General features: G+C 35.0%; 3 protein-coding genes and 1 long non-coding RNA gene across 4 annotated transcripts; 2 read left to right on the forward strand and 2 right to left on the reverse strand.

The window, feature by feature from the left end:
* Positions 1–5,431: 5,431 nt before the first annotated feature.
* Positions 5,432–14,954, forward strand: LOC132626953 (uncharacterized). The gene is made up of 11 exons (XM_060341994.1): positions 5,432–5,951; positions 7,856–7,903; positions 7,985–8,140; positions 8,271–8,317; positions 9,810–9,966; positions 10,056–10,117; positions 10,262–10,463; positions 11,489–11,578; positions 12,490–12,629; positions 12,724–12,844; positions 13,748–14,954. Exons 1-11 carry the CDS (start codon positions 5,478–5,480, stop codon positions 14,759–14,761), a joined length of 2,511 nt encoding a protein of 836 aa, XP_060197977.1. The 5' UTR covers positions 5,432–5,477; the 3' UTR covers positions 14,762–14,954.
* A 15,568-nt stretch (positions 14,955–30,522) lies between these two features.
* Positions 30,523–33,297, reverse strand: LOC132621696 (probable flavin-containing monooxygenase 1). The gene is made up of 4 exons (XM_060336054.1): positions 32,739–33,297; positions 32,247–32,484; positions 31,558–31,724; positions 30,523–31,475 (listed from the first exon to the last, which is right to left on the reverse strand). Exons 1-4 carry the CDS (start codon positions 33,216–33,218, stop codon positions 30,771–30,773), a joined length of 1,590 nt encoding a protein of 529 aa, XP_060192037.1. The 5' UTR covers positions 33,219–33,297; the 3' UTR covers positions 30,523–30,770.
* A 4,424-nt stretch (positions 33,298–37,721) lies between these two features.
* On the reverse strand, positions 37,722–41,258 carry LOC132621706 (uncharacterized). The gene is made up of 3 exons (XR_009575640.1): positions 40,524–41,258; positions 39,529–39,579; positions 37,722–38,053 (listed from the first exon to the last, which is right to left on the reverse strand). It is a non-coding gene; the product is annotated as an uncharacterized LOC132621706 (long non-coding RNA).
* Positions 41,259–43,455: 2,197 nt separating this feature from the next.
* On the forward strand, positions 43,456–50,414 carry LOC132626954 (uncharacterized). Its single transcript, XM_060341995.1, has 5 exons — positions 43,456–44,281; positions 46,660–47,127; positions 47,750–48,133; positions 48,251–48,318; positions 50,031–50,414. Exons 1-5 carry the CDS (start codon positions 43,703–43,705, stop codon positions 50,236–50,238), a joined length of 1,707 nt encoding a protein of 568 aa, XP_060197978.1. The 5' UTR covers positions 43,456–43,702; the 3' UTR covers positions 50,239–50,414.
* Positions 50,415–56,562: the final 6,148 nt, after the last annotated feature.

Raw genomic sequence — 56,562 nt, forward strand, 5'->3', positions numbered from 1 at the left:
TTGGAATTCTTTGCTCATTCTGGTGTTGATAGCTGTTTTTTTAAGGTGTTAATAGCTGTTGTTCAAATTGAAAAACTGTAATGTGTTACCGAGGCATTTTTCTCAAGTGAATCCAAAATTTGGCTCCATTAGTTAGGGCTATCAATGGTTCGGTTCGATCGGTTATTTGTAGAAATTTGTACCATATCAATTTTTTGGTTACTTTATCGTGTATACCCAAAATTAGACTTTTTGAAACCGTCCCAAGCATCTCGGTTTCTGGAATTTCGGTACATTTCGGTTAATTTTTGGTTTCTTAAACAACATCTAATGGCTATCACAACCGATAACATTTGATAGAATTAAATACCCAAAAGTTACAATACATAGAATGAAAATATATTTTTCCTTTATGATGTCCTACTAATCACATGATACACCACTGTTAGAAGAGGCGTATGAAAATTTATACTATATTAGATTTAAATTGGTGTCTAAAATTGATTTTGTTGAACAATTAAGTTTGTGTACTTTAGCATCCTTTGTAATATGGATAGTGTATTTTAGCAGTACAAGATCATTATTCTATCAAATGGAGTGTTTTATAACCTTTTTATAAGAGATTTTCATTTCTTACACATAAGAGATCCGAAAAGAACACAAAAGAGATCTGAAAAGGTCATTTTCTTTTATTAAAATTATAAGAGGGCATAGACATCGGTAGAGGTACGCCAAAACAACAACACCCTAACTATACTCTTCCAAGTGGTCCAGATCCTCCAAGAAGATCAAATACCGCAAGCTGATAAAGGGACCCGATGTGTTCGGGAACATGATGGCCCTGAATGTAAGTACAGACGGGCATGACAATCAACAACCACCTGATGAGTGCCGTCTTGAGCAGGAGGCAAGTTATGTAAATACTGGCAGAGGGCACTAATCCTCACTCGACTCTATCCCGAGATAACACTAGGGTCCCCAGGCATGAACCCATGAGCGTAGTCAACTCCGTCGTTCATATCCTACCAAGAGGAGGCTCAACCCAACTGTATTCTCTATCTACCCGCAATCCAAACATGACCTCAATATTCTGGAGCGTGATCGTGGCCTCATCAGTGCGGAGATGAAATGTGTGTCTCTGGCCTCCACCGCTCAACCATGACCGTCACAAGAGCCCGATCATGTTGTACCCGACCAACAGAGACACAGTGATGGATACCGCCCCGTAGCAGTATCTCTAAGATCGGGAGAGGTGGGGGTGCTCGTGTAAAAGAATCCACGCTATATCCAGCCTACGGGGAGGAAGCAACGACCCCATTTGTATAACATCACCCCATAATAGCTCGGGCCTATGATAATCTTACAGATCAAGTACTGATCTATCGTTGGGCGAATGTTGGGATACATGGAGATGTCGTATCTATACATACTAAATTATTCATTATTCTTGAAATTAGAGGGAAACTATGTTAACTAACTAATCTTTTATCGAAAAATTATATTAACTAATCATTTATAGGGAAATTATATTAAAGATGTTCAATCCAAAACTAAAGATTTAGTTTATCATTTTTATTCAGGATTTAGTTCGTCCTTCTTTATTTAAAATTTGTGGATTATGAGAATTATGTTGTATTATGTATTTTGAATAATAATATCTAATTAAAAATTACTTACTTAATTAATTAGTTAATTAATTAATTTCTTAACTAAAATTTATATTAAATAGATAATTTATTTAACGGGAAGTTATGTTAGATAACTAATCTTAAACTAAGGCTTTAGTTTATCATTCGTTATTCAAAATCTGTAAATTATTAGAATTGTGTTGTATTATAATTTTTGAATATTAATATCTAATTAAAATTACTTAATTTATTTAACAGATAATTATGTAACTAACTAATCCTTTATCGCAAAATTATATTAACTAACTATTCCTTTAGTGAAATTTTATTAACAATGCTCGTTTATCATTCGTTATCCAAAATTTGTGAATTATGAGAATTGTGTTGTATTATATTTTTTTGTGAATAGTTATATCTAATTAAAATTTACTTAATTAATTAATTTCTTAACTAAAAGTTTATATTAAATTTCAAATTTATTTAACGATAAATTATTTTAACGTACTAATTACTAATTAAATTTTTTTAATTAATTATTCTCCTAACTACAATTAAAGTAATAAGGAACTAATTTATTTAACAAGAAATTATATTAACTATCTAATTAATAATTAGTTAACTAATTAACACATAACACTAGATAACTAATTAGCACATTAACAATTAACATGGGATAAACAATTTCACAAATAAATAAATTAACAATTAGATAATTAACAAATAATAGGAGATTACAATATTTTTCCTAATTAAAAAATTAATAATCAATTAACAACTATATAAATTAACCAAAAAAAAAAAAAGACGCCACTGGGCAATTCAAAAACTGCCAGTGGAGGAGTCCAAAATGCAATTTGTTTTTCGAAATTCGAGACTATGAAACGTTAATCATGCTTAGGATTATAATGTTTTTAACAAAATAATTAGAAAGTTCATAGTAAAAGACCTTGATTGAAGCTTATTGATCGAAGCTTGTTGTAGGATTGTTTGAATCGAGTTGTACGTCGCTTTTTCCGAAATTCAACCTTGGAATCTTGTTTCTTCACTTAAATATAACAAGAATCTTTACTTTTCGAAAGAAATTTGAATCGAAAACGATGTTTTTTCGGGGTGGGACCCTAGCTTTTCAACCTTTATTGAAGGTTTTGGGTTATTTAATTGGTGAAGTGGGGTCCAGTGGTAGAACCCGATGGGTTTTATTGTCGGTTATATAACGCTACAATTTGTAGCGTTATTATATAACGTAGCAAATTGTTACGTTAAAGGAGTTAACCATGACGTACGACTAACTCTTTTAATGCAGCAATTTGCTACGTTAAGGGTAGTTTGGTAACATGTTTTTTAGGTATTTTATTTCATTTGGTTATTGGGTCATTTAGGTTCCGTATTCAAGAAAGTCGTTGTATAACTGGAGCATATATATAGTAACGCACATATTTCCATTATATATAAGTCTGGAAGAGGGACCAACACAACATTGACTGCTTGTATCAAAAACTTTATAAATTGTACACGCAATGAATGCTTGTAGCAAGAGTTATATAACTTGTACACTTTAACTAACTATTTTTTTGTCCCACATGGACATATGTCATACTACTTAATATTTATTCCCTTTTCATGTATAGGCGTATGCACTTCAATTTTAATTCTCCGACACTTTTATTTTCTCCGTGCACTTTTACTTGTTCACTTTTGACTTTTCACGTTCTTGCTGAATATTTATTCTCATATCATGTGTAGACGTATGCAGTTCAATTTTAATTCTCTTACACACATTAATTTCCTCCGTGCACTTTTACTTGTTCACTTTTGACTTTTCACGTTCTCTAAGAGCTGAATATTTATTCTCTTCTTATTTATAGACGTATGCAGTTCAATTTTAATTCTCTTACACACATTAATTTCCTCCGTGCATTTTTACTTGTTCACTTTTGATTTTTCACGTTCTTTAAGAATTAATAAATTCCACGTGGACATATGTTATAATACTTAATATTTATTCTCTTCTCAAGTATACACGTATGCACTTCAATTTTAATTCTCTGACACATATTATTTACTCCATGCATTTTTACTTGTTTACTTTTGAATTTTCACGTTCTTGCTGAATATTTATTCTCTTCTCATGTATACATGTCTGCACTTCAATTTTAATTCTCCAACGGATATTTATTTCCTCCATGCACTTTTACTTGTTCACTTTTGACTTTTCACGTTCATTAAGAATTAATAAATGAAGTACTCCATCCGTCCCATATTACTTGGCCACATTACTTGACTTTTCACATTCTTTAAGAATTAATAAATGAAGTACTCCCTTCGCCTCATATTACTTGGTCACATTACTATACTTGACTGTTCACGTTCTTTAAGAATTAATAAATGAAGTACTCCCTTCGTCCCATATACTTGACCACATTACTAAAAATATATGTCTATTTTTCTATTCTTTATTTTCTTTATTATATTTCTATTATATATTATATATAAACGCTCAGGGTGGACGAACACAATAACAATAAGTTGTACAAAAATTAACTGAAATTGTACTCTAAGCAAGGACTAACATGTGTACATTTCATAAATTGAACATTAATTCTACCTCTTGTTTATTTACTTTTAAAGTCCCCAAGGTCTGCAGTGTCTTAATTGTCCTTTCGTTTACTTCATTTGACATATACTCCCTCTGTCTCAATTTAAGTGTTTACGTTTGACTAGACACGAAGTTTAAGAAATAGAGATATAATTTCAAATCTTATAGTTCTAAATTAAAAATGTGTATAATATAATAAAATATCATTTGAATCTTGTGATTATAAACTTAACATGTAGGGTATTTGAATTATCAACTTACTAAATATAAAAAGAGGCGGACATAACCAAAATAAGACAATTTTTTTTTATTTAACAACAAACGCCCAAGGTGGACGAACACATCAACAATAAGTTGTATAAAAAGCAACTAAAATTTTACTCTAAGCTGGGACTAACATGTGTATATTTCAGAAGTTTAACATTAATTCTACCTCTTGTGTGTTTACTTTTTAAGTCCCCACGTGTCCGCAGTATCTCAATTATTCTTTCATTTACTTCATTTGGCATATACTCCCCAGTCTCAATTTAAGTGTCTACGCTTGACTAGATATAGAGTTTAAGAAATAAAGATAGACTTTTGAATCTTGTGGTTCTAAATTAAAAATGTGTATAATATAATAAAATATCCTTTGAATCTTGTGATTATAAATTTGACATGTAGGATATTTGAATTGCCAACTTACTAAATATAAAAAAAGGCGAACATAACCAAAATAAGATAAATTTTAACAACAATTGAGAAGTTAAGGGGTAAAATAAGAGGAAAAGAAAAAATTATGGAGACTCACTGAGGAAAATCGCAGTATCCTTTACAAAATATATAAACCATAAAGACTAACTAAATTGATTAATCAAATTAATCATGTTAGGATCCGTGTATCGCACGAGCATAGTTTGCTAGTATACATCTAGGGCTCGTTTGGTTGGAAACAACTTATCCCGGGATTAGTTATTCCACCCTCAAGGTAGGATAAAAAACACTCTAATCCCGGAATTAGTTATCCCGAATTTTTTTAATCAAACATGGAATAAGACGGTACTAATTTTTATGCCAGGATTATTTTTCTCTATCAATCAGACCAAACTAGCTCATTGAGTAGTTCAGAAATATCCTCTTGCACGTGTTTGCAACTTTTTTTACCCAATTAACCTTTTAGGTTATTCACGTGAGGATCACGTGAGAGAATCTTACTTCACCATATATATTCTCAGTGCCCAAAACCCTAGCAAACTCTCTTAAACCTCCCAAATCCCAAATACACAGAAAAAACAATGGGAAAAGTGAAAGGAAAACATCGTTTAGACAAATATTATCATCTTGCAAAAGAACAAGGTTACCGTTCTAGAGCAGCATGGAAACTAATCCAACTTGATACAAAATACAGTTTCCTACATTCATCACAATCAGTTCTTGATCTTTGTGCAGCACCTGGTGGTTGGATGCAAGTTGCTGTTAAACATGTGCCTGTTGGTAGTCTTGTTATTGGTGTAGATTTAGACCCAATTAGACCTATTAGAGGTGCTATATCTGTTCAAGAAGATATTACTACACCTAAATGTAGGTCTACTATTAAGAAACTTATGGCTGAAAATGGGTGTAGAGCTTTTGATTTAGTGCTTCATGATGGTTCACCTAATGTTGGTGGTGCTTGGGCTAAAGAAGCTACTAGTCAGAATTCTCTTGTTATTGATTCTGTTAAACTTGCTACTGAGTTGTTGGCTCCTAAAGGGACTTTTATTACTAAGGTATGAGGATAAAAATTGAATCTTTTTGTGTATTTACATGTTGGTTTGTTGAGGTTATTATGATTATTGCTTCACCTATGTTAAAAACTGCCCAAATCTTGACATTGGAAAAGACCCTTTACCTCCAACTTAATAAAAGTTGAATCTTTATGTTGCAAGATTCTGATGCAAGTTGCTGTAAAACATGTATCTGTTGTTACTAAGGTACAAGGATAAAAATTGAATCTTGTTGTGTATCTAAATGTTGGTTTGTTGATGTTGTTATGAGTATTCCTTCACTTATGTTAAAAACTGCTCAAATCTTGATAAATGGAAAAGACCCTTTACCTCTAAGTATAAGATTCTGTTAAGCTTACTACTGAATTGTTGGCTCCTAAAGGGACTTTTGTTACTAAGGTAAAAGGATAAAGATTGAATTTTTTTGTTTGTGGGAAATTTTTAGTTGTGTATTTAAAGGTTAGGTTGTGGAAGTTGATATGAATATTGATTCACCTATGTTAAAAACTACCCTAATCTTGACAGAGTGGAAAATTTTTTTTTGAATCTTTTTGTTGTGAGAATTTTCTAGTTATGTATCGAAATGCTTGCTTGTTGAAGTTATTATGAATATTGCTTTAAAAACTGTTTGAATCTTGACAAAATGGGAAAGACCCTTTACCTACGACTATGAGCTCGGGGATTTTGCTATATCAGATGGGTCATTTGCACTTTTGTCCCTATTTTGTGCAGGTCTTTAATTTTTGCCTCTCAAAGCAAAGAACCTTTTCGCAGGGCATAGGTTTATATTTTCGCATCATAATATCACACAAGTTATGCCCTGCGCCCTTAATGCGCTGCTAGGCATAAGTTCGATTTTGAAGGGCAAAAATTAAAGACCAGCCCATTGGAAGGGAAAACCGTGCAATTTCTTCTATCAGATTCTGAATCTGCGTTGATGAATTCTTTAATTAGTTAATGGATATCTGGTGTTCCTATGTAATTGGTTGGTAATTGGTTGCTTGTCTTGTTAGGTTTTATTTGTGATTTGTGCGTATATGACTCATGTGGAGTAATACTAGATAGCTCTAGTAGTAGATGACTTGTCATTTTGAGTTTGGATAAATCTTAATCTGTATTATTGGAATTCTAACTGTCTTTAACACAACCATTTGGCTTGAACAGATTCAAGAAAAATTTGAAAATTTCATTTCGATGAAGTTGATGATTAATTTATTCTATTTCCTTCATATGGTGTACCGTGCCTGGCAGCTACGTCCTTCCATTCTATTTTCTAGTCTTTGAGTGTTTCTGCTGTAGCTTTTCCAAAGGAAAGAGCACCACATCTCTTACATCGCTACCGACTATCTAAATGCTACTGAGGAAATATTGCTGATACACTAGCACTGTCGATTGTAGAGGGTTGAGAAGCCGTCAATTTTCCAAAATTTTGCTGTTGAATACAGTATGTTCTTTTAGTGGCCTTTTTCTTGATATGTAGTTTTTTTCGTTGTTTTCGTCAGGGAACATGTTTTTGAATGGTTGAGTGCTGCTCTTAAGGCCAAAGGGAGTCAGGGTCTTCTCCTTGCTTTTACTATCTTCCATGACTGGTTATTTATTGTGCCATACTTCCTGCTTCATATGTTAACAATACTCTTGGTATGCGCATGTAGTTGCCCAGAATGAATGGCCTCCTTTAACAATGTTGAATGAGGCTCTGGTATCGGATCTATTGGTATTTACATTTCAAAGCAAGCTCAAATAGCATTTTAGGTTCATGTGCATGAGTTCTTTTACCCCCTTTTTTCTTGCTGGGAGGCGATGATCAATATTTGTATTTGTGAATTCGAGCGCAATTGTGATGAAAATGCTTTTTCTCATGCTCATACAAGCATAGTCCAGTAGACTGATGTGCTCTCCTCTTTTAGATTTTCAGATCTCAAGATTATAATGCAGTTCTTTACTGTCTAAGACAGGTAACTTTTCACATCTATACCCATTTTCCTTTTCAAGTATACAAGGATCAAATGATCCCTCACTTTGAGTTTTATCTACAGCTTTTTGAGAAAGTTGAGGTGGACAAACCTCTGGCTAGTCGTTCAGCATCTGCAGAAATTTATATTATAGGTTTTAAATATAAAGCTCCTTCAAAGATCGATCCACGACTTCTTGATGTAAAGCACCTCTTTCAAGGAGGTCAAGAACCCCCCAAGGTACTGGAAGAACTTTTGAATGATGGTCCCCCTTTTCTCTCATTAGCAGGCTACGTGCACACACTTTCCTTTTCCTTCTCATATAGAGACTCCTATAATCTAATTGAGCTTCTTGTGTGTACTTAATCAGGTGATTGATGTACTGGGGGCGACGAAGCAGAAGAGACATCGTGACGGGTATATCCTAATTTGTAGTGGATTTATGCATTTGAGTAATCTTTCCTAGTTCATGAGAAAGAACATGACATTCCACTGACTATAATCAAATGACAAAAACATGTTATTTGTGCATATATTTTTGGGACACCGAACTTCGTAAATTGAACCAGTCTGCTTTAACACTTCCCAGATTCTGTGCTTGTAGTAGAAATGATGAAATGAAACAGATTACCTGTTCATCTTTTTTGATAGAGTAAACAATTCACTAGATGTAGTATCTTAGGGGGATGTTTGATCTGCTTCTCATACGAGCTTAAATTACGAGAAGAAGCTGAAACCGTCTCCGTCGGCCAAATCACGAGGATAGGTGATCATTTATTTGTATATTTATATATGCATATAAGGGGACAAGCATATATTGAAAAATAAGTTATCTTTACCCTTTTCATTCGGTTTCCTCACGTGGGTATATGAGTTCTTGTGAGTTTTTTGTTGATGGAGTTTTAGCCAAGTGAAAAGCAAACATCTGACAATGGGCATGATGCTAGATTGGGAGGTTACTAAGTAATTTGAGCACTGAAAAGAGTGTAAAATTGTCAAATGATGGAGGGGAGAAGAGAGAGTGTGTGCATGTGTGTGTGAGAGAGAGAGAGTTTGGTGTGTGGAGGATTGGGGGGGTGGGGGTGGGGACTCTAGATTATCAATTCTACCAATAATAGAAACGGATGTTTGTTTATTGATCTGATGCTGAAGATTTCACTCTCCAGATCTCTTTCTTTGCATATATTGAATAAGAATTCTGGACTGAGTTGATAATGAACTTCATGCTTAGACTGCCTTACTAGAAATTTCCATCCTCAACTTCTACTAATCCGTTTTGGAACCTATAAGTGTTGGGGCAACACGTGAAACCTCTTGGTTATCGTTTTTAGTAGGCGTTTGGCCATGAAAACCAAATATTTTTCACTTTATTTGGAAGTTTGGAGTTCAAGTTGAAGTTGGAAATGGAGTTGTGTTTGCTTATAGTTTTTGCAAAGAATATTTAGTTTTTTGAATGTATTGAAAGTGAAAACAAGGTTTTAGTTGTTTTCCAAATACAACTTCGAAGTTGTATTTGGAATTTGCATGGCCAAACACTGATTTCCAAATAAAGTGAAATAATTTTCCGGAAAAAGTGAAAAAATTTCATAGCCAAACCGGTCCAACCCCGTGTAATCCCACAAGTGGGGTCTGGGGAGGGTAGAGTGTACGCAGACCTTACCCCTACCTCGGGAGGTAGAGAAGGTGTTTCCAATAGACTCTCGGCTCAAGGCACACAAATTTGAATTTATAACTTATTGCCAACTTTCAAATGATTGATGCTATTTTTGATTTGTTTAATGGGTTTGTCATTCGTAGAGCTAAATCTGGGTGCAGATTTGAGTTAATTGATTTCTTCATTCTATTTTCAGGATGAATTATCCTTTTACACTTACATCTATATGACTTCGGTATAAAATGAACCTTGCAGGTATGAAGATGGAGCCACAGTCTTAAGGAAGGTTTGCTCTGTTACAGATTTTGTTTGGTCCGATAACCCTGTTAATGTCCTTGGTTCATTTACTTCAATGAGCTTTGATGATCCCGCATGCTTGCCTATTAGAGATCATGCTCTTACAACAGAGGAGGTATATTACGTGTGACCTATTGTAGCCTGTTGTTGCTAGATGCTGTAGTTGTTTGCTATCATCACCTTACCCTTCGATTTTTGTGTCAGGTTAAAGCTCTATGTGATGATTTGCGTGTTCTTGCAAAGCAAGACTTCAAGTATCTCTTAAAGTACGAAACAGAAACCTTCTTAGCACCTTCCTGTATAGAGATGCTCAGAGTTCTTGATTGAATTTAATTACATTATTCTCTATTCTTATTCCTATGTTTATGTTCCTCTTGTGAGTTTTTTTAATGCAAACCTGGTTTTGCTAGGTGGCGTATGCAGATGAGAAAAGCTTTATCTCCTGAAAAAATTAAGACCCCAACAACAGTTGTTGAAAGTGAGAGCAAAGAAGATGACGATGAAGATGACGATGAAGATGAAAGAGTTCTCAACGAAATAGAGGAGAAAACCAATATTTTGGAGAAAAAACAGAAAAAAGAGAAGAAACTTCAAGCAAAAAGACGAGCCAAGGTTTATGCTTCACCAAGTCTCTTTCAATTTCTGTTTTGGTTTGCTGTTGTTTATACATAGTTAAGTATGTGTGCCATAAGACATCATGTGGTGATCTTTTCTCTTGAGCTCAGAAAATTAATGGACGAACAAGTATCCCAACTTGTGAAATTCTGGGCTTTTGGCTGTCTGGAAAAAGAAAACTTGCTACTAATTATTACTTGGTTGAAGTCTTGAATATTCTAGGGGTTTCTTTATTTTTTTGATAACCGAGAAATCCCAGAGTCCAGTGGCTCTCGGTTTGAAACTTCGTGGATAATGGGTCCGGCCCTTTACCCTTCTCCACTTTAACAGCCGGCCCTTTACCCTTCTCCACTTTAACAGCAGGCTTTCTCTGTGTTAAGATTCGAAACTGTGACGTGCACTCAATTCACACATCACTTGTGTTCTTACCTAACTTTGCAGACTCTTCATTTTTGATGCCACACCCGTCTCGACACGGGACGGGTGCGGGATACGTCTCAGATACGGTCAACCATCTTCGGATACTTTGACCAGAGTCCATGAACAAATTTGGGGGGAAAATTGAGCTTTTGATTCCTCAAAGTGAAGGATAAAACAGATGTAAGACATGGGAAATTGCATACCTTCAATATTATAGTCCTGTTGTCTCATATTCGTTGCTTCATGTTTCAAGCCAAACAAAGAGAAACCAAGAGTTCAAGGGGCCGTGTTCTTTATAGCTCTATATTTATAATTTTGAATTTTCGTAGCTGAATCCCTGCACCCGTGTCCATACCTGGATCCACACCCCCGAATCTTAAAATTTAGATGTTGCCGAATCCGACAATCGGATCCGTACCTGTATTGGAAACCCGCACCAGAGTCCGAGCAATTAAGGTTCTTGCCACTAGACCAAAATTTTGGGAGCGGTTGCTTGAATTGATATGTACTCCCTATCAGCTTCTGTTTCTTTTCTAAAATCATGAAGCAGTCTCATGGGATCTATTTTGCTGATTGTTTTCCCTTAATTCTTCTGATTGCAGGAGAAAGCACGCAAGGCACTTGGGATACAAGTAGATGCGACAGAGGATGGTTATGGTGATCAGGATTTGTTCTCTCTATCTTCCATCAAGGTATTTTCACACTTCAGTTTCCTTGTTATATCATTTGCACCAGTGGACTGGATGCTGCTTTTATAGAGAAATTGGTTTTCCTTAAAGTTGATCTGGTTGAAAGCTCTGTTCTTCCTCGTAACTGGATGGGGTCTTGTGTGTTTAAGAAAATCTACATCTAGATTTCAACATGATATTGTAGCTAAAAACTGAAATAGTTGCTATTTGATATAATCTACTTCTTATCTATATTTTTGTTAGGTTTCTTTTATTTATAAATTTGCTTTAAGTTTGTGTTATGAAATTTGTGGGAGTAGAGTTGGATGATGCGTTAGAGAAGTGTTTCCTGATAAGAAAAATTCGACCTAATGAGTCTTGACAGCTAAACTACTTTCTGAAAGCATATGGGAGTGATCAACTGGGTTGTTCTCTGGGGTCACTTTAACTTGCAGAACACGCTGGTGAAAAGGGTCAAAGGGATATCTTTATTTAGATGGGGGTTATTATATGATATAATAAGAAAAAAAGGGAGACACGTGTTTTGAATAAGGTCGAAACATCAAATTTGAAAAAAATGCAAGGTAAGAGCGATATCTTTATTGTCTTCCCAAAATGGGACCACTTTTTAAAGCATTTTACTTAGCAATAGTCTATGGTTATCTTTTCCTTTTTCCCGTCTTCTTTCTTTATCTTTCTTTTGAACCCAACTGAGAATAATCAGTAAAATGGTGATGCTTTCTAATGGGATGAAAGGGTTGACATGCTATTTTTTAGTCCTTTCCATTGTTAGATACGTGGTATGCGGATTTGTTTCACCACTAATCATGATAGTGTTTCTTTTCACCCAATTTAATTCATTTTTACTGCTATGTGGGGAAACCGCTACACATTTGTTAATAGTATGCTTCGCATGCATTTGGAAAATATTTCAGGGCAAGAAAGATCTCGTAGCTGTAGATAACAGTGAATACGACAAAGAAACTACTGAGGGAAGTGATGAAAATGATGGAAGTGACGAGGAAGCTGAGGAGCATTCATCCAGTGATCTGGACTCTGAAGACGAACGCAGAAGGTATTATGGCCTGCTTTCTGCCTTCTGCTTCTAAAATTGATTGTTGCCTATATTCCTTTAAAGCTTCAAGTTCTTTGTCTCCCTTCATTTTCAGACATGACGCAAATGTAGAGGCATTATTTGATGACGCTTATGAACGGTATTTGGGTAAAGTGGAAGGTAAATCAAAACAGAGAAAGCGATCCAAACAAGCGTACCCGAAGGATAGTCAACTGGTGAGTGAGGTTTAAGTTGCACTACAAAATTCTTATCTGCACATCCTCTTCTTAGTTCTTTTCCTGTTTCCTTTTGTTATGGGACTGAGTTTGTTGTTTCCTTCAACAAACACCTGTATAGAAATTCTATTATGGTCATTCTTTTAGTACTTCTTTGATGATGCTATGCTGGATTTAGTGGGACCTAATTTGTTCGAGCTTTCTTTTAGTTTGGCAAAGATTCAAATCCTGTTTTTCTGGATCAAAATTGATCTGTAAAAGATTCCAAATCTGGATTGTGTTTGCCCAGGAAATACTAAGCACAACGTAATCTCCTTCCTACATACTTGATATTTATTTATTATGATTTACATTTATATTTTTATATTACAACAATTTGTTATAATGTAACATGCAAAAATATAGTGGCTTGCAAATTTCAAATAAAAAATTAACCGACATTGGTAAATTACAATTTACTAAATCCTACTTAAATGTCTTGTTTTCTTATAATCCTGCATCCAGTTACTTTTGTTTTGAGCCGAGGGTATTCGGAAACAGCCTCTCTAACCCATAAAGGTAGGGGTAAGGTCTTCGTACATCCTATCCTCAACCAACCCCACTTGTGGGATTACACTGAGGTATATTGTTGTACTAAATCCTAGTTAAGATCCCGTTTTTACTAAAACAAAAGTCGAATCCAAATTGATTAAACTAAATCCTGATCGACCTTAAACTAGATTACAAAGTAGGATTGAATCGAATTTGATCATTATCCTAAACTTTCCGAGTGCTTTTCATAAATCATCTTAAAAAATCTGTACAAAGTGGTTTGTTTATTCACATGCCTTGAAGTTTCTCAGAAGTTTATCTTCTTTTCTGTCTTAAATTGCATTAATGGTAGTGTTGCTCTTTCTTTTCCAGGATGACAATGATGATACCATGATGACTCATTCTGCTCCAGACTCCGAGAGTGACAAGGAAGATAATGAAGTCAACCCTCTTGTTGTGCCCCTTGAGGATGCACCAGATCAGGAAGAGATTGTGAAAAAGTGGTTTACTCAAGATGTTTTTGTTGAAGCAGAAGAGCAAGATGTCTTGGCTAAGTATGACAGTGAGGATGAAATGCAAATAGATGGATGGGCGAACAAGACCCAAAAATTTAAGGAAACAAATGATAAACAGCAGGAAGAAACTAAGGACCTGACGAGGAAAACGAACGGTGGTTTACAGGTCTCAGCTTCTAAGACAGCTGATGAAGATTTTGAGATTGTTCCTGCTCCTGATACTGATTCAAGTGACTCGTCATCAGATGACGATATTGACACTAAGGCTGAAATATTGGCGACAGCAAAGTTGATGCTGAGGAAAAGGCCTAGGGAAGAAATGATTGATGATGCTTACAACAGATATATGTTTCACGATGAGGGCTTGCCGAAGTGGTTCATTGACGAGGAAAAGAAAAATTACCAGCCAGTGAAACCCGTGACAAAAGAGGAGATTACTGCAATGAGAGCTCAATTTAAAGCAATTGATGCTCGGCCTGCAAAGAAGGTAGCAGAAGCCAAAGCTCGTAAGAAACGAGCAGCACATAGAAAGCTAGAGAAGTTCAAGAAGAAAGCTAACTCAATATCAGACCAAACGGAAATCTCTGAAGGTTCAAAGAGAAAAATGATTGAACAGCTATACAGGAAGGCGGCAACAACAAAAAAACCGGAAAGGGAATATGTAGTGGCAAAGAAGGGCGTTCAAGTTAAGGTTGGTCAGGGAAAAGTCCTTGTCGATCCAAGAATGAAAGCAGATGCAAGAAAGCATGGAATGAAAAAGAAAAAGCAGCAGAGCAAGGGAAAGGGCAAGGGAAAGGGAAAGGGCAACCAAAAAGGAAAAGGCGCAGGAAAGGCTTCAGCAGGCGGCAACAAGGGAAACCGGGGCAAGTGAAATGAAATTCTAGTATGATTGAGGAGCTTAAGCTCATGAATTTTGTTTACATTCTCTTGTGCATCTAGTTGCAATAGTAGGAGTCTATCCATGTTAAAGCAAGTGCAAGATTCTCTTTTCTTATTGTTTTTCTTTTTGTATCGTTCTCAATTTATACACTTATGAAAATACTTGAGTGATTTTTTTTGCTTTATATTGTCCTTTCTTTGCTTTCTGTTGGCCGCCGTCTTCTCACCAAATTTGTGGTGATCTTCAATATTTGAATACGCAAAGCTTGTAACCTTGGGGATTTACATGTCTTGATGGTTAAATGTTAATGGTTAATACTTAAGCTCAAGTATATTGAAAAATGAGGAAGGGTGCATGTAATAGTTTGGGAAGAAGGATTTTAATTACATTTAATATTTTTGCGAGTTTAGATTTTATCTTTTTGCTATTTATTTGACGGGATTGATTTTGATCATATCTGGTTAGCATTAGTGAACATGTCAATTTCCAAGAGGTGCCTTTTACAGTGTGACAGGAAAAAGAATGCTTGATAAATTTATTTTCAACATTGTGTTGTCTAGAATTCTATAGTAAATTAAATTAAGGGAACAATTTATCTAGATTGATAAACGTGATATGGACAACCAAGTGAGAGTGCAACAATTTTTGTTCTTTTCTTTTTTGATGAAATTGGTTAACACCACTGGCACTCACCATATTAGCCAAACATCGAGCAACGAATTGAAAGTTTTCGGACCAAAAAAATAAAAAATAAAAAATAAAGACCTAAAAATTCAACTTTATACGTATATTCTCAACATAAGGTGTTTTCAGTAAAAAGCATTTTATTTTGTCTTAATGTGGTATGATTCAAGATTTATTAAAATACAAAGAAGGAATTGACTTTGTTTTTGAAACCATTACGTCTTGTCTATTACAAACTCAATAATGCAAAGCTGGTTATAAAATGAAGCTAAAAGAGTAATAATATTAAAGGATGAAAATTATAAACATAGAGTGACAAAGAGGAGAAATTTTATTATTCTTCCAAAATGAGTTCCAAGTACATTACATATGAAAACTTATGCCTCTATTTATAGTGCTACATATGCATTCAATATATGAGATAATGGAAGAACTATTAATATGGTGGAAGATAATGGAAGAACCATTAATATGGTGGAAGATAATGGAAGAGGCATTATATTTGTGTAGTGGACATCCATTCTATATTTCATAACACTCCCCCTTGGATGTCCATAGATGATGTGTATCGTTAAAAACCTTATTAGGAAAAACCCTGTGGGAAAAAGCCTCAATGAAGGAAAAAGAGTACACATATTTAGTAATACGCTTTGAGAGCTGCCTCATTAAAAACCTTACCAAGAAAACCCAATGGGACAAAACTTGGTTAAGGAAAAAAGAGTACAACGCGTATTTCACTCCCCTGATGAAGACCAATATTCAGATGTCGGAGCCTTCGCATTCCAATCTTGAATATCATCTTCTCAAGAGTTGAAGTTGGCAAAGATTTGGTGAACAAATCTGCAGGATTGTCACTTGAAAGAATTTGTTGCACATCAATATTACCTTTCTTCTGGAGATTACGTGTGAAAAATAACTTTGGTGAAATGTGCTTCGTTCTATCTCCTTTTATAAATCCTCCTTTTAATTAAGCTATGTATGCAGCATTATCTTCATATAATACTATGGGTAATTTTGTATCACACTTCAAGCCACATCTTTCTCTGATGAAATGTATCACTGATCTCAACCACACACATTCTCTACTTGCTTCATGAATAGCTAGTATCTCAGCATGATTCGAAGAAGTAGCAACAATGGACTGCTTTGTGGATCGCTATGATATAGCAGTACCTCCGCATGTAAACAGATAGCCTGTTTGAGATCGAGCTTTATGTGGATCAGATAAATAACCTGCATCTGCATAACCAACAAGATCTGTACTACCTTTGTTAGTATAAAACAGACCCATATCGCTAGTTCCCTTCAGATATCGCAATATATGCTTAACTCCGTTCCAATGTCTTCGTGTAGGAGAAGAGCTATATCTTGCTAGCAAATTAACAGAAAACGCTATGTCAGGTCTTGTAGCGTTAGCAAGATACATAAGTGCACCAATTGCACTAAGATATGGTACTTCAGGACCAAGAAGCTCTTCATTTTCTTCTTGAGGTCGGAACAGATCTTTACTCACTTCAAATGAGCGAACAACCATTGGAGTACTTAAAGGATGCGCATTGTCCATGTAAAATCGTTTTAAAACCTTTTCGGTATAAGCAGATTGATGGATAAAGATCCCATCTGTCAAATGTTCAATCTGCAAACCAAGACAGTTTTTGTTTTTCCTAGATCTTTCATCTCAAATTCTTTCTTTAAATATTCAATCGCCTTTTAGAGCTCTTCTGGAGTTCCAATTAGGTTTATGTCATCAACATAAACAGCAATTATAACAAACTCTGATTTTGTTTTCTTAATAAAAACACATGGACAAATGACATCATTTATATAACCTTCATTTACCAAGTACTCACTGAGGCGATTGTACCACATGCGCCCTGATTGTTTTAGACCATACAACGATCTTTTTAATCTGATTGAATACATCTCTCGAGACTTTGAGCTAATTGCTTCAGTCATTTTAAATCCTTCGGGAATTTTCATATAAATTTTGTCAAGTAAGCCATATAGGCTGTGACAACTTCCATCATTATAAATAATGTGACATTTTCTGATGTTTGGACTGCTGGCCCAATAAACATTACGTTTACCAAGATGCATCATTTTACTTGGTAATTATTTCTACATCAACATGCTTTAAGAGACGTAGAAATCAAATCCTCACAACCTTATACAATATTGCGCGCTATATTGTATCAAAATATTGTCGACAAGATATCATGTTGTATCGGTTCGCAATTCGACATAACTTACTGAGATCTCATCATTCATTATTTTCAGGTACCTGAACCTCGCATAAGGTTTCATGAAGTGTTATGTCGTAGGCTCTTCAAGAGCACTTTGTTTCCTTATTATGATCATTTGCTCCTCCCTTTTTTCAAGGATTATTATATTTGGAACCGATTGGTCTACCATGCTCCATGCATGTTGTAGACTCTGTCCTTCAGGGACATTAGGAGCATTTTGCAGATGAAATATGAAATAGTTAGGTCAGCAAATGCTTCCAGCATTTGACTTGAATTATCTGAGGATCATACTGATGATAATTCACAACATATTTTTTAGCTGCTTATTCTCTCCCTCTTATTTTAGTGACATATGTCTCCATTTTCTTTGGGAAAATCCATCTGTGTGCATCATGGTATATCCATTAATCATGTACCGCACATCAAATGCTAAAAGATGGAAATATCTAGTTCCTGACCCTGAACCAAATATGAGGGGAGAATTTATCAAAATTTATTGCTCTGAAGCATACAAGTGCTGTTGTATGCAATATATCATATCTCAGACCAACATCTGAAACTTTGTTCTCATAAGCAATGGTTTAGCTGTATTATGGAGTCATCTAATGCCAAACCAACTTAGATATAAACCAGCATTATCAAAATGATTGTCTTGATTACATATTCTGAAAATTGTGCTTCCAACTCAATCATTTTGAGCAAGCAGCTTCGTAAATGTCAAACTGCCAGTTGACAATAAACATACATATGACCGTCTCATAGATGCATCTATTTAAGACATCACATTGCAGGTGAAGGGGGCCCACATTCACCTTTTATATTTTTTAGAATTTTGGGGATTCAGTCCCAACATTAGCTGGTGTAATCAATTTATCATGAGAACAAGCAACACAAATAAATTCTTGAAGAATCTTCTAGTTCTTCAATATGTTTTTAATATTCAATTAGCACATCAGATTTAAATCAGGACGATTAAAATGGTCTTGTCAACTGATAAAATTATCTGTACCCGTAAACTTCAAGTTTACCATGACGAGTGCTATTTCTTTTAATAAACTTCTGGTTTACTATAACATGAAATTGTATATCAATAAACTTCTGGTTTATCGTGGTATGTGATCTCATCATGCTCGGGTAACATTTCACTTGTTTATTTCTAACCCATAGTAACTTAAAGATATTTAATATTCCGATCATTTGTAGTCTCAATATGATAACCATTTTTATTGTTAGTAAACTTCAGGCCTACTACAGTGTTCCGATCGTACAAATTACGATCCACGATAAATGGTATTATCATATATAACATCTTCAAGAGACTTCAATTTATTTATCATAATCAGATATTATTTGGACATTACTAGTTTCATGATACCTGTAAATAAACAATTATCTCTTCTGGAGTCCTTGATTTTTGTATCACCAAATATTGCTTAGATACTGCCAGTATCATGAGAGAAAATTTGGTTAGACACTACTCGTGTCATGAAAGAAACAGTAATTAAATGGACATTATAAATTGTAAATTGCGAAAAGTAAATGTTAAGTTCTAACTTCAGTATTTCAAATATCTCCTTCAAGGAGACTAGCCATTAACATCTGAATATTTTGTATCAAAGCAGCAACCACATAGTAATCACACCCTTCAGGAAAGGGATACACCAATGTTTATTTCCTTCAAGGAAATCAATAACAACTAACCATAATTTATCAATGTGGTTATAGTAGAAAGCACTTTACTCTGCTTCCTTTTTCTTTAAAATGATACTTTAATAAAATTATTCAAGATGTTTCTACATACGACAGGTACGTGTTGCAATGCCTTAATTTCAAACCACACAATAAAATGTATATTCCTTGTATTTTATCTCTCCAGGAGATAGGTTGTGGTATTTCTTCATTCACTTCGGGAAATGAATCATGATTATTCAAATGTGCTTGCTATACGACACTCATCAATAACTCGTTATTTTCCTCAAGCACAAGAACATATTGCTTCAGAATATTTCTCAAATATTTTACCGATTCTTTCTGCTTCATGAGTAAAGTTTAAAGTTTTACCACTTCGGGAGTAAAGTTTAAATGTTTACTACTTCGAGAGTAAATTTTAAGGTCTTACTACTTCAGGAGTAGATCTCGGAGTTATTTACTACTTCAAGAGTAAATTTCAGAATTCTACTACTTGGGGAGTAGAGCTCGGAGGTTATAACATTCGGAGTAGAGTTCAAAGTTTTGCTACTTCGGGAGCAGATTTATGAGTTTACTACTCCGGGAGTAAAGCATAGAATATTCGAAATATTTCTTCTCAATTATTCTACCTTTTCTGGAGTTGAGTCGTGATTTCTTCACAACCAAGAGCACGTCCATATTTATAAGCTTTACTACATACTGTCACATTCACTTCAGGGAATAGATCCGTATTTGTAACATTTATTAGAAGTTTCATTCTTCAGGAATGAAATATATCTGAAAGTGGCTTAATCATATCAAATAATGATAGCTAGAACCTCCTTTAACATTGCCACTTCAGAAGCAAATCGAGGCATACATATAATATGTAGAGATTTTTTATTTTTTTTAACATATCTTGAGTTGTAGCCACAACAAGACTATGAAAATATTACCACTTTTGGTGGTTTGCATAAATGAATTCAGTCATAATCAGACTTGAAAAATATTGTCACTTCTGGTGATCACATATTTCTTGCAAAATTTGTTGGATATTAACTGGGTCTATATTATCCACTTTATAATCTTGTTATGATATTGCTACTTCAGGAGCAAATTGAAATATATATATAATGTAGAGAATTACACATCTCCAATTACGAATTTGAGGTATCAACTGCCATTAGAAGCAAATGACAAAAGACACAAGGTATAAAGGAAACACTAACCTTTTATGTCAAACTCTTAATGATGGAAATTCCATTTGTTCTATTGTTTTAGACTTTCACTTACTCATATTTTCCACAGAATTAGTAACGATCAAATATATGTAAGTGCAAAATGTTGAGAATTCTCTAATCCTTTTCTTAGTTTCAACCAATCATGGAATCACGTTATTTTGTTAATATAGAAAGTAACTAGTATGCTAAAGGAATACCACTCCTCTCTAGCCATTATATAAACGGTAGAATTTTATATAAATATAACAAATTGGTACTACTTACCTTAGGAAGATCATGGCTCTAGCTTTGTTGGAACAGTTCCAAACAATCTTATAAAGCCACCATATCATCAACATTAAAGGACATTAATGATAACATCTTAGCATCTGTTTAAAGGACATGCTCAAGGTGGCAGAGTCTTTTAAAGTATTTGCTCGAGATGACAGAGTCTCGTGCTGATAACGTGTTATAAAATGAAGCTAAAAGAGTAATAATATTAAAGGATGAAAACTATAAACATAGAGTGACAAAGAGGAGAGATTTTATTATTCTTCCAAAATGTGTTCCAAGTACATTACATATGAAAACTTATGCCTCTATTTATAGTGCTACATATGCATTCAATATATGAGATAATGGAAGAACCATTAATATGGTGGAAGATAATGGAAGAACCATTAATATGGTGGAAGATAATGGAAGAGGCATTATATTTGTGTAGTGGACATCCATTCTATATTTCATAACAAAGCTAATTTTATTACCTATTTTTATTCAATTTGATTTGTTTATCAATAAGTACCTATGCCCCATTAAATTTAGGAGAAAATTCTTTTTATATATATATATATATATATATATACACACACACAAAAACAAAATAAGAATCATATTTACCAAACGTAAAGAGTTTTTTTTTGGTCCAAACATAACATGAGTTTTTTTTTATTCAAAACGTATATAAAACCACGTTTTCGAATCTAAACTCTGGACATATAAAATCTCGCTCAGGATTTCGTATATAAAAACTATATATAATATGTATGAAATATGTATATAACTATATAAAGTTTCCATAAAATTCATGTTAGGTTTCTGGGAAAAACCCACGCTTCAAATCTAGCTCACAATTTCGTGCATAAAAACTGTATAAAATTTGTATGAAATATGTAAATAATTGCATAATTTTTCTATAAATACGTACAACAACAACATACCCACTATTATACAACAACATACCCACTATTATCCAACGAGGTGGAGTCTGGAGAGGGTAGAGTGTGCGCAGACCTTACCCCTACCTTGTGAAGGTAGGGAGGCTGTTTCCGATAGACCTCGACTTAAGAAGAGATACAAAGACAACAATAATAATAGGCAGTAACAACGACAAGATAATAAGATAAACGAAGTAAAACAAATAATCAGGTTGTAAAAATAAGCAAATGTAACCATATAACGACCCGTTAGATCGTTATGTGCGTTTTGACCATTTTACGCCTGTTGATCCATTTCCAAGACTAGGAGCGAGTCTAGTGAAAACTTATAGACGTCTAATCCTTAACTGAGAGTATTTGACCAATAGTTGACTTTTAGGTAAACAGACCTTTTTCGAATTTTCGTCGACTCCGTAGGGTCTGGAGGGTCGATTATGACTTGGTGAGGTGAATGGTTCGGTTCCCGAGGCGTTTGGTTGTGTTTGAGTACTTGTTTAGAAACTTGTTTTATTCTGTTTGGGGGTTGACTTAAGTAACTTAGACCTCCGTTGGGAATTCTAAGCCCACGGGTGAGTCCGTAGCAGGTTTTTACATATGTGTGCATATCTGGTTTGTGAATGCGGGGCCTCGGATTGATGCCACGATTTCGGGAAAGGTCGGTGAAAAACAAGAAATGTTTGGTTCTGTTGTGACCGCCGTAGAGGGCTTGATACCGCTACAGCGGGACCACCACGGCGAGTTGTCGACCGCCATAACAGTGATTTGGGAGTAGGGAGTGTTCGCCATGGCGCATAGTGGACCACCATAGCACAACTGCTACGGTGCGGTCCTGACCACTATGGCGAGTGATGTCTTTAATGAGTATAGCTATAATGGTATCCCAATTGCTATGGCGGGATCGCTAGGGCGATCTGGTGACCGCTACAGCGATAGACGGGAAACAGAAACCCATTTTTATATAGTTTAGTTCGAGTCATTATTCATAAACTCCCCAAAACAGGGTAAGTTCTAACCATCACTTTGTTCATTTTCCTTTCTCCCTTAAGTTCTCATGTTAGTTCTAGGTTCTTTAATGGTGTATGAAAATCCTAGAACCCTATATTCATGGAACCCTTATTTAAGTTGTGGAATGTTGAATAGCTTACTGTTTATATCATCTAGACGTATAGGTTGTCACCTTCCAGGATGGAATTGTTTATCTATTTCAAGAATCTATGTTGAGACTTAAGGTTTCACCCAATTTGGAGGTTTTTGCCTAAATTATGAATTGAAGGGTCTAAAGTGATTAGAATCCCATGTGACTAAGGATTATGATTGTTGGGACTATGCGTAAAGTAATTTCACCCTTAATTTCCCGTTTTGCCCTCATGACTCATTAGAGATATTTTGGGTATTTTGAGTAACCTTTCCCAAATTGATTGCTTGTTCGATTAGTTGGTTGTCGTGGTCATTTACTTACTTGCTATGTTATTTACTACACTGCCATCGTCCTAAGGTGCTTTGGAAACAGAGGGCTAGTGTGGAGTAGTTTGTGAATCCTGTTCTACATTTGAGGTAGGTTACAACTTACCTTAGTTAGACTTTGATTAGCGAAACGTATATATTGTGTAGAATTGATGGGAGAAAGCATGATTAGGTCTTCAGACATGATGTCTGGTTGGATATTACTTAGGTTGGTATGACTTCTGATTATGTTGGCTTGTCGCCGTTATTTACGTATTGTGATTGTGTATTTATATTCTTACTGTGGTGATTTGGGATGGTATTCTATTAGGTTGGTTGATTGTGGCTTGTTGCCCTGTTATTGTGATTAGGCTTGTTGCCTTAATTGCTATGTTGTGATACATGTTGCACTCATTTCTCTCTTGTTGTGTCATATGTTATCGGAGAAAGGAAGGATAATGAGATTAGGCTTGAATCGTGTTGTATAATTATGATAATACACGATTGAAATCTTGATTATGATTTACTATTGATGATGGTATCATGCATGGCATAAATTCTCATTTCTCAGGTATATTGATATTGAATTATGATTTGGTACTGATGATAATAAAAGAGAAAATGGAGCACTTTGGGATACAAGACTTGGTTGTGAGGTATACTTGCTATATTTGGAATTAAAGGGTGTCATAGACTCTTTATGTTGATTGAGATGGGTTGTATGATTCATTCCATGGTTGAAGTGATTTATCTAAGTCCTGATATGGCTTTCGGCATTGTGACTTGCACTTTCATTGGCATTTGATTTCATTGATTTATCATGCTTACTTCGAGTTGGTGTTTCATCTTGGGGTTCTAGACTTGGGCCATATTTTGAATACCCATCTTGCATACAATATATATACAAAAAGCACATCTGACAGGGGGTGAGGATGTGGCCTATTTTGATATTTATATATAAGGCACATTTGACAGGGGTGAGGATGTGGCCTATTTGTGAACTCGTGATCCAAGGTTTGTTCCGGAATGAGTGGACTCGTGATCCAAGGTATGTTCCGGAGCGAGGGATACATGGACTTTGCGGGTCCCCATGGGTCATGACTATTGTGCGGACAATGCCTTTAATTAGAATGTGTGTACAACTTTGAGGTATTTGGTCAGTGCATTGCATTGCACATCATTACATTTTATACTGCATCATCATATAGCTCTTCACGTCTGATTTGGTATGGTCTGTCGTATCATTGTAGTGGCATAGATAGGATTATGGACTGGGTCAGATTGCGGAGTGGTGACTCTGCCTAGGTTCAGACCTTGGATTTGTGATTATCGTTTGAGATTATTGACACTCGACAGACTTGTGGTTTAGAAGCTTCATTGTTACGTCCCGTATTTTATACATTGGGACAATCCGGATTAACTATGATAAGTTAGGGCCAAGACCATTCCGGGACTTGAAGTCGAGACTTTTGACCTTCGATTTTATTTTGAGACATAAGTTGTTCATGAAATTGTTGGCATGGAACACTTAGGAAAAGTTGGGACCAAAAATCATATATTTGGAAGTTGAAAATCTTGCAAAAGAGGCCCTTTGGTCATGTGGCTTTGAAAGTGATCCCACACACTTTGTGGCCAATTTTAAATGGTCCAACACATGTGTGGACCATGGACACTTGGAGGGCTCATCTTGGGGCTTAAAAGATGACTTCTAAGTCATCTTCTAGCACTTCCACACTTAGAAAAATAAATCAAGAAGTTGAAGAACAACAACCAACACCATTCGGCCAAGAACCAAGAAAACCAAGTCCAATTTTAGCCACCCCAAAAATATTTCTTTGGTGCAAATCCACTAATTGGAGGTCCCTAAGTATCGTGGAAGTGTTGTTGGAGCGATCAAGCCATCCGTTTAGTAGATCGCAAACCCTAGGCATAGTGTGGAGTTGAAGAAGAAAGGTAAGATTTGATCTTGTTTTATGTGTTATAAATGTTGTATGCATGTTGTAGTATGCTAAAATGGACAAAAATCATGAGATAGGGTATGTTGGAAGTGGGTCGTGTGCTTGGTGTGTTAGCCGTGTGAGGTGTGTGTATGTTGTGTGGTTGAGGTGATGAATTGTTCTTATGTAGCATGTTTAATTGTTGTAGTGTGTAGGATGACTAAGAATCACTAATATATGCATGTGTGGTAATAGCCGAATGTGGGTCATACTATATGCCAAAGAACGCATTAATGTCGCTTAGTGTTTTAGTGGTTGTTGTGATGACTTTTATGTTGGAAATGAGAGTTTAATGTCGCAAGTTGATATGTTAAGTGTTGCGGACTGGTTTGGAGAATTATGTGCAAGTAATGCAATTTTTATTTTTATGAGAATAGCATTGTTAGAATGTGGATTATTGGTGCAAATCATGATTCGAAAGTCGGAAGTGTGTATAGCGAGGTTCTCGGGTTTGGGACTATTTTCGGGAAAATTGGAGCAATTGTTGGATTGTTGGAAATGTTGTGTAAGTTGTTTAAAATGTCCTTGAATATTGTTGGTATGGGTTCGGGTTGGAAATTGAATGTATGAGCGGTGATGTGGCTTGAATGTAAGCCGTCGAATTGAATATTATGAATGTTGTTGAATGTTGTAAAAGAGAGTTATTATTGTTATATTGCCTTTCGGATTGGTCATTGGGGTTGTTAGGTTGGTTATTGTTGTTGTGATTGTTGATTTGGCTGAGTTAAATTCTCGGGATTGGCCTTTTTACAGGGGAAATGCTGCCCAAATTTCTGTAGACTTGAGTATTAGTTTGGAGTAAATCGCCTAAGTGCCTATGTCTAATGTTTGATATTCGTTGGCGTATTTGTAGACCTTGGGGAGCCCGAGGCGTAGGTTGGGATTAGCTTGAGTTGGGCTAGCTTGGAGTGCGTACGAGGTATGTAAAGCTCAAACCTTCCTTCTTTTGGCATGCCTTAGTTATACATAGGTTATATCACGAGCCTCGAGGAAATTCTAAATTCGCAATCCGAGTACGTTATGACTCTTATATATTTCTTGGCACTCGTATGTTTGATGTGATGAAATATGAATCCTTATGTCTTCGAAATAACTGATTTCCAAATGTTTCACAAAAAATTTTGTTTTAAAGAATTCCGTAATTATGGACGCCGTATCTTTCACATAAAAGCTCGGATTGCTTCGATATTTTCGTAGGAGTTTGTATGGCGTATAATGAGTATGTTCTCCATAGGCGGGCCCGGCTCGGGTCTATACCCGTCCGTAGGTCCCGCGACTTTCCTTTATGTAATTCAGATGACTTTTGAAAGAATTTGGTATGACTATTATTTTGATTCTCAAGTATGGTCATTTTACTTATATTTGAGTCCATGATAATGATTTTATGCATATGGTTACTCACGACTCTGCTCGTGCGTTCTGTTATATCTTTCGCCGAGTCCCGGGCCGGTTCTGTTGTCGTGCGCACTTTGATATATTCCGGTGTTATGCTGTGTTGATGGTTCACCGAGCCACTAGCTAGAGGGCCGAGTTCCACTTATATTTGGCGTTATGCTGTGTATGGCGTTATGTTGTGTTATGATGTGTGACGGGGATACGGAGATTTGAACCTTCTGGTGTTATGCTGTGTTATGGCGCCATCGACGGGCGGGCGACCATATTCTCTGTGCCCTATGCATGACTTATATTTTGAGAGTAAACATTTTGATATTTTGGGTTTGCACTTATGTTCTGTACTTCTATTTCGTTTATGCCTCAGATTTGTTTTCTGTATCTTCTGCTTTGTATACTCAGTACATATTTCGTACCGACCCCCTTTCTTCGGGGGGCTGCGTTTCATGCCCGCAGGTGCAGACGCATAGTTTGGTGATCCAGCCATTTAGGATACCCTCTTCTGCTATTTGGAGTGCTCCTCTTATTCCGGAGCCTACATTTTGGTATATATCTTCGTTCGTTGCATATGTATGTATTTGTTCAGGGGTACGGCGGGGCCCTGTCCCGCCATATGATTCGGTCTGTCTGTTTAGAGGTCTGTAGACGTATATGTGGGTTTTGTGCCTACTTCTGTACGGGTGTGTTTGTATGATCCCACTTGCCATGGCAGCCTTGTCGGCGTGCGTTTGTATATGTTTTGGGTCGTTGCGCCATTTGATAGCCTTGTCGGCTTCTGATATATATGTACATATATGGTTGTGTTTGAAATGTGTCTGAGACAGTTTGATATAATTTGAGGCAGCGTGTGATATTTGTGCCCATATACGCTATCTGTATGTGATTCAGATTTGATGAGTGTGTTCGGGTGCCCAGTTCGGGCACTAGTCATGGCCTACGGGGTTGGGTTGTGACATTCATCTTAGGTTGTGATTCGGTTTTGGCATATTCTCTGACTTGGTTTGGGTATTATCTACTTATCTTATTGATTTTATACTTATATGCGTGAACTAATCTTAGTCGGCTTATGATACTTACTCAGTACGTGTTGTTTGTACTGATGTTACTCTTGTTGTACTCCTCTTTTGAGTGCAACATCTGTTACTAGATCCAGTTCCCATCGTCGAGGTGATCCGAGTCTACGTGACAGCGATTCTAGGGTGAGATTTGGGCTAGATCCGCACTCGGAGACTTTTTTTGTATTTGACTGTCTACTTTGTATTCTTGAGACGATATTGACAGTTGAGACTTGTACTCTCTATTAGACGTGTATCTATATAATAGTGGCTCTTGTACTAGTCCACGCCAGATTTTGGGGTTATTATTACTTCCACACTTATCATTTATATAATTAGAATCTGTTAGCCAAATCATTGTTTATTTCTGCATAATTCTTATAAATGATTAAAATGATTTGGGAATGGTTCGCCTACCTAGGGGAACAGTGTAGGTGCCATCACGTTTCATGAATTGGGTTATGATAAAACAGATACTAATACTCTTAGAACGGAAAAGAAATATGTGTGGCAACCTACTACCGCTCTACCCTGATACTCAATCTCCACACCCTCCTATCAAGGGTCATGTCCTCTATAAGCTGAAGCAGCGCCATATCCTGCCTGATTACCTCTCTCCAAGACTGCTTAGGCCTACCTCTCCGTCTCCGCTGTCCCATCACTGTCAACCTCTCACATCCTCAAATGAGCATTTGCGCGTCTCCTCTGTACATGACCGAACTATTTATTTCAACAACGTATTTCTATTTAGGTCAGACCTGTAAAATTTTGGCCTTAAAATCTATTATATTTATTCAAAATTAAACAAATAGCTTAAGTAATGGAGTTCCATCCAAGTTTCTTCCTTTTACAAATTTCACCCGAAAAAGATGATTTAAAAGATTAATGAATTTAAAAAGGTACAAAATATATTTTATTTTTAAAAAATGTCTCGTGGACAAAAATCCACATCTCAGGCGAGTGTAAACAAATTTCCTTGGATGATAACGTTCTTGGGGGTAAAAACTACTCCCCCGTTTCAAGTTGGCTGTCTTACTTTCTTTATTAGTACGTTTTAAAAAATATATATATATATATTTTTTACAACTCTTTAATTCCAACTTTTCACATGGCATGTTTAAGACTACAATATTAAAGAACATTTTGGTACATTCTACACATATTTAATATAAGACCACAGGATTCAATTTTTTTTTACTTCCTTAAACTTCATGCCAAGTTAAAATCAGACAAATAAATTGAAATAGAGGGAGTATTAAATAGCCAAGTACAGGGGGATATTTAAGACTAGGCATAGTTTGTGGCCAAATACCGATGACTCATCAGGATTTTTTATCAAAATACTGTGAACAATCAGGATTTAACCATAAATCTTGGTGTTCCGGCGAGATTTATGACAAAACAACGTTTGCTCATCAATTTGATTCCCGCCAGGACTTGTGACTAAATTTTGCTGATTCGTCAAGATATGAAAAGAAATCCTGACAATTTCTGTGACAAGGCAAGTTTTGTCCATCAATTTGAAATCCTGGCAATTCGTCAAAAATTGTTAGCTAATGTTTGTTTGCAGAACTTTTTTAAGCAAGATCAAAACTAAAAAGTGGCACCGAAATATCCTATTTTTTTCAAATCTCCTTTAATCAGGGCCAATGGAAAATCAAAAGAAAGAAATAAATGACAACATGGTTCATGGCATTATAAGTCTCGTAATTCGCTCTTGATGATTGATCGATGGAATTAGGTCTAGGTGTATGAAAATTTCTTGTGATTCCCCTTCTTTCTTCGATAAAAGCATTACATGTAGGGGTGTTCATCGGTCAGTTTGGGTCGGTTTTTTGTTAACACCAAAATCAAACCAACTTAGTCTGTTTTTTAATTATTAAAACCAAACCAAACCAAATATAATACATATCCGTCAATTTGGATGTTGTCGGTTTGGTACGGTTTTTAAGAAACCTAATGGTATTTCTCACTTTCATTTTTTTCTACGATTAGGAAAGACTTTTTCATCCTTTTCCAACTTATAGTCCGTTATTATTCTTTTATTCTGGAAGCTATAATTTTCTTGATTATGAATAAAATATCTTAAGATCTATAAGTTTTAATCAAGTGAATAGAGTTTATAAGAAATATAATTTTTTTAGGGAAATCTCATAGTTGTTCTTTGAATAAATGTGTTTGGACTAGATTTCTTTTAGAAAATAGGCTTAAGGTGTAAAGTTCATTAGGCTCATAGATATATATATATAAAGAAAAATTGATGGAAATATAAACAAAGTATTTAAAATGATTTATAAAAATTGATGCATTGTATATATAATTATTAAACTTATGAATATTATTTTGTCAGTTCGGTTCAATTTTTTCCTCGGTTTATTTTTAATAAAACCAAACCAAACCTAAACAACTATATGTTTATTTAATCGGTTTGGTTCGGTTTGCGGTTCGTATCGGTTTTTAACCAAACCGTGAACACCCATTTACATGCATCGATAGAGAACCCAAGGAAAGCCTAGAAAAAGGAAAGCGACAACTTAACTTAATAGCTTCATTTCTTGTACGCCAGCGGAAGGTACCCTCAACTCCTGATACGTTTCTCCTTCTTAATTCTTGCAATCATGCATCATGTGTCGGTGGGCTCTTAGAGTATTATATACATGTGAATCATGATCCTGGCGTTGAACTATTATATTCCCCTATGATCTTTCAAAAATCCAAAAACTTTGATAGTGCCAAAAAACATAAACAAAATAATAAAGAAAAATCCAACTAATAATTGCAAGAAAATAAAAAAGACTGTTACTTAAATGCCAATAGACCATTTGATTACATGGAAAATAGTAAATATGAGAACAGTCCAAGCAGCACTTTTTAACTATATTAGATTTTAGCCTAATAACATAAGCAGATCCAAGTAAGAAACTACATTTCCATTCATTGTAAAAAGAAAAACCTAATGTTCTAGGTAACAAAGAAGATTGTGAAGCTCATAATTCAAGAAAATTGCCTCATGTTCTACTTTGGCCCTCTTATTTTCTTGGTACAATAAAGATGGCTTGACAAAACATTGTTGTGCTGAAACTAAATAGATATTTGGTAATCAGAAGGCTTATAAGGGGCAAATAGTTCACTCAACAGTTTTTTCTTTCTTCTGGGATTCAAATTCATGTCCCTGCACAATAGATCATTGAAGTATATCAGTAGCAACAAACTCGCACAGGATCTTTTGTAGTATGTACTAGCGTAACGTTGCATACACTTTTCCCATCTCAGGACATCTTCTTCCATTTCCATTATTGTTGGTAGCTTAAATTTTCCTGCAAGGAAATGAGCTAGCCATTTGCTTTGTATCTCGGTGGTGTATAGCATTGCACGACCCTCAGAATACCCAAGTATTGCAAGCTGTGGAATACGCGGATGCATGCACTCACGGTAGAAGGGAGCTGAAGAGCCAACAATTCTTTTCTGAATATAGGTTGAGGTGAAAATATCACAAAGCTTATCATCGCTTCTGTATCCAGTTGCAAAGATGACGACGTCTGTTTTCAGAGGAAGATTTTCCTCCTTATCATCAATGATGAGTCCCGTTTTACAGAAGCAATAACTTTTAGACTTCTTTAAGATAACGCTCCCTTCTTCAACCCTCTTGTAGAAATCACCTGGCAAGACTGGGAATTTGCAAGCAGATATCTGTCTAAGAAAGCCGTGTTCTGGAACCATATTGTACTTCTTCAATGGGTATATCAATTTGAGATAACTTTCCACAAACTTTGTCAATATCCATCGCTGAAGCAAGACAATCAATTGTTACATAGTGCTTTAGTACATAATTGGAATAAAGCAATGTGAGGCAAATTTAAAAAGTTACCAGAGGTGAAAGCAAAATTGCCAAGAACCACAGAAAAAATCCTTCACCAGGTTTGTGGATCATAAACTCTGAGAATCTATTCAAATTCCGAAAAGATATTTTCAAAAAGTCTTCGGGTATTGTCCAATTTACCGTCCTAAGTAGCAGTGTGCACGGATGTTCCACTCCTGATAATGAACAAATTATAAAGCTCTTTATCAGTTCAAAGAAGTCTGCTGCAAACTAGTAGCGACTCTGTCTTGAATGGCATAGCTAGCATTCGCGTAGTGGACCATGGAATTTTTTCGCATCATGTCAATTATTGAAAATTCAAACATCTCTAGCAAATACTTCATTAGTAGGAAACAGATCTAATGGCAACTAGTTCCAGGCAAGAAAATTTGAGCAACACTTTCTGTTTAGCATATCCAGTTAATTACTACTTCCTTCGTTTCTATTTGTTTGTCTTGCTTTCCATTTTAGTTTGTCCCAAAAAGAATGTCTCTTTTCTAATTTCTTTGATTCCATCATCTCACACGACATGTTTCAGACCACAAGATTAAAACACATTTTGGTTTGTATATATATAGACACACCCACTTTTTAATTTAATACTATAAGATTCAAAAGTTTTCTTTACTTTCTTAAACTCCGTGCCCAGTCAAACTAAGACAAAAAAATTGAAACGGAGGGATTACTAAATACTATACCATTTAGTCTGGCGACTTCTGCTGCAAGATCTATTGCTGATTTTTGGAATCCAATAACAGTGACATGCTTATCTTTTACCATCGCAGTTGCACGAACGCTTCCAATTTCAGCATATTCCATGGAGTGTATAACCTTGCCATCAAACACCTCCGGCCCTTTGTTCATTGGAAAGTTGGGGATATTTGGCAGGCCGCTGAACCTTCCAATGCATAAGATGACGAAATCAACTTCATAAACCTGCCATTTCGAAAGCATCTCAATATCATAATTAGGTTTTCCGCGACGACCCCTTAAAAAGTAATACAATAAAACTGCAAATTTTGATCACAAGACATCCTAGAAAAAGGGTAACGTTGACTGAGAAAGTTTTGCTTAAACAACTTGCCAGAAAAGGTAATGCTGCCTAACTAATAGTACTTCCTCTATTCCCTTCTACAAGGCGGCGCCAAGAGTATCGTATAAAATAAAAAAAGTGTAGCAGTAGTATCTACCTTATGTGGGTCCAGGGGACGGAGCATATTAAGTACTGTGACAAGCCATTTGCGTTTAGGAGAGAATGCCTGGCCTGTGCCACCCCACAGACCCTCATCACAACCATCATCCTCATAGGCGCGGTAATCAATGCTAACTACCTTGGAGTTAAACTGAATATGGGGAAGGATATTGAAGTGAAGGGCATATGATTCAATATAGTCCTTGACTTGATCGTGATGAGGGAAGGTCTCTGTGACTGACTCTGGCCATGCAAAATCTGAGAATTGGTAAAATTCTTTGGGAGTTTGAAGCTTAGTGGACTTAATGGTGTAGGACCATAGTCCGCCAATAATACCATTCGAGGATTCAAAGACTATAGGATCAAATCCCTGTTCCCGTGCATGTTTGCATGCAAGAAGACCACTTACTCCGGCACCTATGATTGCTATTTGCTTCTTGCTTTTTTCAGCATAGGTTTCTCCGTTTTCTCCTGGCATATTGACCTAAGGACAGTAATAATACTACCCAAATTATAACTCCTTTAAGGAAACTAGATGGCGAACTCAAATTTTCAACTTGCCTAATGATCAAAGGCCAATTGAGACTATTATATAACTCTCACACGGACGTCACCAACACTGAAATTTCAAACACAAACATGTGACCGCGCCTAGCTCTTCTTTTGGTTTTACATATAATTTTCAGCCTAAGATGTAATCAGACGCCCAGGTTTAGAGACTTAGTGTATCTGAGTTATGTCATGAAAGAGTTAATTGGTACCGTTGGGAAATATAGAGGGTGACAAAAACAAAATTAAATGGCGTGATGAATTGCTTTCTTTAGAAAAATTAGTTATTCGATCATCGTATCGAGTTTGATAATAAGTTCACATAGATGTGATATCACTTCACTCGCAGGATATAACAATATTTGACTTGTTCAACAACGAGCAATATATTGCAATAAAGAGCTTTTTACCATTTTTAGTTGTTCTAATAAAGATTACATTGTGGAACGATCTCAGGTCTCAGCCGTAAAGTTTTGAACAATCCAGTTTTACTTTGAAGTACTAATAATGAGAAATTTAAGATGGCAGGAATTTAATACAACTTTTTTAGTTGAAAAACAACTTATAACTTTTTTGAGTTAAAAAATTTATGAATGTAAAAAAGAATAAACTTATTGACGTCACTCTTATTTTGATGGAGGAAATCCTTAAAAGAACTTCAATATTTTTTTTTATGTCTAAATGTGATACTGTTTTTACATTGATTGAGGAAAATATTTAATTCAACGAACTTCATTACGTCCATCGTCTCAAATAATTTGTCGTTTTTTTGTTTTACACACCCCTTAAGAAAAATTAATTAGGAGGCGTATTTGACCTACTTTATTCTTATTTATGTCTAGGATATAATCTCTCTCCCTTAAATGCTTACTCTATTTATGTGTTATTTCCGTTAATGACAAAATTATACTAGGGGTAAAATGGAGAAAAATAATATTATGTCTTAAACTTTTAAAGCGACAAATAATTTGAGACAATTATATTTAAAAACAACTAAAAATAATTTGAGAGGGAGGGAGTAGATAGCAAAAATAGTCTTGACTACACACCAATGGTGGGATCAATTTGCTGCTTTAGAAGCTTTCAAAAGTGGGCTGACTAACGGTTGTTGTTATCTGTGGTCAAAAGTATTTTTCTATTTTTAGTTGTTCTAATAACGACTACATTGATCTCAGGCTTAAAGTTTTGAATAATACGTCGCATGAATCCAAAAGTGCCATTGAACATTACTGGAAGGACTTTCCCAAACTACTACCTACTTCTCTTACTTTTAAAGTTCTGAAAATTTACTGGATTATTTCTTACTTCACTTGTATATCTCCTTTTTTAAGAGAAGATTTTGGCCATTGATTCCAAAAAAAATAAAAAATAATAATAATAAATAAATAAAAAATTGACAACTTGATTTGGGTGAAGTTTTTCAAGGATAACGCACTATTACCCCCTGAACTATACCCGAAGTTACTACGACACATCTTACCTTTCCCTGGGTCCTATTACTTCTCTAAACTTATTTAAAACAGAATAATTACTCCCCTAAGTGCTGACGTGGCAAGGAGAGTGTGCTTCACTCTCTTTGGGAGAGTGAGAAACATATAAAACGGGAAAACTTAATTTTTTTCTTAAAAATCTGTATTTTCTTAAAATATGAAAAACTAAATTGTTTTTTAACAAATATGAAAAATCCATTTTTTTAGAAAATAAATCTGGAAAACTGAGTCTTTTTATTCAAAAATTTGGACATTTTTTAAATCTGGAAAACTGATTATTTTTTTCTATATATGAAAATAAATCTAGTTTTCCGAATTTAGTTTTGAAATTGTTTTCCACATTCTAAAAATAAATAAATTATTTTTTCCAAAATTTTATAAAAAATCAGTTTTTTCACATTTTGACAAGAAAAACACTTTTTCCGGAATTTATTTGAAAAATAAAAGTGTCCTAAAATGAAAATCAAGATTTTTTAAGACATTTAAAAATAATAATCAATTTTCCATATTTTAAAAAAATTCATGTGTTTCAGTTTTGTTTTGTTTTTTTTAAAGGGGGTTTTTAAAAAAATCAAATTTTCAGATTTTTTAAATATTTTTAAAAAACGGGTTTTAAAAATCATCTTTTTTAAAGAAAATTCAGTTTTTTAATTTAAAAAAATCCCTATTTTCAGTTTTTTTTTTTTAAATCAAACGGGTTTTAAAAATTATTTTTTAAAGAACATTCAGTTTTTTTATTTTTTTAAGTCATGTTTTCAGTTTTTTTTTTTTAAATGGGTTTTAAAAAATGGGTTTTAAAAATCATTTTTTAAAAATAAAATTCAGTTTTTTTTTTTATTTTTTTTTTAAATTGACACGTAAGCTGAAAAAATTAAAAAAAAAAAAAAAAAACAAATAAATACACATGTGGCAAGGGGAGTGTATGTCACTCTCCCATATGAGAGTGGGCATCAGCGTTTAGGGGGGTAATTATTCCGTTTTAAATAAGTTTAGGGGGATAATAGGATCCAGAGAAAGGTCAGGTGTGTCGTAGCAATTTCAGGATGGTAATAGTGCCTTATTCCTTTTGAAAATGTGTTTGGCCATAATTTTTCAAAACATATTTCACTTCTTTTTAAAAATCATGAAACATGACTTATACGGTTATATTCATAAATTCTAAAAACTATCAAGAATATCCAACTATACCAACAAACATCCTTGCTAATCCCAAATTATTCCTATGTTTTTTAATTCTGTTGTTGGATTTGGTTTCAGTACTCTTATTGTACTAATTTGTAATTTTCTTGTTGAATGCATCTCACTTTGTGTAATTTTGTTGTTGAATCGTAACACTTTCTGCATTTTAATTTGTGCAAATGTGAGACCTCTTTGAATATGAAAACTCCAAGTTCGTGAGCTATCTCCCAGAAGCTATTTTGTCAAATGACCAGATGCTGCAACAAAAAAAAAAAACAAATGGAGTAATTAACTCCTGATGATGGTACTTGACAGTACTAAGTAGCTCCCAAAAATAGGTTAAAAGGCCAAAAGAACATCCTAGACCTTTGGGGGCATTTAGTTAAGTATTACTTTAACAAAGAACACAGAGAAGCAAAAAGATTTAAAGCCTGTTTGGATGGGCTTATGCCTATAAGCTGCAAACAGCTTATAGGTTAAAAAAAAATAAGTTGGGGCAGTCTAAGAGCCTGTTTGGATTGGCTTATAAGTTGCTTATAAGCTATTTTCAGCTTTTTTGAGTGTTTGGCTGGCCAATTTAAAGTCATTTTGTGCTTAAAATAAGCTCAAAAAAATAATTGGGCCCATTTGACTTAGCTTATCTAAAGCAGCTTATAAGCTGAAAACTGCTTATAAGCCAAAAAAAATAAGTTAGACTACCCCAACTTATTTTTTTTAGCTTATAAGCTGCAAACAACTTATAGGCATAAGCCCATCCAAACAGGCTCTAACTTATTTTTTTTGGCTTATAAGCTATTTTCAGCTTATAAGCTGCTTTAGATAAGCTAAGTCAAATGGGTCCAATTATTTTTTTGAGCTTATTTTAAGTACAAAATGACTTTAAGCTGGCCAGCCAAACACTCAAAAAAGCTGAAAACAGCTTATAAGCAACTTATAAGCCAATCCAAACGGGCTCTTCTTTGAAATTACGTTTTTGCATCCTGGATGAATGGATTCACCATTTACTCTCCCAAGATACTAAATAGCTATATTTACAAACATAGGGGTCAAGCTTGCAAGAAAATTTCCGTCTCAAAAACAAGTACACAAGTATGTAACAAAGAAGGCCGTATTTAATACCATCTAGATGACCATATATTTTTCTGAAATAAGTACACAAGTATGTAACAGTGTCTTTACTCAATTAGAAGAATTGATTTTGTGTGATTATTGGGTGGTCTTTTGATATCAAAACAAAGGAAAGGAGGTCTGATTTTCAATTACTCGAAGAATACGTCTTCAAAAACGCTCTTCTTCCTCCCGTTGTTTTTATTTATGGTATGGGTAACATAGCATTTAAAAATATGGCTTATAAATCAGTCTTTTTTTTGGTGTGTCTGTGTTTTGGGAGTATTTAGGTACAGATTAAGAGAATTGGAGGCACTAATTGCCATAAAGATGATGAGAATTAAATAGTAGGCTGGCCATTTTAATTAAAAAGCAAATATGGCTATCGGATGCCAATAACAAGAAATTAGGCAATTTTGATACCAGTTAGTGAGCATTTTTTTGCGCGGATTGCCCTTCTTTTGAGGTGGCCTTTAAATTTTGCCCCTCATATTTGTATTCTTTAAATTATGCCCCTCATATTGCTGGTCTTTAATTTTTTCCCTTCGCGTTGCAACCCTGAGCGGTCACGCAGAAATCATGAGGTTCTGGGTTCGAACCTGTCACGACCCGACTAGGGGCCGTGACGAGTACCCGATACTTGTACCGAGCACCCCTTATCTATCGTATTACCTGTACCTCTTAGCAAGCCGTGTAAACCGAGCCATTTTTTTTTCCTTGAACATAAACTAATAAACTCCGTTATTACCTTGTACAACAATATTAACATGCCAAAACACTATACACATATATGTACCTGACTGACTGTACGTATCTGTCTACGAGCCTCTAGACATAGTACACTTATACATAGAAAGGGCCGGGGTGCTACCAAGCCCGAATGTATATGCATAAAATAGTACCGCTGGAGTGAGGCTCCGGAACAACTGGAGCGCTGTCAAGTGCGGCTGGTAGAGCTTCTAAGGATCACGTCCACCTGTCTGCTGACCTGCGCGGCATGAAACGCAGCGTCCACAAGAAGGGACGTCAGTACGAATAGTGTACCGAGTATGTAAGGCATGGAAGACAATGCAAGCAATAACATAGAGTGCGATTAAGAATATCATGGAGTCACAGGACATATAACGAGGCAAGAAAGTAACCTGTACATAGGAAGGCCCCTTTTTGGGCGGCTATCATGCATGGCTTGTCTTTCCCTTTTAAAACGTTTCCCCTCCATGAACGTAGAAAATAGAACTTATATTATGTCGTATCTTGTCGTATCGTGTCCTATCGTGCCCTATCGTATCCTATCGTGGCATATCAGGTCGTATCCTATCGTGGCATATCAGGTCGTATCCTATCGTGTCTTATCATGGCATATTATATCGTGTAATGTCATGTCTTACTACAGCATGTCGTATCGTGTTATATCATGTCAATGTCATAGTATAGTGTGTCATAGTGTATCATGCCATAGCGTAACTTGTCATATCATAGCATAGCTTATCATATCATAGCATAGCTTGTCGTAGCGTATCATATCATGGCATAGCGTATCATAGCGTATCATATCATAGCTTAGCTTTCCGTTGAAAATCTTTTCTTGTTCATATATATATATAAAAATAGAACATGTCATATTGCCGAGGCGTCGGCAGCCGATCCATTTAGCCATAAATACACATCCCGCGTCCGGGACGATATCATGTCATGTAATGCCAACTGATCAGGTGGATATGCGTGTATAACGCTCTGCCCTTATTCCCATCTTCCCCGTATACATATGCATACATCATGTACATATATCAGCGTCTATAGCGCTCTGAATCTTTTATCATATACATATACTGGTATCATGTACGTATATCAGCGACTATAGCGCTCTGGATCTTTTATCATATACATATACGTGTATCATATACATATATCAGCGTCTATAGCGCTCTGGATCTTTCATCGTATACATATACGTATATCATGTACATATTTTATAAACATATATATATCTTATATACATATACATGTCTTATATACTTTTACATATCTTATATACATATACATATTTTATATACATATACATATTTCCATTAGAATGGTACAATACTTATCGTTTGATAATCGGAACGAGGATCAAAAGTTTCCTTTGGATTCTACTCCCAAAATAAGTCAAACGGAGCAATAGGGAAAATCCGGGAACAATGGGCCCACCTTGGGTCAAATGAGGCGGCGTACCAAATTTACGTACATTATATTTCATGACGTCACTTGTGAGGGTTTTAAGGTAGTCGGGTCATATTTATGCCAGTTCTAGATGTTTAGGAAGTTTCTCCAATATTTTACACAATTTCTAATTCAATTCTACTGAATGAAAAAGGGGAAACTTTAAGTGCGGATTCCGGGAAATAGAGTTGTCCCCGAGGCTCGTACCCAACTTATTACGTTTAAGACATGCCATAGAAGGAAGGGTGAAGCCTTACATACCTTTTCCGCTTCATACACGTCTCCAAAATCAAGTTTCAAGTTCGCCAAAATCTACAATTTGGTCACAATTACCAAATGTTAATTGTAAGGCTTTAAGATTTCAATCTTAACCAATACTTGTCTACAAAAATTTGGGCAGCATCTCCCCTATAAATACACCATCCCCAAAATTCAACTTAGCCAATTTTTAATCAACAACAATCCGGGAATTCAACCCGGCCAAACTATCAACACAATGACAACAACCATGACTACAAAACACAATATAACACAACTAGTCTTCTTTCCAACATAATGCAATAGCTTTCATTCCAACTTCACATTTCCAAACCAATCTCAATGTTTTTACATTCATTACTAATCAAGATCATTACAATATAATTCGGAAGCATTTCATATCGTTTCTACCAAATATTCACAAGATATACAAAATATACAAACTTTCCACCAAAACCATAATCCATCCAAAACTTCTAATCTTCAATCTACATATTCATAACATATTTCCATCTTCCAATTTCATCAACCATAATCATAATTTGCACCTTAATAATTTCATTTTCATAATTACATAAATCTACCATAAAATCACAAAACTTCTCATAACCACTTAACAACCAATCTTTCATGCCAATATGAACTATTATCCTTCCAAATTCACCAACTAACATAATAATTCACATTTAAAACTCCACTTCTATAATTACATAAAAACTCCATTAAAATCACATAATTTCCTATAACTATTTCCAATAATTTTCCATGCCAACTTGAACCATTTTCTTCCATTTCCAATATAAATTTCACCATAACCACAACTAGAATACAACATAAAATTCAACTCATACTATTTATACAACAATATACATATATGTCCACTTACATATATGCACACCCACTTTGTAAACTTCCATATTTCCATAAATTCTACTCATTTCTACATACTACAACATAAACCAACTTTCATAACATAATAAAAAGGGATTAATTCTTACCTTTTTCTACAATCTTTTTCACTTGACCAAGTTGTCAACTTGAAGAAACAAGTGCTCTTTCTTCCAAAATAATTACACCAAGTTGTAAAGGACCCTTGAATTAGTAGGAATACCACAAGAAAATAATTTTTGGGAGAAGATTTTAAGGGGTGAATTTTCTTGGGTCATGGCCGTGTATGGCCTTCTAATTTGCTCTTCTTGTTGCTTTGTTTTTCTCTTCTATGTTTCAAGAACTTTCTAATGGATAAATGACCCTTATATTCATTTTAGCACATGGGAAATATTAGAATCATGGTTTGGGCCTTAGGCTTGGCCGGCCACCCTTCTCTCTTTGGGCCTTAATTCGTTTTTTTTTTTTTTTGGGCCAACTCGGTTGATCCCGAGTTGGGCCTAGCCCACTGACCTTTCGACCTTAAAACGTCCATATCTCCTTGCACCGACGTCACCTGAGAACCCACGACCTATGGTTGGAAAGCTAATTCAATTATCTACAACTTCTATTTCTTGGTATTTTTCCAAATTCCAAACTTATAATACCGTTTTTGCCCCTAAAAGTCAGATCACCCGAAAACGTTTTCTTAAAAATATTCGTTTGGAGGACTTCCACTTTGATTTGGCCCAAGGGTCCTTCTTGAGTTGTGTTTAACTTCACATATGTGATTCATATGACTTTTCAGATGTCCAAAAAAAATCTCGATGTGTGGGCCCCACCTCAGCTTACAAATAATCCGACGTAAAAAAATACGGGATATAACAGAACCCCTGCTCAAGCATAAATTAAAAAAAAAAATTGCATGGCAAGGTTTGGGTCGCGTGTATGCCGAACCCGGTATACACTTGTTAAGGAATTACCAAAGTTATGCCGGACCCGGCATACTCATGCCTTATGGGCAGACTTGGCAGTAGTATGCCGGGTCCAGCATAACTTTGGTAAATCCTTAACAAGTTTATGCCGGATCCGGCATACTTATGGGCAAACTTTTAGTTAAGCCTTAACTAAAAGTTTTTTTCTAGTTATGTCTTATGGGGCAAACTTTTAGTTAAGGAACAACTAAAAGTATGCCCCATAAGACATAACTAAAGTATGCCCCATAAGACGAAACTTTTCTTTAAGGCATAAATAAAAATTTGCCTTATAAGACAAAGTCTATGTCTTAAGGAAAAGTTATGCCTTATGAGGCATACTTTTAGTTATGCCTTAACTAAAAGTCTGCCTCATAAGGCATAACTAGGAAAAGACTTTTAGTTAAGGCTTAACTAAAAATTTGTCCATTAAAAGTTTACTTGTAAGTATGCCGGACCTGGCATAAACTTGTGAAGGAATTACTAAAGTTATGCCGGACCGGGCATACTTATGCCAAGTATGCCAATAAGGCATAAGTATGCTGGGTCCAGCATAACTTTAGTAATTGCTTCACAAGTTTATGCCGGTGGGGGTATAGCGAAATTTAAACCCTGCCTTGCGATTTTTTTTAAAATTTTTGACTGAGTGGGGGGTTCGAACTTGGAATCCATGAGTTTTAGGCGAATGGTAAAATTTAAAGATTTCAAATATGAGGAGTAAAATTTAAAGACCACCCCAAAAGAAGGGCAATTCTGGGAATTGCCCGTTAGTGAGCATGGCTGACATTAATGCTAAATTTCCAATAAGGATTGGGTATAATATAGTTGGCCCAATTACTTTATTCCCCAAATGGGCTGGGAAGTAGGAACTTTAGAAGTCAAATTAGGGTTTATTTGAAGTGGGTCCATTGTTCGGGCTCTCAATGAGTATATTAGTGACATGTGCTTACAACACAATTAGAAGAGCATTAGAATTCAAAAAGACAGAAAAAACAAAGAACTTATGGATTCACTAATTAATTTGGTGTCATCCATTTAGACCCATGTTTTTGAATTATGTAATGCGTTTCTGTGTTTTCTCTGACTCTTTACAGTCCTTAAAACCTTTAAACATAAACATACTGACAAAAAGCTCTTCCTCATCACAAAACTTTTTAGTTTTTGCTTTTTACCCACCATATAAGGACAGTCTTATATTCCAGAAAGAATCTATTTACTACAGTATTTTAGTAATTTGCCCATAATTTACTAGTAATATTCTATGGTCCCATTTACGTTCACTTTTTAAATGTAATATCTAACAACATGAATGAATTGTTATCTAACCATAACATCCATATCTTTTTATTCTTTTTGAGCAGAAATAATGTAGCGTTTATTTCTTTTTACAAATTATCAGTTCTAAGTGAACATTGTGATAAGGTAAAATAGTTCAAATTTCAAAGATACACAAGAATTTTTACTGGTTTAGAAATCAGATCCAGTGTAAAGTATTAGTAGCTAAAAACTAAGAGAACTTTCATATGATTGATTTTAAAAAAAAGCAAAATTGACTCATTTTCTATACCTTTTTCCGATAATTATCACGTTCTCTTTTAGAAAAATAAAATAAAGGCAACCTTCTATTCAAAACAGCAAATAAAAGTAAGAGAAAATGACGAAATGGTCACTTGTCTTTGATAGTAGGTTTAAAATAGTTCCCTAAGTATATCTTTAGCAATTTTGGTTCTTTAAATTTTCTAAAAGTGAGACTTTGGTCTCCCTTAAATATTCACGAAACTAAGATTGTTAAATTTAATCGAAACTGTTGAAAATAGAAAATAGGGAAATCACTTTTGAAAGCACAAATTTTGTAGTGTATAGTATTATTTTTGATCTATCTCAAGCGTCTGGTGCAACTTTTCGAGGCGCGAGTTCTATTATTTTTTATGTCCGGTATAATTTTTAATGATGTTTCTGGTTAATTTTTTTTTTTTTTGCCAAACTTAAAGAAGGACCAAACTGCTCAGTTAACACTTAAAAAGGACTATCTTGAACATAAAGGATGATTTTGTCATCTTGTCTAAACATATTTTCATCCAGCTGTTTTGTCTTTGTTCCCCCAAAACCCCAAACACAATAAAAACCCTTGTTAGTATTCCCGCTTTCTCTCTGTATATATCTGTCTCTATCTTCACTTCTCTCCATGTCTCTCTACACACACCCAGAGTTAAATAGATAAAGTAGTATAACCAAAAACTTCATTAGGGTTTATTGTTTTACTGTGAGGTTTATGTTTTATGACTGTCTGGTTAAACACAACTGAAGGGTGAAGTGTGAAATGCGCCAAAAGAGGGATGCGGAAAGTGTTAAGCAGAAACCCATCTTTACCACCTCCAGTTATCCTATCCTTTAATAACTCCATAAAAGGTTTTTACAATAAAAACCCAATTTCCCTTAACCCCAAACAAACCCCTAGCAAAATTATGACTTCTGTTGCCCTTCACCGGGCTCCTTTCGTTAAACCCCTTTCGGGTTATCGAAATATAGATTGTTATGTTAAGGCCGGAGTTGTTGTTAATTGCGGTATTTGTAGATGTTCTCTTGATAATAATGCTGCCCCTGTTAGGGCTTGGGTTGTCCTGAAGCAGAGTAGGACTAGTGCTGCCTGGTTTGGGACGGTCGCTTCAGCTTCGGAGAAGAGTGTTGTGCCGGTGACTGCTGAGGAGGAGGAGGAGGAGAAGGATTCGGATAATGAGAGTGGCTCGACCGGGGTGGCTGCTAGGTCGCATAATAGGAGGCAGAGGGGTAGTGATGGGGTTATGGCTAGTCCCGATTTGTTAACGATACCGGGTGTGGGACCGAGGAATTTGAGGAAGTTGGTGCAGAAAGGTTTTATGGGTGTTGATCAGCTCAAACAGCTATACAGAGATAAGGTATATCTAATGTGCTTAAGTTTGTGGTTCCCTAAAGTATATATAGTCTGTTCCTTTGAAATTTTTAAGAATGAACATGGTTAATTTCACTAGTGAGGGACAAAATAAAGGTTCTTTTTAGTTTGGTTATAGACTTTATATGCCTGTGTAGGAATAAGTGTCGGATTTAGGCTGTGTTTGCATAAGCTGATACGCTCTAAGTGCTGAAAAGCTTTTTAAAGTGCTGGAATTTATTTTATAGATAAGTAGTTATATGTTTGGATAGAAGTACTGAAAGTGCTAATAAGCAATTGGTGTGTTGGTAAAAAAGTATTGATAAGCTGTTTTTTCTTTTAAAATGAGTGAAATGCCCTTTAAAGTATCCTTGTAAAGAAAAAGAGGAACGATGGATACCGAGTGAAGAGAAAGTTAGGAATTTTCCTTTATGAAAGATACATGGAGAATTAGAAAAAGTATCAAGGATAAAATACTACAAAACTTAGTCCAACCTAGATTGCTTATAAGCTGAAAAGTTATTAGTTGGGAATGACCAACTTATGGGTTTTGGGTGATTTTGGCTGATAAGCACTTTGGGTGTCTACCAAACACGTAAATAAGCTAAAAAGTGCTTATAAGCTTAGCCAAACACGCTCTTCTACTCTAGGTCTGTTTTGTTTCCATTAGAAGTCATTTTATGGTGTTTGGTTATCTGATATTAATTTTTAAGGAAAATACAGTCACATTCTATAATTGTCATTCGTTATAACAGCATTTCACTATAACCGTATAATGGCATGATTTTCTCCGGAACTGATTCTTCATGTTATATTTTACTTCTCTATAGCAGCATTCTACCTATAATAGCAGCTACATTCATTATAGTGATACACTCCTTGTTAAAGGACCTCTCTATAACAGCCATACTCAAAAATTGTGTAATAATATTTTGCAAGAAATATATTATGTATACAAAATATTAAAATATTCAAGGGAAAGCTTTTGAATTCCCTAGTGCTGAAGGTTTGGACAAAAATCTTCGTCAATTCAAGCTCTATATTATCATAAAAGAGACTGAAATTTATGAAACATCCTACAATTGTAGAATTCTTAAGTCAAACTTGAAATATTAAAACTTTCCTGTTTAAAAAAAAAAACTTGAAATATTAAAACTTTTAATTAATTTTAAATGTATATGTTTCTTAGATTTTAATTTTTTATCGGTACGGTACAACTAATTATGGATTTATGAGTAATTTAATAGTGTTTTCAATTTTTAATTAATGAAATATAAAAACTAATTGAGATTTTAAAATTAACGAGTATTTGTTTTCGTTTATAGCATAAAAAGTACAAAAAAATATTTTTTTGCGTACTTTTGTTTATAACAGCTAAATGAGATCTAAACATGAAATGCCAATATACATACATAACAACACCTCACTATAGCGGCCATGAAATTTTCAGACAAACGCTGCCATTATAGAAAGGTTTGACTGTGTTTTCCATCAAATGGGAAAAGCGCTTTGCCTCACTTATGGGAGGAGGTCATTTTCCTTTGCCAATATTGCAACTCTTTCTTTGTAACAATTCCTTCATCCAACTCTTAGATACAATTGTCAATTTTTAATACTAAAAAATGTCATCAAATTGCTACAGAATACAGATGCACTCTATCTTTCACCCTGTAATGGTTATTGTATGTCACTTTATTTATACCCAATCAAACACGGGAAAAAGTATTTTCCATGGAAAACATTTTACTCCATATCTAAGGGACCCTCCAATTTTAAAGGAGTAGCATTGAAATGATTTGGCCTTGAGTAAGCTGATTGCAAAGGATTAATATAAACAAGCCCCTGTAGCTGAATGATAATGAGGGTATAGTGAAGTAAGAATGCATACTCAGTTACCTCTATTGCAGTATTGTGATAAAAGTGTATAGAGGAATGACCGTGAACATGGGTTATGGTTACGACCATACTAGTTTTTCTGCATGGCATAGACCGCTCTTTTTCCCTCTAATAAGAAAGCAAAGCAAAATGCATCGACAACTCTTTTTGCAGTATTGTGATAGGTGTTAAGAGGATGAGTGTGACCTTGAGCTGTGGCTTTTGGCCGTGACTCTATCAATTTATATGCATGGCATACACAGCTCTGTCTTGAGATGTTAGGATTTTCTAGGACTGCATATTTTTTGGTGAATCCAGTTAATTTTTTAATTTGGATAGTCAACATGGTATCTCTATTTTGCAGTTATTATTGGGTTGTATTGGAATTACAGAGCGAAGTACTTAGCGTAAAAGAATATGTTTGGGTGATGTCAAGGAAATTGTGTAGCTTGTTTGACCTGTAAATTTGATGTACTTTCTTATAGTAAAGGCATTATTTTGGCTTTGCAGTTTTTTGGAAGATCGAACGAGAAGATGGTTGAGTTCTTGCGAAGCTCAGTTGGAATCATTCACAAAAACCATGCCGAGAGTATCACCACGTTTATCAGAAAGAGCGTGGATGAAGAGTTGAAGGAGAAGGACTCAGATTCCGATGCGAAGTCAGCACCAAAGAAACGACTTACTTTCTGTGTTGAGGGAAACATTAGTGTTGGAAAAACAACCTTTCTGCAGAGAATAGCTAATGAGACACTGGAATTGCAAGATCTTGTTGAAATAGTTCCCGAACCTATTGACAAGTGGCAGGATATTGGGCCAGATCACTTCAACATATTAGATGCATTCTATGCGGAACCACAAAGATATGCTTACACATTTCAGAACTATGTTTTTGTTACGAGAGTTATGCAGGAGAGAGAATCATCTGGTGGTATCAGGCCCCTCAGGTTGATGGAGAGAAGTGTGTTCAGTGACAGGATGGTAAATTTCTCTCACCTTTCCAAGCTTGTCATTGATTGCATCTTCTTTCTCGATCTTTGATTGTGTTAGCCGTCCCTTAACTCCCAAGACAATGCATGTTTATGAGATTACTTTTCTACAAAGATCCACATCTTTTACAGGTAGGCACTTCATCAAGACTCACATGAAATTATAAACTTGCTATTTTTTTAATATTCTGATTAACCTTTAAAGACTGCACAATACACTCAAATACTCTATCCATTCTTGAAAGAAAAAAAGATTACGTTAAGAGCACTACAACCAAACCAAACCATCTAATATTTGATGTACATTTGAACATCAATTCCTAAGATTTTAAAAAATGAGATTTACATATTTAGAGACTACATTAAATAACTATAAGTCATCCTTATAAAAAATAAAAAATAAAAAATAAAAAGAACTATATTGTACTTAAAATATTAAAAAGATAATGAGGAAATCAAAGTCAGAAAATTGTTTTGATTCCCAGATAGTAATGTTGTCAAATAAAATGGGAGAAAGATTGAAGTGGTGTTGTTTTTGTTGTATGCAATGCACTATACCTAGTTATTTATACCATGACAAGGGTTACTAATTGATGTACAATGTTTTCATAAAGGTGTTTGTAAGAGCTGTTCATGAAGCAAACTGGATGAATGAGATGGAGATCAGCATTTATGACTCATGGTTTGACCCGGTTGTTTCAACTTTGCCTGGACTGATTCCTGATGGTTTTATTTACCTTAGAGCAAGCCCTGATACATGTCACAAGAGAATGATGTTGCGTAAGAGAGAAGAGGAAGGTGGAGTTTCCTTGGAATATCTGCGAGACTTGCATGAGAAGCATGAAAGCTGGCTGTTCCCATTTGAAAGTGGAAATCATGGGGTATTGTCTGTTAGCGAGCTGCCCCTAAACTTTGACAAATCTGTACCATTACCCCCAGAAATAAGGGATCGTGTTTTTTATCTGGAGGGCAATCACATGCACCCAAGTATTCAAAAGGTACTTCTATCAATGCAACTTCACTTCACGGACATTTTTCTGTATTTCTGATAAAGTAATTCCTGGATATTTTCGTGTAACATACAACATTGTATCTAACTATCTATTATGATGCAGGTTCCTGCTTTGGTTCTTGACTGCGAGCCTAACATTGACTTTAACAGAGATATTGAAGCTAAGAGGCAGTATGTCAACTTTTCTTTATTTTCTATAAATGTTTATCTAGTTTCTCCTTCACTTAATAGTATACCTGCTAGAGTATATCATCTTTTTGTTACGAATCCTTAAAACAACGATATCATCTTTTCTTGCAGCTTAATTTAGTACTTCTATTGAGGCAAACTAACATTCTTTTTTAGCAGCTTCCCTCTGCTGCTTATATAACTATGTTAGTGCTGATCTTTTTATCTTTCTTCACACCTTAGTAGCTGTTCAATATTAGCTTAATGTCTTTAGGTGTTACCTAGATCAGTGGTTATCCGAGCCAGTGTTATCAAAAGCGAAAAGCGCAAAAAAGCTCCGAGTTCAGCAGGGACTTTAAGCGCAAAGCGCAAATATAGTGTGAGCTTTAATGAAAAAGGCGCAATGAAGCAAAAATACAAATATTTTAGTCCAAGACTAATACTCCCTCCATTCCATAATAAATGACTCTTTTAGCTCATGCACACCCTTTAAGAAATTACTTACTCCTAGAAAATTATGAGCATTTTTACTAACTTACCCCTAATTAATTCTTATAAAAAGAAAAGTTATTTAATGATTCTTGATTATAAATAAGTGTTAAGTTTAGAAGGATACGATTGATTTCTTCTTGAAATCCTAAAGTGTCACTTATTTTGAAACAAAAAACAAAAAGCCTAAAAGGTCACTTAATATGGAATGGAGGGAGTAATAATAAGCATGATTAACAAATATATGGACAAAGAAATTGTAAAAACATTACAATTAAAGGAAATATCAATTATCTAGTGTCATCTTTTCAGGAGAGGCTCATTGGCAAGGAAAAGTATGTCTTAGAGCCTTGATGATGACACTGAAGCGTACATAAAGCGCGGCGAAGCGCTCAACGTGTTTTGAGCCTCGCTTTAGGGCTTAAGCGCGCTTTAAGTGCAGCTTTGACAACACTGATCCGAGCTGTTGATTGAATGTTGGTTCCAGTAAATGTCACAAACAATTGATCTTCTAATAAGCCATATAGGTCAAATAGATCATGGGTATATCAGTAAATTGACAACACCAGTACTTTGTAGGGTTATATCGCCTAACAGGCCTACTCGACATGTACTAAAATAGGCATGAGAGGCTTGAGGAAATGAGGGATGCAGATCTGACAGTGCAAGTGAGCTGGTTTTTCTTTCCAAGAAGTAGGCTAAAGGAATTCTCTCCTTTTTTTTTTTGATAGACTAATTCATTACAGTTTTACACACACAATAGGATCTTGCATCCTTTTAACTCTTGATCACTAAAAGGAGGATGAAAGAAAAAGTATATCCCATTCTCTAATACTTGTCCCGAAAAAAGGATTTCTATCCTCGAAATGAGTTCTCCATAATATTTTGGTATCTAATATTCTACATCTAACATATCATACAGGTAATTGTTGCTTTGTCTTTAGTCCATGATGTGCCAAAGTGGATTATAGGCAGCTAACTTTTTTTTTATATGTAATGCTTCACTGAAGCTAGATAATAGTGAATTGTAGGGTCACTATTTGAAGCTCAAAAAATTCTTTTAATAGCCGACTTTAACATATTTTTAGTAAGTTTGTTGTGTTCTAGGAATGTTCTGTGATTTGTGCTTTGTTTCTGTACAATTAATTACCCCTCCTTGTCTTTCTTTGCCTGATATTTGAACAACATGGTTGTTATGTTTTATCTTAACTGTCATCCTTTTGAAGGTATGCTCGCCAAGTTGCTGATTTCTTCGAATTCGTTAAGAAGAAGAATGAAGTTACGCCAGGAGCTGGAGTAGAACCGTCTAAGGGCAATCAAGCACCAGTTTTGCTGCCTCAAAATCCTGGTTTGTGGGTACCTGATGGCAAGTTCTCGGAGTCTGCACTGAAATCCTTGGATTTCAGACGAAACATGTCGTTCATGTCTCGCTAGTGCATGTTGCTCATCCTTGGCATATCCAGAAGTTTTTGGGAAGGAATGTGTTTATTTTCTCCTTGTAAAAATGTGTTTTGGCTACTCAAAGCTTTTAACCTGCAGTTGGTGTAGGAGTAGGTTGTATGTGGATCTTGCTAGGATGCTGATTAGTGAAAGCTTTGTTTTCATTTGAAGGCAGTGGAATTCCTTCTTTTGCTTTGCAGGTTTTGAGATTTGAGTTGATATTCAGGCTAGCATGTTTCCCCTTGTTTAGAAATTCAAGGATGCCACAAAATCAGGTTTCCCTAATTATTACTCCCTCCGTCTCAATTTATGTGGCACCGTTTAAGTATTGAGTAGGCACAAAATTTAAGAAAGAAATGAAAGATTTGAATTTTTTGGTCTAAAATAAATTTTAGATATTTATGTAGTTATAAATTATTTTATTAAGGGTAATTTAAAGTTAGATTATTTTTAATTATAGAAAGGTAATAACTTTTTTTAGTAGTAAAAAGGAAATGTGCCATATAATTTAAGACGGAGGAAGTAGCATTCAAGGACGGGCGCATCTAGCAGAGTATTAAGTCAAAGTACTTGTACTAATTGACAAAACGAGCAACTCGCAGAATTGCCCCTTCTTTTGGGGTGGTTTTTAAATTTTGCCCCTCATATTTATAATTTTTAAATATTGCCGTTCGGTTAAAACTCATGGTTCTAGGTTCGAATTTTCATTCAACAAAAAATTTTAAAAAAATTCGCAAGACAGAGTTTAAATTTTGCTATGCCCTCACTGGTAGAATTTTAGTTATGTTTAATTAAAAGTCTGCTGATGGGGGCAGATTTTGCCTTGAGGCATATATATATATATTTTACTTTTCAAGATAAACTTTTAGTTATGCTTTAATTAAAAGTGTGCCCCATAAGACATAACTAAAAGTATGCCCCATAAGGCGGAATTTTTTCTTAAGGAATAACTAAAGTTATGCTGGACCCGGCTGTTACACCTCAGATTTTCACACGTTAAAGTCGCATCATGAGTTAGTCGACGCAAGTTCAAAAAGAATTATCTTGAAGTTAAAAGGGATTGAGCTTATTAATATAAATGGTTACAAGAGTCTATAAATAATATTAGTAAGTGACGGAAGATTTGAAGGGTGAATGAATCAAAGAAGCATGAGTTTCGTCAAAAGTCGGCAAGTTGGGAATATTATAACTTGTACTTTTGGGTGAGGTTAGGAGTTCTTCACATGCTAAGAAAATAATAATATGAAGTATTTGAATCGTATAATGGTCGTTTGTTAAGTTTGGAAGTCAAACGAGTTGTAATACGAAAATCGACAAAGGGCGTCGCAAGTTAAGTTTATAAATTTCACTGAGTCTAGTTTCCAGCGAATTTTACCGTTTGTCAATACGACATCGGAGTAGAGAGATATTCGTATTTCCGTCCAGGGACGTAAACTGCCGCGGGAACAATGAGCAAGGTCGGTGGCTGCTCACTTTAGGTCTATAAAAGACCCCTTGCACGAATTTTTTCTTCATTTTTTTCACCATCCACGACTTGGAAAACCCTCAAACTCTCTCCAATAAATCCTTCATCAATCTCAATCCAAACCAAGAGCAAATATATCAACTTTAACATGAAGAACAACATGGCAACTTCGAAATTGTGATTTCTTCACTATTTCACCTTTCGGAGGAAAACCTTGCTTTGAAGTAACTTGGGGTTTGAAGTGATTTTCATGGTCTAAGGTATATTTTAACTTTCTTTTGATCTTTTTGAACTTCTACAAGTAATTGATCATAAAAATTGGTGAAAACCCCCGTAGAACAAGCTCTTCTATATTCTTATGAAACTTTCATGAACTTAGCTTATTTGTTGGGCTGTTTTATATGGTTTTGTTGTGTTGTTTGGAGTTATGGTGATATGTATGAGATCATATTGAAGAAGAGAAGTAGAAAAGTAGAATTTGGTAGCGTTTTACGAGAAAATTTCGCTACAAAAAGGGCCTATAAATTCATGCCCATGAGTTGCTCGATTAAATGTCTAAATGAAGATTTCTATAAGCTATGACCTTGGTTTTGATCTTGAATTGTCCGTATTATGTAGGAAATCGTTCGTAAGGCATTCAAGGACTCGGGAAACATATATAACTCCATCGACGAGGTATGTAGGGCTTTCTATTCTCTTTGTGGCATGACTAGAATTCAGATGACCTTTCATTGAAAAGTTGTTCCATTAGCTTGGATCGATCGCGTTCCATGATAATTGAGCTGACATATACTTCATCTATGACTTGTACCAAATTATGTTCCACATCTCCTTTTGGCTATCGATTAAAAGACTTTCCGTTCAACTTGTGTCGATTACGTTCCAAAATGATTAAGCTTACCTCTTCTCTGAAATAGCTTGTATTAAAGTGTATTCCCGCATTCTTATCTTTCTTGTCCATCACTTAAAGATGACGGACCTTCCATTGATATATGTTTCCACTAAATATGAGATGGATACAATTCCTTGAGATTGACTAATCTTTATTTCATATATGATTGCATCAAACGCCTTTCATGCTTCCATATCTCTTTTGGCCACCGAATTGGAATGTTTCTACTAAACTTGGATTGATCATATACCATCCGAATGAGTTGAACTCTAGTTCATGTGTAACTCATACCAAGTATCTTACATGTTCTCCATGTTGTTGTCTCTTGAATTGAAAGGTAAAGAATGTAGCGACAATAACGATAGTCGGAGGGTAACGACGATAGGTCACTCCGACTCTTCTTATGATATCTCTTCTGAGGTCAGTCTTGCATTGCACTTATATATATGTATTTATTTTCATTACCGAGTCGCGCTATAGTCAACCGGGTAGGCACTTATATGTGCACCTAGACATGTTTCTTTCTTTACTGAGCCGTGTTATAGGCGGTCGGGTAGGCACGTAGCTATGCACCTAGATGTATTTATTTCTTTACCGAGCCGTGTTGTAGGCGGCCGGGTAGGCACGTAGCTGTGCATTGCCATTGATCATTTGGGCAGAGATGATGTTATGATGATGAGCTCACCCCACAGAGGGATTTATTATTGTTATATGATATGATATATGCCTCCACAATGAGGAATGATTTTACGGGCATGCATTTACATCTATATCATGATTATGGTCGCCCTCAGTGGCCTCGTTCAGAGTTTCAGGTTGTCTCTACATCTTTTCCCAAGTTATCAGTATCTCTTATGCTTATGTTACATTTATGCTTACTGCCTTATATACTCGGTACATATTTCGTACTGACGCATTTTTTGCGCTGTGATCATGCCCACAGGTACGGTAGACGGATTGTTGTACCTTTCTCAGTAGGATACCAAAGTTCAGCAGGGATGTTCGCACTCCATTCTCCGAAGTTGCTGGTCAGAGTCATTAAATAGGATGCATGCATAAATATATGTATAGAGAGTATGGCTACGGGTATGTTGGGGGCACTGTCCCGACCAGTTGATACATATTAGTGCTCTTAGAGGCTTACAGACTATCAATCAGTGTACAGGTATTGTGTTTGGCCTTGCCGGCCTTCTGACTAGTTGTCTTTCTTGGTTGTGGCCTTGTTGGCCCCTGTTATGCATATATGTGTTGTTGGACCTTTTCTGCTTGCAGGTTGTTATGATATACTTCTTACTATTGTTATTCAGCGGCCTAGTCTGCATATGATTCACGTTACAGAGTTCAGATATCACAATTGGTTCGCTCGGCCCTTCGGGTGCCGGCCAATCCCCAAGGCTGGGGTGTGACACCGACATAACTATAAGTTCTGCCTTATAAAGCAAAGTTTATGCCTTAAGGAAAAGTTCCGCCTTAGGGGCATACTTTTAGTTATGCCTTAACTAAAAGTCTGCCCATAAGGCATAACTAAAGGTATGCCCCATAAGGCGGAACTTTTCCTTAATGCATAACTAAAAGTTTGCCTTATAAGGCAAAGTCTATGTCTTAAGGAAAAGTTATGCCTTATGGGGCATACCTTTAGTTATGCCTTAACTAAAAGTCTGCCCCATAAGTCATAAATAGGAAAATACTTTTAGTTAAGGCTTAACTAAATGTTTGTCCATAATTATGCCGGACCCGACATATACTTGTTAAGGAATAACCAAAGTTATGACGGACCCGGCATACTTATGCCAAGTCTGCCCATAAGGCATGAGTATGCCGGGTCAGACATAACTTTGGTTATTCCTTAACAAGTGTATGCCGGGTCTGGCATACATGCGACTCAAACCTTGTCTGGTGATTTTTTTTTTTAAATTTATGCTTGAGCGGGGGGTTCGAACCCCAGAGCCTCATGATTTCTGCGCGAAGCTCAGGGTTGCAATGCGAAGGGCAAAATTTAAAGACCACAAATATGAGGGGCAAAATTTAAAGACCACCCCAAAAGAAAGGCAATACGTGCAAAAAAATGCAACAAAATTAATACCCATCTAGACAACTAACTGATCAAGGACACTAAGGGCCAGTTTGGAAAGCCACCTAGGTAATTGGAATTGGGTGTAATTACACAGTTTAGTTTGTTTGTTTGATCAAGTAATTACACAGTTAGGTGAGAATTTGGTGTAATTGAGGGGGTGTAATTACACTCTAATTCTCGGGGGAGGGGGTTGAGAATTGGGTGTAATTACACCTTGTAATTATATGGTTACTTTTTAGTTTGTTTATTTTAATTTCTTTTTAATTTTATTTTTATTATTTTAACTTCTTTTAATTTTAATTTATTTTTTATTTCTATTATTGTAATTTCTTTTTTATTTTTACTTTTTAATTATTTTTATTTTTTAAAATGTATTTTCTTTTTATATTATTTATTTTTTATTCCCAACCTTTACTTCTTGTGGTTTCATGTAATTGATCATATTTTTTTAAATTATTTTATTCATTTAGCATAACCGTGTTATTATTCTAATTTTTGAAATTGCACCTCTTAATATTGGAAAGAATGAGTCATTAACTAACTTGTCATATAACGAGTGACGTTATTAAAGTATAATTTCGTTGTGAATGAGGTTATAGACTTTTATTTTCTCTTTCTTTTGAATTATTTACTTAAGTAATGTTGGAACTTACTAATGTAACGTTGGAATTTGATATAAGAGTATTATGTCAAACTTTTTCTTTTTATTTTGAATTTAGGTTATATTTTCAATTTTAAGTTATTTGCTTTGATATTGCATGTTGTTTATTTTTCACTTACATTTGATGGATTGTTTGTGTCAAACATTTGAATATTGTTATGGAATTATATTTATAAATATTATTTTTTTGTCCAACATCCAATCCATGACGTTCTCACAAAAAAAAAAATTCTTCTTTTAAGTTTTATAATTAATTAAAATTAATTATTATTAATTTGAAAAATATATATTAATTATTTTTTACAATATTAGTTACAAATATGCGATTATTAATTAATATATTTTCAAGAAACAATGTGTTATTAAATAACTAATTTAATATCATTTATAAAGACAAATATTTTTTAAATATTAATTTTAATTTTTTTATAATTAAATTTTATTTTTAAATTAAACTAACTGTTTAATTACATTGTGCAACCAAACAGCACGCTTGTAATTACACTGTAATTAAGTTATGACAAACAAACAAGTCGTTGTAATTACACTACTGTGTAATTACTACCCTAGTAATTACACCAATTCCAACTACCAGGTGGCTTTCCAAACAGGCCCTAAAATCATTTATATGATTAGAAATAGAATTACCCTCACTTGTGTCTCAAATTCATCAATTGTTTTAGCTAGAACAACTTGTTATTATCAGTCTTTCATGCGTAAAATAGAGTTTCTCACATACTAGTATGTGTCTCATTAACAATGCGATTAAGAATATTTTCTTCTACCAATTGCCGTATATAGCCATAAAACTGTTGGTGCTTAAATTGCAAATAATCATCTTCAAACCTTTTTAGATTTAAAAAAACACGGGTAAGTAAAATCTTCGTCACAAATAAAAGGTTCCATCTTGGTTGTTTCACTTATGATAATTATATCATTCAAACATACCATTCTACTCATGTTTTCCCCCATAGTTCAAATATATAAATTGCCAATAAATATAACGACAAGCTTTGATATCATTTTTTCATTTTTGTGTGAAGAACAACAATTACAAATGCACGATAAAGATAACAGTGGAACAAATACCAGTTTAAATCTTCTTCAGTCTATTTGAACTAAGAGGAGATCTAAAATACAAGTCAAAATTAGAACCGGGAGCAAGTATAACAACCAGCAAAATAAATATGGCAATATAGCGACGACCAACCGCACAAAAAAGTGGA

Source organism: Lycium barbarum, chromosome 2, assembly GCF_019175385.1.
Source record: "Lycium barbarum isolate Lr01 chromosome 2, ASM1917538v2, whole genome shotgun sequence".
NCBI classification, from domain to species: Eukaryota; Viridiplantae; Streptophyta; class Magnoliopsida; order Solanales; family Solanaceae; genus Lycium; species Lycium barbarum.

Excerpts from the sequence above, each read along its gene's own strand:
- LOC132626954 (XM_060341995.1), top strand. The coding sequence starts at position 43,703 with ATGCGGAAAGTGTTAAGCAGAAACCCATCTTTACCACCTCCAGTTATC. Across the intron at positions 48,134-48,250 it reads TGCACCCAAGTATTCAAAAG|GTTCCTGCTTTGGTTCTTGA; the intron begins GTACTTCTATCA and ends ATTATGATGCAG. Across the intron at positions 48,319-50,030 it reads GATATTGAAGCTAAGAGGCA|GTATGCTCGCCAAGTTGCTG; the intron begins GTATGTCAACTT and ends ATCCTTTTGAAG.
- LOC132626953 (XM_060341994.1), top strand. The coding sequence starts at position 5,478 with ATGGGAAAAGTGAAAGGAAAACATCGTTTAGACAAATATTATCATCTT. Across the intron at positions 10,118-10,261 it reads GACTTCAAGTATCTCTTAAA|GTGGCGTATGCAGATGAGAA; the intron begins GTACGAAACAGA and ends TGGTTTTGCTAG. Across the intron at positions 12,630-12,723 it reads TCTGAAGACGAACGCAGAAG|ACATGACGCAAATGTAGAGG; the intron begins GTATTATGGCCT and ends CTTCATTTTCAG.
- LOC132621696 (XM_060336054.1), bottom strand. The coding sequence starts at position 33,218 with ATGCCAGGAGAAAACGGAGAAACCTATGCTGAAAAAAGCAAGAAGCAA. Across the intron at positions 32,485-32,738 it reads GTCCCCTGGACCCACATAAG|GTTTATGAAGTTGATTTCGT; the intron begins GTAGATACTACT and ends TCGAAATGGCAG. Across the intron at positions 31,476-31,557 it reads CAATTTTGCTTTCACCTCTG|CGATGGATATTGACAAAGTT; the intron begins GTAACTTTTTAA and ends GTCTTGCTTCAG.